At 31.5% G+C, this 72,089-nt stretch overlaps 1 protein-coding gene and 1 long non-coding RNA gene across 2 annotated transcripts in view; both read left to right on the top strand.

Annotated features, from left to right (window-relative positions):
- Positions 1–2,479, top strand: part of LOC127716639 (uncharacterized) — a 7,714-nt gene extending 5,235 nt beyond the window's left edge. Inside the window, exon 3 of the long non-coding RNA XR_007989057.1 lies at positions 1–2,479. This exon is cut by the window's left edge and continues 1,274 nt beyond it. This is a non-coding gene — a long non-coding RNA (uncharacterized LOC127716639).
- Positions 2,480–42,746: 40,267 nt separating this feature from the next.
- Positions 42,747–70,686, top strand: LOC127716636 (sorting nexin-5-like). Its single transcript, XM_052222880.1, has 14 exons — positions 42,747–42,783; positions 47,524–47,685; positions 48,425–48,526; positions 49,668–49,798; positions 51,693–51,768; positions 53,173–53,256; positions 53,853–53,927; positions 56,555–56,585; positions 60,757–60,841; positions 62,651–62,690; positions 64,008–64,094; positions 66,970–67,059; positions 67,386–67,451; positions 68,297–70,686. Exons 1-14 carry the CDS (start codon positions 42,778–42,780, stop codon positions 68,432–68,434), a joined length of 1,173 nt encoding a protein of 390 aa, XP_052078840.1. The 5' UTR covers positions 42,747–42,777; the 3' UTR covers positions 68,435–70,686.
- The last annotated feature ends 1,403 nt before the right edge of the window (positions 70,687–72,089 follow it).

The following is a 72,089-nucleotide window of genomic DNA, read 5'->3' as shown; positions in this document are numbered from 1 at the left end:
CTTCCAATTTCAACATTAAAATTTTTGTAATACGATTTCCCTAACCTGGAGTCAGGACTATATGCAAACATACAAAAATCAAACATATGAGTCATCACAAAACTATCTCAGTGCTAGCCTATTACATACATTTGTAGTTGCCCATTTAATATAATTTACTTTCTTTTATTAACTGTGTTCCCATGCTTCAACGAACTCATATGAAGATTTGGTTATTATTACAATTAGAAAAGATGATTTTTTTAATGTCACTTGAAGGTGTGAATATGTTGAGACAATAATAGGTCATGATTTATGAACATTTGAAACCCTCGGCTACACCTCGGGCTTTACATATTCATAAAAGATTACCAGAGACATATATACACATGTGTATATATGTCTTTGAGATTACCAAGTATTGCTTCACAAATAGCGATCATTGAAATAACAATCCGAGGAAAAACACATTTCGCATATATTAGACCTGTATAAAACCACTTCCAAGTAATACAATTTGATTGTAAGATATATCCGGATTTTTGTGACAGATTTGACAGAAAAAGAAGTATTTTTGAAAACTGAAATTAAATGCATGCAGAATGAAATAAAAACACGGGATGTTAATAATATATTTTTTATTATCATTGTATTTTGCTTGTGTTCTCTTTGTTCGCCTCCTCTAAATTCCTGCACCCTGTGGTTATTTTTTTTACGGAACAGAAGAACATCTTCTCCAACAAAGTTATGAGGAGGACAAATTAAAAATGACACTCCGTAAATTTTACGGACACCATCACGAATTGGTCGATCCATACGATGTGTCTTTGTCCAAACTAATTAAGGAAATTTTGTTGACATGTTAGATTGTGGTTTGACATTTCGTCGTCTGATCTTTTAATTACCGAACGTGACTTATTCCCGATTGTAACTGTTTTGCTGAGTGTGAATTCGCATTGCTATAAGACGTGTCACGGTACTTTTCCAACCAAAATGCATGTATTTAGTTTTGATGTTATATTTGTTATTCTCATCGGACTTTGTCAAATATCTTATCATTTGTAGTTGTGAATCTTATTTTTTTTTTCTGTTGTATTCGTGTGTTATGGTAAAGATAATTAATTACCCAGTTCATTAATTAGATTTTAGTTGGGGTCAACTAAATTTATACGATATATTTGGTTTACAGTTGATTTAGAAGAAACACCGACATAGCTATATAATACTATTAATTATCTAATTACTACCACATTTTATATTAATTAGTATTGTAATTTTCATTGTTATTAATAAAAATGTTATATGAGTATTTTAAACCAAATCTTGAATTCTATCCTAATTCTGTCCTATTTTGGGGATATTTCAGAAATTCAAACGTGACGTCACCTTTTTTGTTTGCGTTGATCTCTTTGGCTTACTCGGCTGTGAATTTTTATGTGCTGGTTTATGTTGTTTTATGTATCCGTTTTTATTCTGTAGTTAGTCACCACTTCGGTGTTATCATGTATATCTATTATATAGTCATTTGTATAAATTTACTGTTTGCAAAAGTATGAATTATTCTAAATACTAAGGATTTTCTTATCCCAGACATATAACCTTAGCCGTATTTGGCACAATTTTTTGGAACTTTTGGTCCTCAATGCTCTTTAACTTTGTACTTGTTTTGGCTTTCGAACTTTTTTTATCTGAGCGTCACTGGTTACTCTTGTGTGGACGAAACGCGCGACTTAAATTTTAAACCTGGAACCTTTTGTTAGCTATTATTCGTATGTTTCTCTGTCCTATATGTTCTCCCATTTATTTGTATTGTAGTCCTGTCATGTAATGTTGTCATTTTAATGTTATATTTAACATTGCCATAGAAGCGGGAGGTTTGGCTAGCCACAAAACCAGGTTCAACCCACCATTTTTTTTAAATGTCCTGTTCCAAGTCAGGAAAATGGCCATTGTTATATTATAGTTCGTTTCTTTGTGTGTTACATTTTAATGTTGTGTTTCTGTTGTGTCGTAGTTCTCCTCTTATATTTGATGTGCTTTCCTCAGTTTTAGTTTGTAACCCGGATTTGTTTTTTTCTCAATCGATTTATGAATTTCGAACAGCGGTATACTACTGTTGCTTTTATTTGAGTGTACATTGCATCTATAATTGCTGCTACAAAGAACTTAATCAACATTTCAATTTCACAATATCAAACTGTGCTAAAATGCAGAATTATTTTTTTCAAAGTTTTTCATTCAACCGCCTCTATTTATATATTTGTACGCGTGAAGTGTCAAATAATATTTTGTCGTGATGATATCATTTTATGTCGTATGATTTATATTTTTTATTGTGGTTATCTACATATAATTAAGCTTATATCGTTTGCTATTTTTCATATCTATACATGTCGATAAAATATTCTTTTGTATATACATGTTTATTGTTTTTCACCCTGTGTTGTTTTCACTTGTAATTATTTTATTTGTATATTATAATAAAATGCCTCGATAACCATCTCGCTTTCCTTATTCTTCTTCTTCTTCTGTTAGTATTATCATTCCATTTAGGAACACCAAGAATTTCTTGTAACAATAAACGTATATACACTATTTACAGGTTCTCCATAGAACCATTTGATCTTATTTGTGCCAGAAGATGTTAAATCGGATTTGTCAGACTTATTTTATAAATTATCGGAACATTTGGGTGTCTACGTATACCCTCTTTTACATAGTCTGCAAGCGCCGAGATGAAGGTTTGGCTATAGATGTTTCTCTTTTCTTACATGCTTAAAGGAAGTGTTTACTGTTACTGAAACAGAAAAATGTTGTTGTTTCAATCTTCTACAGAGCAGAGCATGAACATATAAGCATATTAGTCATAGCAAGCACAATATGTTCTTTAACAGTTTTGACACGCCCCCAAATATTTAATGTTTTCGCTCATGAATCAGCATTTCAGTCCCTTTAGAACATAGATTAGACCGGTTTTCCGTTATAAAATAATTATGTTATTATAAACAACTGAAGCAGAACCTAAGACCACTGTTGCTGTGAATTGGAAGTTCCTTCATACTAAATATAACTTATAAGTTCCTAAACTTTACTAAAGTCTAAAGAGGAAGAAAGATTCTGTGACATTATTTCCACTAGAACAAATGTAACCGTTTTTGTTTTTGTTCCTTGCAGAATAAGCAGACTAAAGAATATATTAACAGAGACTATGGCATTGTTTATATTGCCAGAGGAACTTCTGATAGGCCGAACACATGCATACCCCTCCCCCCTAGCCTGCCTAGGTCAGTCAGCAGGCCCCCCTTATGAAAAGTTCTTGAACTGCCACAGGGTATACAGTCTGTCTTTTGGTTTCTGCACTTACTGAGAAACATGACAATATATTGTATAAGATGTATAATGCATCTTTATCGGTCGTCCCAATGTCTATATCACTTGCTCAGCTCTAATAATAAAATTGCATATCATGGCTTTGTGATGTCAAAAACGTTGATCCTGCCTTAATAAATTTGACCCGAACATATCAGTGACTTCATAATGTTTGAACATATCCTTTGTCCCATCGATTGACGTTAATAATATCAATTGATAAACACGTAACGCTTGTGCATGTTTATATTATATGGACTTTGTTAATAGGAATGTGCTCTAGACACGAACATTTCTCCAACAGAGTTATAGGAAATACATTCGAATAAGACACTTTATAATTTTTACGGTCATCATCACGACTTGGTTGACCTATAGGATATGTCTGTGTCTCAATCATGTGTCATATGTTATGTCATAATCCCTGCTTTGAAACTTCTCTAAGTGTGTATTTGATTCGTTCACACTGTCGAGACATGCGCAGCCGATCTCTCTACTTTTTGAGTTCATGCAATTCCCTCAGTTTTGTTTTTGATCATGCTTGTTAAGTTGTGAATAAAATTGAGAATGGAAATGGGGAATGTGTCGAAGAGACAACAAGCCGACCAAAGAGCAGAAAACAGCCAAAGGGCGCCAATGGGTCTTCAACACAGCGAGAAAATCCGGCACCCGGAGGCGGGCTTCAGCTGGCCCCTAAACAAAAATGTGTACTAGTTCAATGAAATGGATGTCCCATTAATCTCCCAAATATATAAATGAACTAGATTAAAAAAAAACATACAAGACTAACAAAGTCCAGAGGCTCCTGACTTGGGACAGGCACCAAAAGACGGCGGAGTTAAACATGTTTTGTGAGATCTCAACCCTCCCCCTATACTTCTAGCCAATGTAGAATAAACAAACACACAGCAATACGCACAGTAAAACTCAGTTTAAAAGAAGTCCGAGTCCGATGTCAGAATAGTTAACAGAAGAAACTAATCAAAATGACAATGATACATGAATTAACAAAGGACTACTAGCAGTTACTGACATGCCAGTTCCAGACCACAATCCCTCACTTTAGGGGTATAGTAGCATACCATCATAAAATACATGTATATGAGAAGAACATAACCCGTATCATGCCAACAACTGGTTTTAGAATAAATGTGTTTATTTCCGATGCAAAGATTCTATGAGTGAATCAATATTAATACCAAAATATGCCATCTTTAACGACCTGACATCAGTATCGTAACTATACCCTCCTGAATAAATATGTTTAAAGGTTTGGTTAGCTTTTGAGTTGAATGACGACATTGGTGTGCTTTGTATAGAATATTACCATAAAAGATTGGATGTGAAATACCTGAACGTATAAGATGTCTGCATGTTGATTTATATTTACGAATGATGTCCTTGTACCGATGATAAAACTTAGTAAATGTTTTGACTAGTTTGTGATATCAAAAACCTTGGTGTAATAATTTTTCAGTAATACAGAGATTTCTTTCGTTAAAATCAAATACGTTGTTACATACACGAGCGAATCGAACAAGTTGAAATGATGAATATATGATATTTTAACATCCATCACTATACTACTTTTGATCCTAATGGGTCAAACTAATTTACAATTAGACGTTTCGACAATCTGTATAGCGTTATTATGGGTGACCTGCTTTTGGATGAATCACGGGTAAAAGAAGATCTGGAAACCCATACTAAAATTTTAAATGGGTTTCCAAAATTTTTTCATTTTTATTGGGATTTAAAACATTATTTTAATTTGAACCTCAAATGTGTTATGAACAATTTAGACTGTTTAGCTGTGCTACTAAAATAAAAAAAGCCAAACGAACTAGAATTGGCTTCTTGTGAGGTGACCGAATTAGATAAATAATTGTTACATATTATATGCTATCTCCTATTAACCATATTTATGTTTTTCTTTTTCTTTCAAAATACGTTTTGATATTTAATCTTTTTTCTTCAGAAACTTCAGAAGAAAGGTCTTTTGATTTTTTATGCTCGGTGTTATAAATAGATTCTAAATAAATTTTCAAAATACACTTTCTGTGGTTAGTTTCAAGTTGTTTATTTCATAAAAATGTAAAAGAAATCTAGCCAATAAAAACAAAACCCATACAGAGATTGTCATCTTCTTGTGAAACTAAAAGACTATTAAGATGCTTACATATCACAATGTCGAAAAGTAATATCCCTGGAATGCTTTGTCAATCTTAATTAAAAGATTAAAAACTCTGTTATATCTTTGTAAATGCTTATAGACGATCGTACTTAATTTTGTACAAACTGGAAGATCTCTACTCGTGAAAACACAGGATTTGTACAATGAACACGGATTTAGCCAAAAGGCGTCCGGATTCTATAAAAAAAGAATAAATTATCATAGATAATTGATAACTATTTTGTCAGATGAAGTATATTTTTTGTTGAAAACTGTTGAAAGTTTAAAAGAGAGGCGAAAGATACCAAAGTGATATTGAAACTCATATGTCGAAAAGAAACTGACAACGCCATGACCCATGGCAAAGCAAAAACAAAAAATCAAACAAAACAACCATATACAAAATCCAACATAGAAAACTAAAGACTGAGTAACACAAACCCCAGCAAAAACCGATGGTAATCTTAGGTGCTCTAGAAGGGTAAGCATATCATGCTCCAGGTGTTATAAAGTTTCTCATGTTGAGATGCGCGATTTCATTTTTTCATCTAACTATTTCATACTACTACTACTCATCATCTCTATCTGGAACCTTATTTACCGATATAAGAAAAAACGAAAGATACTGAGAAGGCCATTGCGAATAATAAGACAACGCAAAATAATATCCGAGTAAAAGACAATCAACAGTCCACAAAACACCTAACAAAAGACAAAAAACGCATCAAAACACAATCCCCAACAAGAAGTAGTCGTGAACTCTCTGTGTGATCAGAAACAAAATCTGATTCGTTTCTGTCATGTACGTGTGAAGACTTTGTTTCCTGAATTGATACATCTATTCCATACCTTTCTCTTAATTCACAAATCACATATTGGCTTTTCATCACAACGATAGTATTATCAAAAAAAAAACTAGGATTACAAGTTTTGTATCAGTGTCCATAGAATGACTGCTAGTATCGTGTTCATCAGGCAGAGAAGTAGAGGTTACAATGTTTAACAGGATAAAAATCAAGAAATATATTTAAAAAGAATTTTGGTGGTATCTTGTTAATCCCGTGGTATTTAGAAGTAAGACAAGTCAGCTTGATTTTGACACTAATTTTCGTCAATTGTTACCTTGTAATTAACACGTTATTTAAAGATTTAACAATTTGTATGAATTCATTGTTATGTCGAGACATAACATTTAAAATATATGCTTTTCTTTTTCATGAAATGATTTTTATTGTTTTCTAAATATTGCTTAGCAAGAATTTATATGCCATAATACCCACATTGAACAAAACTTTCAAGATTGGTAATTTAAGGTATTTAAAACTATAAAATAATTACTACATATACCATTTTGACAACCAATTGAGTTACAATAGCTTGAAAAAATAAAAAAAATATTTAGATCAAGCACCGAAGTACTGAGCTAGTTTCCCAGACACTTTTGTATAGAAAAAACAAAATTACAGATACTTTTACATCTTTTTTTTACTTTAAGTCTCAGAGGTATCACCATCCCACTAGCTCAGCACTTCGCTACATTTTTACCCCCCCCCCCCCCCTCATGGAGAACCCTCGCTCCACATTCCCTTACTGGTATATTGCCATACAGTCAGTTTCTGTCTCACTCTGAATTGCAATACTGAAAGCATCTCCTATGACGTTGAAAGCTATTATTAATCAATCTGGTGTAGCTTTCTCAATTACGAAACTTTGATATTGAATATCATGTTTATAGCATTCTCATCATTGGACACTGATAATCATTTTTATAGCATTCTCGTCATTGAATATTGAATATCATTTTATTGAATTACTGAATATCCTTTTTATAGCATTCTCATGTTTGAACTTTGAATATTGGATATTATCTGTATTGTACTCTCATGTTTGAAACTTTGAATATTGGTTATTTTTTTTAATAGCATTCTCATTTTGAATATTGCATATCATTTTCAAATTTTTTTATAGCATCTCATGTTTTGAAAACTGAGTATCATTTTTAATGCATTCTCATGTTTGAATACTGAACAAGTATGCACAAGTTTGGTAAAAGAAATCTTAACATTAGCTTCCAATGTTTAAATACTAAATACTATTACTTACAATATTGTGAATCAGTCTGTATAGACTTTGAAAATTGGATATTATTTTTAAAGTATTCTCATGTTTGAAAAATTGAATATTGAATTTTTTTTTAGCATTCTCATTTTGAATATTGAATATCAATTTATAACATTCTCATGATTGAATACTGAATATCATTTTTTATAGCATGTTCCGTATTGGAATACTCAATATCATTTTTTATAGCATCTCATGTTTTGAAAACTGAGTATCATTTTTAATGCTTTCTCATGTTTGAGTACTGAACAAGTATGCACAAGTTGTGTTAAAGAGATCTTAACATTAGCTTCCAATGTTTAAATACTAAATACTATTAGTAACAATATTGTGAATCTGGATGTAAACTTATATCTTTTTTAATTTTTGTTCTTAGGACTTTATTGAAGGTGAATTAATCCAAAGTCCTAAATCATAGGGGGAACTCATCTGTTCACTCTGATTTTTTGGACTTGATTGAATTTTATCTCTGGTCATTTCTAAAATTTCATTCATCCCCAAGCATTTCGGGAATAAATTTTATAAAATTTATTCCAGCGCCAGCATGATAGACCCTACTACTCTACTAGTACATGGGCTATCCCCATGCAAACCTTGCACACCCCGCCTGCAGATGAGACGCTTAGTCTCGTTTCTGAGTGGAGAACCATCGCTCCACATTCCCCGGCTGGCGGATTGTCGGGCAGGCAGGTTCTTCCTTACACTGAAGCTTGCAAGCTGACTTGCCCAGACAGGAACTCAAAATTCTATTTGTATGCTGAGTGTTTCACAAGGGCAAAACATTAAATTGATTTTAGTGTTTTTAATAATAAATTATTGAAAAAAAAAAATTAAAGAATAAAAAAAAAAGTATTATTCATTCTAACTGTCTTTCTGCTCTAAACCAGTATAATTAGCTGAGACTATCGTTTGGTTTACACACATAAATCCCTAATGTTAGTCTTGGGTTAGTTTGTTTGGAGCCAGTAATTAGTCTATTTTGCTCAATTATGTGGGTTGCTGTCTTGACTTTAATTGAGATTTGCTCCATCAGGACAATTCAACAGTTACAAAACAATTACACAACCTCCAACTAAAACTAGAGAAACAATATTCACATTATGAGGCTTCAGGAAATACATAATAAGAGACTGCAAGGAAATACAATATGAAACTATGAGAAAATACAATATGAGACAACAGAATACAAACATCATTGAAGTGTGTATAAAACAATGTATAATGTATAAAGAGACTTAACAGAAAGGCGGAAGATACCAAATGGATATTCAAACGCGTAAATCCAAGACAAACTGGCTTGTCATAGTAAATAGCCATAGGAGACAGTTATTTTGTAGTTCAGTTCTTAAATTAAACAAAATATGCAAATTAAAATTAAAGAACCTTTGTGAGCACTTTAACATACCCCACAACCCCTTTTTTTTCTAATGAAACAAAATCTCACCAGATTCCAAAGTTCAAAGAATCAGACATTGTAACACCTACAATTTCAACTGATAAAAATTTCTTGTAAATATGCACATCTACATATCATGTCCTTATTATCTATAAAGTTTCATAAAATTCTGTTGTGTGGTTTTAGGGGAATTGCGATGAAACACTGTTGCATAAGTTTATATAGGCCAAAATTCTAAGTTCAAAGGAGCATAACTTCTAGAAAAATAATTGAATCACAATTTTCAGTCGATATGCTCATCAACATAGTATGTCCTTATTATCTACAGAATTTCACGAAATTCTGTTGTGTAGTTTCAGAGTAGTTGCGATGACGAGAACAGGACGGACAGACCGACGGCCGGACGGCTCTAAAACATTATACTTTACGGTACTTTGTTCCGTTGGGTATAAACATCGCACCTGGTCTTTCTAGATATTATTTTTATAGAGGTGGGGTTACAATTTTTGGACCAATTATACCAAAATTATAGAAAAGACTACTACGTCTTTTTGACAGTTTCAGACATACTAATTTTTTCAACATGACCAATTCACTACATTAAACTTCTTGACCCACATTGTGTTTACATGTAATTTCGACCTTCTTCTTTATGCATAAAATATAAATACATAAGAGTGTGTGTGATAAATAGTTGCAAGTAATGCATTGTCGACATTAGGGGCTATATTCTTTAAGGAATGACTGTAATATTTTTTCTGTCTATGAAGAAATAACATCAAAATGTGGTGCACACTGAATAACCCGCGTATTTCGAATAGACAGAAAACATATTACAGTCATTTCTTATAATTTAATTCTGAATTCCATTTTAAACCGGAGCAAACCATGAAAAAACGTTGATGACGTCACGGTCACATGACAAAATTATGTCTATGAGCTGATAAAAAAAACAACGTCAGCCAATCAGAAGACGCGTTACATCCAAAATTAAATCATTAGACAATAACAATCAAAGGGCGTTATCTTTATCCCCGGACCAAACAACGAAAAACGATGTTAGACAAACCAGTAAGGATCGAGCAGTTGTCTGTCAAATTTGTATTCCAGTAAATGAGCGAGATGACCTGGTACATTATGTAATGTATATTGTCTGATATAAGATGTAAGCATTACAAACAGAGGTCTTAAACTACAATTGATAGGATTAATAGGTCTTGTTTCATGATTTAAATCAAAGAATGGAAAATCACATGTGGTTGTTGTTGTCATATGTACCACGTCTACTAGTTATACAAAGGAGAAATACAGAGACTCATCCTTCATGGGACGTTAATGTTTCCTGTTGTTAAGAATAAGAGAACTATAACTTATTAACTCTTCATTTTGTACAATTCATCTAGCTGTACTTGCTCAATTCTTTTCTCAGACCTTAGTTTATTATTATATGTGTAATTAATTCAATAATGGAACTTTTCGATTCAGTGGTTTCGTTTTAGTAAAACGTCGATTGCAGAAAGACATTGACTTACAATCAAATATCGTAATCAAAGGATGCATCCAGCTAGATAATTGTGTTTTATCAGACGCGACATTCTAGTCAGTCAAATTTGCATATTCATATAATCAGTTCAATGATTATATCATATTTATGGAATATAAAATAGGTCGATATGAACCTTTTTATCTTGTTTTTTTTTTAATATTGCGCGATAATACAATGTTCAAACACATTTACAATGTATATATTTGTATCATTGCACTAAAAAGTAATTCGGTAAATAATAGAGATTAGCCAGATTTTATATTTTCGATAATCTTGTTTAATTCAATTAAATGTTTGCGTGGGTGTAAAGTTCAAAGAGCACCTGTGAAGAAGAGGAAGACATCAAGGGATTTTTCTCTAATTTTTCATTTTGTCGACGGAATGAAATAAAGTAATTTTCAATATACACGTTTGCATATTAGATATACTTTTGTTACAGATTGGTGTAAGGGATTTCTTAATATACACATTTCAACATTGAAAATATTTTGATTCGTTCTAGGACAATGTTGATTATTAAAGCAATGATCACTCACTTAATTCTCACAATGGTGTATGTACTTACTGGTGGAATTTTTCATAGTGGCAGGTACCTTGAATCACAGATACTGAAAGTGTTTTTCAATGTAGGACCAAGAATGTGCAAGTTAAGATGTATTAGATACGCTGGATGTACTGCTTTCAACTTCGTAAAAAGCCATTTATACTGCGAACTGCTTAACGCGACTCAACAGGCCACATTAGTAGATAAGGAACATTACATGTACTCAGAAATGTCAACATGGACTATTGTAAGTACCTGCGAAACATGTGTTTATATTTCCCTTTTTAACAATTGAAGGCAGTATTAAAAGCTCTAAACATATAAAATCATACACATTTGCCAATTTTTCTATTCATTTATTTCTATTGTTTTTATTGTTTTTAAGTTATTTGACTATACAACTGTATATGCAGATGCATGTGTGATGTACAAACACTGTGCGGGACAAAATTGCCATTCCAAAATTGGCAAATCTGACTGTGTTGTTTTACAAGATAACAAAAATATGTTTGGCCAAGTGATGGATGATGAAGAAAAATTCATTTTCCCATATATCCCAATATATCACTGTTGTCACTGTTGTCACTACAGCTGATTAAAAGTACATTTCCATTGATAAATTTAAAAATTCCCATGGAAATTCTAGAAGTTCCCATTGGAACTACAATTTCCCAAGGGAACATTCGTAAATTGTTTGTTCCCTTGGGAAATTCTACATTTCCCAAGGGAATTTTGGTTCCATGGGAACTCATTTTTCTTCTCATGCGAAAACATATTTTTCCCATTGGAACATTTATTTTTTCCAATGTGATTATCGGAGTTTATAAATAAGCAATATGATTTTGTAACGAACTGACGTGTACTTATAGCTAGGAGAGTTTATAAAATTTTCAATTCGATAAAAAAAAAACTTGCAATTATACTAAATTAAAGGTATTTATATCATACTTTTACATTCAAAACTCTTTTACTGTTAAGTAAACGATTATTAGAAACACATTAATTATGTTTTATCGTCGAAGATCAATTGGTTACTATATTACGTCCCGTGGCAAGTAGTACACATCGATTACCATTTGGATGGTCAACTGATTCAAAAGAACATTTAAGTTGGATTCAGTGAAATGGAGTTCATTGACTACAATTGTAACCTTAAATTTTCGTCTTTTACATATGTGTCGAGGAACATAAAATTGACATGAATATGTATTGCTTTGTTCTAGACTGAAACGGCGAGTGTATGTCGACAATAGGTTAGGTCTTCAAGAAGAAATTATTGTTAATTCGAGCCAAAAAAAACCTATGTTTTAACTTTACTCATTTATACTGCGTACTTGTGGAAACAAAAGAAAATAACAATCTCGATTGAGCCTATTGGGTTGTTAACAAAAAAACTTCCAAACTCGGGGAGAGCAAGATGCCGAGACTTTAATTACTAATTGTTAGGAATATTGAGTACATCAGTCATATTTATAAATAAAACATGTATGCCGCTGTTTTCCAAAAAAAATAATTTGAATGTTGAATTTAAGGAATGCCATGATTCTACACATTAAAACATTCTCTTTTGCTTTTTAATGATATTATCCTGCATTTCATGTAATATTGTTCGCTGAACAGCTAACGATCAGAGCCAAGTCTGTATATTTCTGAATGTAATGTATAGATAAAAAAATCAATCAATTTGAATGAATTTATGTACATGTGAAATTATGAATCATATTTTAGGTCGTTTTCTAGGTATAATCCTTGAATTTATGAAATTGACATTATGATATTGATATAATAATTTTTTTTCATCTTTATAATTCGAAACTCGTGTTTTTCGTCACCATTTTATTTAGAAAGATTTGCATCAATTTGGCTTTTTTTTGTTTATTCGCATTGTAATTATATGTTCCCATGGGAAGAAAAATTGTTCCCATCGGAAGAAAACATTTTTCCTATAGGACAATAAATGTTCCCATGGGAAGAAAAAAATGTTCCCATAGGAAAAGTTAAATTCCCATGGGAACTTTTTGTTTTATTGTTTTCCCATTGGAACTTCAAAGTTCCGATGGAAACTTTAATTTTTCCCATGGGAATTCTTAAATTTCCCATGGTAAATGAACTTTTGATTAGCTGTAGTGACAACAGTGACAGCAGTGACATGTTGGGACATATGGAAAAATCTTTTTTTTTTAATTATCTATCACTTGGCCAAATATATTTCTGTTATCCTACAAAACTCCAAAGTCAGATTTTCAAATTTTTGGAATGGCAAATTTGTCCCGCACAGTGTTAATGAATTTGACGGATTTTGACAGTCTATCGAAACAGGAGTTTAAGTATAATATGTAGTGCCCACAGTTTTATATTGTCCTGCTCTACCTAATTGATTTTGAAATTACATTACATAGAGCAGAAACATATATTAACATTCAAAGCTTTTGGTGTATCAAAGTTCAATATGACAGTTGATTTCCATTCGTTTGATGTGTTTTAGCTTTTGATTTTGACATTTCATAAGAGACTTTCCGATTTGAATTTTCCTTGGACATGTTGGAGTTCGGTGTTTTTGTCATTCTACTTTTTTCAATCAAGTGTTTAGTATTTCGAAATGTTTTAAGATAAACGGAACAACTGTGTCATTGCCTCTCATTGGTGGAAATATTCTGCTGATTTATGTTCCTATATTGAATGTTTATTTCTCAGACAGCCTGATGGAGGCGTCTTAACAGAGACGTCAGCAAATTAAGTATATATATTTTGGAATATTTTTTCCACCTGACAGAAATTGACGACTATGGTTTTTCACAACCAGTGTTCTACGGTAATATTACTTCGGAACCTCACAAGATTGGGTAGTATCGGGGTATACAAAATGTCAAGAGTTTGTTCATACTTCGCAAACAGTTTTTTATCTTGCTATTTTCGAAAAAAATATATATAGGTCACAGACCCTGTTTTCAAACTATACAATATTAAAACTTGTCACATGTTGTATGGATTATACAGGATTTAAAAAATAATCATGTGAATAGAAAAGAAACTAAATGACATTATTTTCAACTGAAATGTGAGAAGTTAGTCGTTATAAAATGCTTTTAGAAACTTTTAAGAAATGGGATTATAGTACATGTTCATTTTGTCTAGCTAAAATACAAAATTGAAAAAAAATCTGTACCTTCCTTGATTACATTAAACTATCTGTGTTATCTCCTCTTATAAGTTTTGTTTTACAAATCGACAAAACAAAATAAAAAAATTTAAAAAAAAGATAAAATCACATAATTATCTGCTTGTAAATGAACAGTTTTACAAATGAGCAATATTTTTGCCTCAAATTTGTTTATTTCATTACAAATCGTTATGTTATTTTAGGATGTAAGATGTAGATACCTATACTACCTTACATATTTCTTGTTTGCTAAATAGACACATAGATAAAGGCTGAAATACTTATACAATAGTATTTTAGCCTGATACGTTTAGATATTAATATCAATTCGCTCATTTCAAGTTCAAGCAAGCTTGTAATTATCTCCTACTGATAGAGCGTGTTCATTCGTTTTGTCTTTCTTAAGTGACCTATTTTTTTCTTTATAATTTTTTTTTAACTTTGTAGTTACCCATTTGAGTTGCCTTTTTTTTTAAATTTATGAATCAGTTTGGACTAATTTACTCCACAATTTCAAGAATAGCTTTTGTAATGTTAATGGTAGTTTTTTTCCACATCATCTGTGACGAACAAAGAGTCCCAATTTGTATCTGAAAGGTATTGTCTGTATAATTCATAGTCACCAGGATCGTACAGGGAACATTTTCTCCTAATGAGATGAGCATACAATAAGTTATACTTATAACTTGCAAATGATAACGCGTTTGTTCAAGTAGTGGTGAACCGACATCAGAGTAAATAATACTATTTAGATTGCTCACAATGATTATATCTAAAATTGACAAGCTATTTTCAGTAAAAATATGTGTCTTCCTCAATTAACTGATTAAGATTATATTGAGTAAGAAAGTTTGTAATTTTGTCAATTGGTCAAAAGGAAAATATGTTCTGAGTGTCCATCCAGTCATTTGATTCAGATTTATGTCAATACCTGTTCAATGTATAAATCCGTCTGATGACCTTCAACCAACTACATACCCAAACAACAGTAACGTACCAAAAATATAACTATGAAACAAGATTGGGACAACAAGGAACTACAACACATCACAATTGTCTTATAAGAAAAAAATCTCTAATTTTCATGCTTTTTTCACATTTTTCGATCGGTGTGAGATATATATTTCTCATTTCTAAATAAATCTTTGTTCTCGGCAAATGATTGGTCGAAATTTTCTTGGTTTCTTTTGAATTTCCTATTGTGACGTCATGAAAAATGCGACCATACCTGATGACGTCACATATAATGAACACAAGTTTCTGCAAATCTTTGAAAAGGAAGGATAAAATTTGTTTAGATATCGTCCAAAAATCGTTAGAGAAACAGATTCCACCACTATATATCGTGTATTACGATATGTCTCCACAAACTTGAGTCCATTAAAGATGGAAGAAAGGATAATGAATGGATGACTGTTTGTACATTTCCTTTTTTAGTTTACAATGCAAATTTGAAACTAAATATGAAAATACTACTTTGTGAATTTGTTGCGTCCGAAGCGCTTTTCTTGATTTATCTTCATCAGGAATGGTCATATCCAAATAGAAATATACTTGTATTTCATTAAACAAAAGGACGGAACAAACAGTAACAAACAAGAGGCTGTTAATAACACCAAGCCAAGATCACAATCTGAATAGCCGAACATATCGACGAGTTGTTAAAGTGGTATAAATATGTATTTGTAGAAATTGTGTTGGACTTGGTGTACCAAATTTTATAGAACATTGGAGGGATAAACTTCAACATTCCACACTTGACATCCTAACTTGATATACAAACTTCTGTATTATGAAGAAAAATAATTCATACTGGTAGAATATTAATTTCTAATTGCTGACCGAAAAATATAATTGAAGAAGTATACGAAAATACCACATCCCAATCACAAATTTTTAATTGTTTCTTACCATTTCTAAACTATATGTCACTGAAATGCAATTTATAAAAATATTTTTACATATGGAATGTAACCAATTAATAAAGAGTATTTTTACAGGAATCAGACACATGTTGGCCAAATCCTTGTTCATTCGGAGAAACCTGTGTCATCACGAATAAAGACCTTCCACTTTGTGCTAAATTAGGTATGATTGTCTTATAGCTGTAATAAAGGGGACTTACTCGTTATCTGTCAACAAACATTTTGATAGCATTGTGTAATTGAATAACCATATTACCATCCGACTGAATGTTTCAAAGCAGATTAATAGAGAATATCATATGGCTTTTTTAATTTCACACCTGTATCAACCCGAGACACCAATATAATCATCAAGCTCTGCACGAAGGAGAGGTTGATACGGCGGGTGGTATTGAAAAGGCCATATCATTTATTATATACAAGTACAACTAATATCTCTTGGATATTTTTCACAAGACACGACGAAATATATTTAGTGGTTTGATAAAGCTTTTGGAACCGTAACTGATACCGATTACGTGACGTCAAACAGATTATGGTTGATAAAGCCTTTGTAACCGGAACTAATATCGATATCATTACGGATGACTGATACAGCACGATTGTCATCAATTGTATTAGACATACAGTATACTCGTATTTACTACTTAGTACTGTAAATTCAGAAATTATTGCGAGGTTTTTATTAATGCGAAAAATGCGACTGAATGTGTATCGCAATAATAAAAACTCGCATTCTCATATCTGATACATATAACTGTATGCATATTTTCCTAAAATCGCTATAATTAATCTCGCTTTTAAGTCCATTCTTCAAAAATCGCAATAATAAGTGCACGCAATAATTTCTGAATTTACAGTATATAATAACAGCTCTTATTTACCCTTGTGTTTACATATATTTTAGTGGCCTAATGTTTCATACAATGTCTGACTAAACTACAAATTTGAAAATAAATGATAGGACAGTTACGTAACAAACCAGTTGGGTACCATTTAAATCCCCAAAAATATACGCAAATTGCTGTGACAGCGCTATTTTGGAACATTTCAAAGTATTTTCAGCAAGGCTGAAGGGAAAACATATACATTTACTCTGCAAAAAATAACATCTTATATATATTTCAAAACATCTGAAGGTCTCATGATGTGTATTGCAAAATGTTTGTACTAGTATTGCGTTGATAATAAATGAGTTTTCCTATAAAATGTAAAACATAAATTCCAGCGATCATCATGTCGCAAAACTTGATTAAGGTAGTTCGGTATGTGGTGACTAAACATTGTGGCAAACATCTTGGAACAAAATTTCGTTTTTTTGGATTCTTTAATTTTTTTGTTTTATGTTTTTTCTTAATTTTCTTTTGGCGGGGGTAATGGGGCGCTTTAAATTGGTAGTCATATATTCTAGATTATATCTTGCATCAAAGTATTGCTTAGTTATCTATTAAGTAATAAGAAAATGAATATCGTCATCCTTTCCTTGGTAACGAAGAAATCACAATACTAGTATACGATTTATCAATATTTTTGTTGTTCATTAGCATTTAACTGATGGCCCTGGTGGAGTAGGGTTGGACCTACTAGTTGATTCGTTGTGTTGTCTTTCCTCCTAAGATAAGAATGTTGATCCCTTTTTTACTCATCTCTAAATTGTAGTCAACAGAAAGTATATGTCTATCCAAATGTAAATCTTAACCGTTTCCATCGAAGTTAGCTCGTATAACATGAATAACCAAACAAGTACTATCTTTAAAAAAGATATCTGACGCATTCAGATGTGAGCATATAGTTTAAAATAAACCATGAATCTTTATCCGGTATTTTAATCAAAGTTTAAAAACATTGCACAAAATTTGACGACAAAAGGCTGACAATTCTGAAAGTTGAGTATATGTGCTTTTCATTAAAGAATTAAAATCTATATTGCATGGTACCTAACTAAATGTATATATATATATATATATATATATATAGGTATTTTTCAGAGATAAAGAAGTACCTTTAGTTGTGAAATAGACATACACAAAAGATATTAGTAGGTTACAATCTGTAATGAATAACAAACTTGAAACAGTTTAGATCCATGAAGAAATGTTACTTATAACTATACGTCAAGAACAACTTTTAGAAATACAACCTATTTCGGTGTGTATATCGGGAACGGACGGACGCCAAAGACAGATGATCTAACATGTCTAATACAGCTTTTGACAATTAATTAAATTTGCGATATATGTATTTTGACATTCTTTATTTCAGTATAATACTTTGTACTATTTGAGATTATTATTACGCCTTGGAAGTTTTAGTCAATAAGATATAATCTATAGCACTGCGCTATTAATAACTTAATTGACTGGTAGATCTAATGAACCTGTCAGTGATATTTAACTACTTGTGTATTAAAGGCTAAGCCTACAAATCCCAAACAATTTGACAGTGGTGATACTCTACCATACTATGTATTATTTGTATATTGTTTTTGCATGTCATTCTCTGTACCTTTGATTGTATTGCTTTTTAGAGAATAAAGTGTTGTATTGTTTTGAAATTGACACCTTCTTTACCTGAATTTTTTTTTATCTATCTAGATAATTTCATTTTTAAGTTTGATTGTATGTCCGTAATGTTTTCCTTATATTGTAGGATATATCTTTTTTGTTGGTTTTTGTTCAATTCCGTTATTTCGAAGATTTGTGACATCATGCCTGCCGTTACCATAGTGAATTAATAAGTGGTTCACAAACCGAAATTATACTGACTGCGTCAGAGAAAGAACAGCAAATGTGAATTGTTCCATGTAAAAGTGTTTACATACTTTTTTTTTAATATCTACAGATCCAGCAAGACTTAATTTACTGAGCCTATAAAAGTTAAGTCAAAAGTACAACAACAAAAATACCGAACTCCAAGGAAAATTCAAAACGGAAAGTCCCTTAACAATTGCCAAAATTAAAAGCTCAAACACATCAAACGAATGGAAAACAAGTGTCATATTCCTGACTTGGTATAGGCATTTTCTTAAGTAGAAATGGTGGATTAAACCTGGTTTTAAAGCTAGCTAAACCTCTCACTTGTATAACAGTCGCATAAAACAAACAGACATAATAGGTAAAAATGTCAAAAATAGGGTACAGCAGTCAACATTGTGTTATAATCTCAATCACTATAAAAACAAACAAATATGTAACAAAGAAAAACAAAATGGCATAAAGACAAAGCACATACGCAACATTGAAACACAAGAATACAAAACATGACAACAGCACAACAACACAATGGCGGGATGTACAAGTACCGAGCCACGTCTAAGTGTTCTGCTCTCTGTGTATATTATGTAGTATGGAGGGGGGATTAAAATTTACGGACTGGAAGGACTAACAGTTATTTAATTAACTTGTAATTTCTTACGTTAAACTATCTATACCATTTGCTCATTGGAATTTTTTTCTTTATTATGCGAAGTTCATCTTTTGTGTGTGTTTTCCAAATAATTGAACGGTTGGACAACAATCTGATTTGAATACAGATCCTGTGTCCATGCTTTTCTAACAAGGTTCTGATTACACTACGTTCTACTTTCTTATGTTATATCATCATGAGGATTGATTGATTGTTGTTTACTGAATGTCCATTATCAAATATTTTGAGCATATTCAGGACGTCGGTTACAATAAAACTGATATCAACATTATAGCTTCTTAAACATTATAGCTTCTTATAAGAAAGTAAAACATTACTACCGACGAACCAAATAGGGTTCAGCATAGTCACACAACAGCTACTACTTTTGGTTGGCAATAGAAAGTCTGAAAATACAAAGACACGGGAATTCACTGAAAAAAATCAAAGAAAAGAGACCCAAATTTAGATATGTCTGGATTTAACCGATTGGAGAAACAATCCAATCGTTCTTATTCCGATATGAAAAGAAGAAAATGATACTTTAAGAAACATCAACGCACGATAGTAGGTCAAAAATATCGACAAAACATCATATACATTTCATTGAAACACGCTGCTTTTACGAACAACACTTTAAAACACTATAACAGTGATATCGTTGAATTCCTTATATTTTATATGTTTACGGGTGCCACATGCATAGCAGGATCTTTAACGATTCAGCACCCGAGATCACCCTCGAATTTTGATTGGGTTCGTGTTGCTAAGTTTTTGGTTTCTTATGTTGTGTGTTGTGTACTGTTGTTTTTCTGATGATCTTTTTTTCTTTTTTAGCCATGGCGTTGTCATTTTATTTTCGACTCATGCGTTTGAATGTCCCTTTGGTATCTTTCGCCTCTCTTTTATCTGTCCCTTATCAACTTAATATTTTTTACTGTAGAGACAGCAGATTACTTAGGTTGTTACAAGGATGATAGTAGCAGGCACTTGAAACACAAAATAACACAGAGCGAAAACATGTCCCTTGCATTTTGTAAGCAACATTGCAGTGGATACCGATTTGGTGGCTTGCAAGTGTGTATCTTATAATATTAACCAAGACTCTGTTTTATCCAGGATTACACAATTCAATTTAAGGTTACAGTTAATGGAATATATATTATTAACTATATTCAAGGCCGTACGCTCCACAAAGAGTCAAATAGCAAATGATCATGTCACTACCACAGTAAAGCATAAGACCTCATCGGAAAATTTAAAGATCTCCACTATGCACTGGTTATCTTAACTACACAAAAAACAACGTAAACTATCGTTCAACTCGGATTCTTGTAATTGTTCTACAGATAAATCTTAATTGTTTTAAATTAAACGAGTTCCTTAACAACAATCAAAGAACTTATCATTAAACTTTATAATGAAACATATGAATATAGTGGAAATAACTATTTTTGGAGTTTAAAAAATTCCCAAGATGTTTTGGATAAAGTACGTGCTTTTGATGGTCCTTTTGATTCTGTTGACAGTTTTGACTTTTCCGATTTATACTACACTATAACACAATCTTGTCATGCAAAATTTACTATTTAGTTTAACAGTCGATTGATAAAACTGGGTGCAAATTTATTTGTTGCATCTCACATAAAGCCTGTTTCGCAAAAGAGAAAGATAGATATGCTAGATCATGTAGATATAATAACTGGAAGCGTGATGAGATGATTAAAGCTGTAAATCCTCTCCCTGACAACATTTATGTACGTTTCGGCAATAAAGTTTATTGACAGGTTGTAGGTATTTCTATGGGTAATAATTGTACGCCGTTAATAGCAGGCTTGTTTCTGTACTGTTATAAGTCAGAGTTTATGACCGAACTCAGACAAAAACCGTCTAAATGCCGATTAACCGATCAATTCAACAACAATAACCGTTATCTTGGTGATATTGTTAGATAAACAAGAATTCTTTATATTTACTGCCTAAATTTAGCAAAGGAACTAAATCTAAATAAATCAAATATTTACAGCAATATCTATCCTTTCCTAGATTTAGATATTTTAGTTTTAAACCAGAAACTCTACACAAAAATGTACGACAAAAGAGACGATTTGTCTTTCCATATTCTACGAGGGTGTTATTTTAGCACCGTCTCACGGTGTTTATGTATCCCAACATGTTCTCAATGCCCGTGTTTGTAGTGACGTTTCAATGGATTTTAATTAGCGTAATCTATGTTTTACTAGTAGATAATTAAGTCAGATATTTCGTTACCACAAATTACTTAAAACCTTTACTAAATTTTTCGGTATCTACAAAGACTTACAGTAACATTATTTCTAACGGAATAGCATACAATTATTCAAGTCGACTGAAGTGTGATGTGAATAAGAGATAAATTATTCATGAACTTAGAAATGTTTAATCAGAGTAATAGGAGAAAAAAAATATTGCATATAATTTATACTGCTTCGTATAGGTTTCAATTTTTAAATTCCAACCTGACCATTCCAATACCTGAATATTCAAGCCTATGTTATTTTTTTTTTTAGATTGTTAGTAGAATTTTCACCAATCCAACAACTTTCTTCATCTTTTTCAAGACATATTCTCTGAAAACACTAAACGAATTTGAACGAATATTGGCAGCAGATATCTTTAGAGTTTGCAAAATCCAGTAATGAAAAAGTAAAATAACAAAAATACCGAGCTCCAAGGAAAATTCAAAACGGAAAGTCACTAATCAAACGGCAAAATTAAAAGCTCAAACACATCAAACGAATGGATAACAACTGTCATATTCCTGACTTGGTACAGGCATTTTCTTATGTAGAAAATGGTAGATTAAACCTGGTTTTATAGCTAGCTACAGTTGTTAACAACCTAATGATCATCCGACTGAAAATAAATCTTTGAATATTCAAAATATTAACCCCGAAAAGATTGGCAGATCAAAGGCCAAAGATTGGTTCTTTAAAGGAAGTTGATGTTTTTTATTATCTAATTCGTATGCAGTTATTATTGGCGATCATCACATTTATCTATACGTCATAAATGAAAACCCGAAACACGTGAACAGCTATATGAGATTAGAAAGGATCGGAAAAAAATTAGGAAATTCTGGATTGTCAGTAATTATTTATTTCAAGAAATACAAAAGGATCAAGAATGGGGAAACTTGCAGTCTTAACAACGGTGAAACATGTTGATACGTTTTAATGATTAAGTGCCTAGTATAAATATTTGTGACGTCAATGATTGTAGAATGTCATAAGGTTTTGAGAATTTAATTATCAAAAGGGCATACACAATGCATTTGTGAATAAAAATAACTCACATATTTCGCCTACCGAATGTTAAGTCATTTAAAAAAATTCCATGCACCTTTTATCGACATGTACAGCTGTATAACAATTACAATTTATAATTTTGTAGAAGGGTTCCTATTGTCGGTGCGGAGATGTCCTGATTGAAAGTAGGTATCCAAAAATTCCCGAAGCAGAATGCAACTACGACTGCAGCGGAGAACCTGCAAGAAAATGTGGTGGAAGATTGGAAAATTCAATTTATTTAGGTAATAAAAATATATTGCACTATAATTAACAGTCACTAGTCTCAATTAAATAACAATGGACAAACAACATAATGGTCTAAGAACTGGAGATCACTAGGATCCTGCTTTATTTTTTAAAATGTTGAAGTACAAAGTTTGAACATTAGGTTTTGTCTAATCTAACATTTTGTTCTTTGTCAGATTAGGGTTATTCTCACTATGACAGTTGTCAATATTTGATACCATTATTGCACTTAAACTTATGTTCCATTTTTTAAATTATGTTCATGTTTAACCTTATGTTCCATTTTAACCTTATGTTTCAATTCTAATATCATGTTTCATGTTTAACCTTGTGTTTCATTTTAACCTTATGTTTCATTTTCACCTTATGTTCCAATTTAACTTATGTTTTATTTTTAACATTATGTTTAATTTCTAGTGAAAGTTGTCATGTTCGTTGCGTCATTGAAATATGATTTATAAACTTGAATCTGGAGACGGTAAGAATAAGTCATGACAATAAGTGTTGACACTGGTGCAGTTTGCAGTTACCAAAAACCACATAAGTGTCCTTACAAACAAAATTATATTACTGGGTCTTCCAAGTGCTCCACGAAACCTCTTTCTAAGTTAATACATGTAACATCAATTTCATCAGCAAGCAAAGCTTCAGTACTGCCATGATTTATAACAAATCGTTCTGAAATTGCCTGTTTATAAATGTTGAAATTATAAAGAAACTAAGGTTTCAGCTCCCTCATGCGAAGTTGACCTTCGATGGATTTGGCTAATATCTAGGTAGTTTTGTAATAAAGCTCTTCAACTGATTCGGAACTTATACATCCTCGGATTTCAAATGTTCGGCTTTGTGCGTTCCTGGTGAAGGCACGTTCAGAAAAGCGCTTCGGACGCATGAAATAATTTAACGTGTTGTGTTTTTTTCTTTTTTTACACAAGTATTCCCTACTCCAAACTAAAAAAACAAATGGAAAGGAGTTTGTCTTGGTTTGTTTCATAACAACAAATGGCCAACATAGAACCAATTATCTTGTCTCAGGAGGGGATAAATCTTACTTTGTAAAAATTCACTCTGATTCAAACAAAATTTCTCTGAAACTGACATTATCAAGATGCTTGATTTCTTGATTGACAACATATGTGTTACGTTTGTAAGACGTTTGTGTTGCTCAGTCTTTAGTTTTCTATGTGTTATATACTGTTGTTTGATTGTTGGTCCTTTTCTTTTTTTTTAGCCATGGCGTTGTAAGTTAATTCTCGACTTATGAGTTTGAATTTCCCATTTGGTGTCTTTCGCCTCTCATTTCTTTCTTTTTCATTTTTTTAGAACAAAATTAAAAAACGGTAAAACAATAAAAATAAAAAGATGTGGTATGATTGCCAATCATACACCTCGCCACCAGAGACCACTTTGCAGAAGTTAAGAACTATAGCCATATCACCTTATGGCCTTCAATAATGAGCAAAATCCAAACCACATAGTCAGCTATAAAAGCATAGAAATGACTAATGTCAATATCATAGTTAAAGGTCAATAACTGTTCTGAGGAGGGATGCTTGTAATTGGTTTCAGTTCTTAAAGTTATTCTGTAAATCTTGTCTTGGTAACCGTAGTTGATATTTACAGATCTTGTTCATCTGTTATTGCCTTAAAGGTAATAATCAAGACATCAAGAGTTAGTTAGAGTTAATTACTCTAAGACTTATAATTACTCTTATAGTGAATCGATTGGAGACTTTAATCATGTAAGCACTCCTAAAAGAACACGAATTGCTGAAATTGTAGCTCTTTATAGTATAACTCAGATGTGAATTTATCTTTTTTTCACATTTTATTATCTGTTCTTTACATTAAGATAAAAATAACATTTTATATATTTTCCCCTACCAAAGACCATTGCTACATTTACCATCATCAGGAACGCTAAAACAAACATTTTTAAAACCATAGATGAAATACCCTAATAGTAGTTGCATTGGTATTGGTATATGAAAAAAGTTTGATAATTTCATTTAGTCTGTCTGTAGGTTTTTAATAATAAATATTAGTAAAATGGTTTGAGGAATGATACATTTACGCTTTAATATGATGACGGAGGCCTCGGTGGCCCAGTGGTCTAAGTAGTCGAACTACTGTATCACTAGCCAGTCAACACTGAGGTTGTGAGTTCGAATCCCACACGGTGAAAATGCACGCGACTCCAATTTTAATTGACTAGGATTGTCAGTTTTCCTACTGAAAGTCGGTGGCTCTCTCCGGGCAATCCGGCTTCCTAAAACAATAAAAACTATCCGCCGCAAAATAGACAACATGATTGAAAATGGCGTCAAACACCAATCAAGCAATCAATTAATATGATGGCAGAGAGATCTTCGCTTGGTCTATTCTAATATATCTTTTGAATTTGTGTTTAATCAACGTTCAGTTCTTTGACCATCGCTTACACAATTCAAAAAAACAAGATGCATTTACGTGTTGTCCTTTGTCAGACGTATTCTCTGCCAGAATAGAACGAAATGTAATTTTGTAATGGATTTAGGGTCAAAGTATTATGTCCAATAGATAATTTATTTCAAGGGAATGCGGTATCGCCAACATTATAATGAATAAAATAGTAATGTGTTCTTATATAAGCCGGTATCTATCATGTTTGATTCCTTTGTCTCCTTTTGCTGGTCTGCCACTTATTATGACGTATTTATAAACTAGTCAGGTTGTATGGTCTAAAATCATCATAGTACTTTATAATAGCTCCAATGTAAATAGCATGTCGGTACCTTTTTTAGCCGACCATGCGGTATTGGTTTTAGTCATTGTTGATGGCCGTACGGTTGCCTATAATTGCTTACATCCACTTTATTTGAACTTGGTTGGATAGTTGTCTCATTGGCAATCACACCACATCTCCTTATTTCTATACTCTATAATAATTGTTATTTCGCGGATCTGAGTCAATTATAATTGTGAATGGACTGAATTAGGCAATTAATGTTATCTTATTTTGAACTGATCAAATATTCCTAATTTTGATTTAACAAAGAACTATAATATGCGATATAAAGAACAAAATATAGATGTTTTTTCCCTGAGGGAAATATTTCGAGAAGCTAATAGGAACTTACATGATCATACAACTCACATTAGACATTGTTAAAATGTCAAAATTTATATAAAAACTCTTCAGTCTGGTATCAAAGATGATATTTTTTTTCTTCATGTTTTACAGTTTGAAGAGCCTTAATCAAGACCACCATTATCCCATCTGAATTAAACGACATGAGTGTCTATCAGAAGTATTAGTGTACCATACGGTTGACCTCTTGACTTATTTATATATATTGTTCATTCCTATGCAACACATACTGATTTATTAGATGTTGTAATGTTGCAAGCTTCAATATTATTCCTATTCATAATGCTAAATACTTAAGTTGTCTACCCTTATATGTATCAATGTAGCTCACCTGCTTGTTTTTACGATCGGAATTTTTTAATCACAATGAAAATGTTTGACGATTTTCATATTTCAAACTACTGGTATAATCGGAATCAAACTGGATCATAATAAATAATTGCAAATTCAAAATGGTATCTAATCAATATACTGCCTATGAAGTAGGACAAATTAAGTATGCTTACACCAGTGCAACGAATTTCGTTTTATTTATGCAGCCAATGAGGAATTCACTGAAAAATTCCAATGAAAAAGTTTTGAGTTGGTCAGTGTTAGAAAGTTTGTTGATGAACTATATCCAACCGTCCATGCAAAAATTGTTTGAACTATAGCATGTATATGTTTATAAAAATGTTAATACAAAATAGATATTTATTACAGAATTGGTTTTGGTATAGTTGGTCCAATTTCCAGTATGGCTCATAACAGCCCTACCACTTTTTTGTTCTGATGTTTACTTTTTCTTAGAGAATATATTCATTAATATTTTCATTAATTTTCACTTTCTTAATGTTATATTGCTGTTATACACACGATATTACAAATAAAATGATTTATACATGCTGTTTCTCTTGTTTGAAAATACACTTATCGTACACTACGGGAATGTCCGTTGTGCGAGGATACACAGTGCTACATAGACGAGCAAATGGATTTTATAATTGAATTTGAACATCTGCTCCTTTCATTTGCAAACACCAAACACAAAATTTCGAACATGTATGTTTTAGATGTTAATTTCAAGGAAATATCTTTGTGCTTCTATTTGTATGTATACCATACAAGTTCTACGTCTAATCTGATTAGAATACAGATCTATCGTAAATTGCGTCAAGAGATACGAGGATAACGAAACCAGAGAATTATATTTTAATTAGATTGGTTTTACGTCTTTTAAATCAATTGTCATTATTTTCTATACTAAGACGATGAAAAATTTATAAAGCTATACCTCTTTAATTGTATCTCTTTTTCTTGGGGCAACCCCGTTATTCCGATCTCCCATTAGTCCGACGCCCCATTGGTCCGATACCCTAATAGTTCGACGCCCCATTAGTCCGAAACCTTATTGTTCCGACGCCCCAATAGTCCAACACGGAATATTGAAGAATATTTTATATCTTTATAAATTAAAAGGCTTATATATAATTAGTGACGTGTCCATCTAATATAATAATTGATTGATTGGTGTTTGCTTAACGTCCAGCTGCAAATATAGAATGCATGTTCAGGACCAGAAAAATTAAACAATAAACACAATAGGTAGGTCCTATAATAGAGGCCATCCGGGATGAAAAAAGGTCAAGGAAATTTTGATTGTCACAGGACAATGAGATTGTAAATATACGTTGTGAAGTTTTGTCGAATTACTAACATGAAGATACACAACTGTGTATCTCTACCGAAGCAGAGAATTGAGAAACTTAAGGCTCTAATTAGGCTTTACTGCTTACACGATTGTATGTGTGATGCTTGGTTTAATTTACAGAATTAGTTGTCTTTATGCACCAACGTTGGTTGCACTTAACTGAAGAGTGATTTATTTAAAGTTAATTTCTGGAATTCTTAAGACATTCTGAAAACTGGCAAACCAAATAGAACTATGTAAAATTTGGCGCGTTCTCTGTTAGTAATCTATTTTGACTATACGTGCTAGTGAATAGTAATAATGAAAATAGGTACATTCCTGTGTCAATGTCAAGAGAAATGGTGTGGGTTGCTAGAGTTATTTTCACGCCGCATATTTACTTGTGCTGTTCAAAAGCAATTGATAAGTTGTGTTTTTAAAGAGGCAACAATGAACGCTAATAACAATTACTATGTACAGAAAAAAAGTTTGTTGTTTTATGAATATGCAGTTACAAATATTATCGCTTATGTAAACAGTACATGTACATGGCTATTTGTACATGGTTGATATTTATTTGTTTGTCTAATGTCCAGTGGCAAATATTTCATGACAATACAATACAAGTTCATTCTGACAGCACATTTCATCCGTTTTATATCGAATTAAGTTTCAACATCATTAAGGTCTTTTATTTATATAGAAACAATTATCACCGATTGAACAATTTTATTATGGATGTTACAAACTCGATTATATTATCATTAAACAATTCGACAGCTCTCAGTTTTTAATGTTTTAAATCTTTACGTTCGTGTATATTGTAGATGAATTGAGATATAATAATGCTTGGAAATAATAGTCCCTCTTAATGGTAAAATGACACTTCCGAGACTAAAAGACATGAACATTATTCTTTACGTTGAGAGACTGCACTTCTGATGATAGATCTTTACATTTTCTTTTTAATAAAATTTTTTCCCATAGAACACACCTTGTATTAGTTAACCAAAACTTGCAAGGTTCTCGATTGCATATGGTCATGGTAATTGTTTAATACCAGATGGTCGGTATGGTTTTATCTGAAACTGTGATATACTTATGAAACCCCGTTTACACTTGGATATTTAGATCGATTTAAACTAGATCGGTTCACTTTAGATCGATTTAAACTAGATCGGTTCACTTTAGATCGATATAAGCCCAATGTGAACGCTTTAAATCGATCTTGAATCGGTCTAAACTAAAACATAAAATAAGGTAGTTTAAGTTGAATCGATCTAAAGTGAACCGATCTATCTTTAGATGTGAAAGCAGAGATCGATCAAAACTAATACGAATCGAAAATAAGATGACCACCATATAGGGCTGAAAAATAACAATAACTATACGAACAGCAGTATCAACATTTGAACTTGTAATTCAAGTGAAACAATAACTTCGTCCATTATTTTTTGGCAAGTGTTTGTATCAACACATTAATTTGATTGAATATTTCTATTTATACAGTGTTTACAATTTCATGGATAATTAGGTCAGATCGGGTAATTAGGTCAGCTCGATTGCATTTTTACATGTAGTGTGAACACAGCGGTTCAGATTAGGCCGATAGAGATCGTTAGGATTAAAGATAATGTAAATTCTAACTGGTTTTATTTAGATCGATATATAAAAAGCTAGTGTGAACGAAGTATTAGAAAGAGTAGTTCAAATACCACGTCAACGACGATTCTATGAAGTAGATTTTCTATTACGGCGAACTATTGGGATGTCGGAATATCATGGCGACCCCTGATTCAGTAGTTCGACTACGTAGACCACTCGGCCACGTAGCCATATCATTTAAATTAATATAATTTCTCTTCAGGCAATTTGACAAAATATTCAAATCTAAAGCTAGTATATTCTGGAAGTTACATTTAAAAAAAATGTCAACATTCATGATATATTATTTGTCACTATATTTTAGACGAACACGTATCAATATAAATTCTTTTCAAGATGTTAATTACCCTTGGGTTGCAACATTACAATTACAAAAACATGCCAAAAAAAACACTTTAACGAATAAGACTATCATGAGCAACACGACGGGTTGCCATATGTAGAGCAGGATTTGCCTACCGGAGCACCTGGTTTTTAGTGGGGTTCGTGTTGCTTAGTTTTTAGTTTTCTATGTTGTGTTTTGAGTACTGTTGTTTGTATTTTGGACATTTTTTTCTTCTTCATTGTATTGTCATTTTTTTTTGTGACTGATGAGTTTGAATATGCCTTTGGTATCTTTCGCCTCTCTTTTCAAGTAAAAAAAATACGTTAAACACCGTATACCTCATATACATCTACTTATAGTGATGAGAAATCAATGATGCTGCTGATGATTGCCTGCAATTCGGTGGTTGTTTGCTCCTCCATATCATGTTTGTTTTTCGTTCATTGATTTCTACATAAATCATGCCGTTACTTTTCTTGTTTGAATTTTTTTTAAATTTGTCATTTCGGGCTCTTTCATAGCTGACTATGCGGTATGGGTTTTTGCTCATTGTTGAAGGCCGGACGGTGACCTATAAGTGTTATCTTCTATGTCATTTGGTCTTTGGTGAAGAGTTCTCTCATTGGTTATCATCCCACATTTTCTTATTTTATATGAAACACTGATGAATGTTTGCTTAACGTTCACTGATAATTGGCCGTTTCAGAATCTAAAGGATTGTGGCTAATTCAATTGTTCGTACCCCAAAATGAAAATCACGTCACGTCATTAGTTAACTTTGCATTGTTTAGGATATCTTTTACCAATCACGACGTGAATTACACTTTTGAAAATATTACATAGAATGCATTAGATTATGAAAAGGCGAATTATGACATGTATATTCGGGCAAAACAATTTCACAGATATGTCACAATAAAGTGAGTTCTGCAAATTTGACTTGTCCTGGATAAAGTGGAGAAAATTTCTACTTGAAAACGAGGATATGTTTTAAGGTTGACGAATTGAAGTCTATCAACTGGCTGTATACGGACCCATGAAAAAAGCAATGGTGCTTTACCGTGCAGAAATGTACACCATTCTCCAACACGAGGCACCGATGCTAACGTCCGTTGTAATCTACGTATGTATACATCCTGGACAGCCAGAAAAAACGCCTCCTAACCATGAGTTTTATTGCCGCAGGGGTGAGGTCCTGGTGATCAGATTTCTATACCCATGTCAGTCCTTTAACGATTCTATGAAACCTAATAAAACGGCCTAATATAAAAATGAAGTGAGAGCTAGGGTATGAAAAAAGTTTTAACCAACAATATATTTATGTTCCGGTTCCAAGTCGTTGTCTTTTAATACAAATTTTTAATTGTTTCCATCGCTAATTTTTGAATGCTGTGTTTATAAAATCACATCACTGTTTTAGGCTAGGGACAAATTAAAGTTTAAACACCATATTTTATTCTCTTAATGTTTTTTGTTCTTGTTGGGCTACTGTCTTATTGCTCTATCATTGCTGTCTCCCTGCTCTCTCGTTGCTGTCTCATTGAAGATTCTACTCAAAATCCCCATTTTTTTAACTTAGTGGTCATTATCATTAAAGTGTATTTACTAATGAGAATTGTACTCAAAACACTTTTCAAAAACATGTTTATATGTGATTGTTATCAATACTTAAAAAGTATTTACATGTTGAACTAACAGAGCACTGTCATAATCAAATCAAGTGCAAGCAAAGACATGTATATACAATTTTTTTTTTTACTTAGGGAGACCGTTCGATATAAGATTTGGCTGATGCTCGGTTATAACGCGACAACTTCCTGGTACTTTCCATAATAGATAATTTTCAGAACTTGCATAATGTCTATTAATAATATGATTACAAAGTGTACAAATACATTAATCCTTAAATTCTGGTTTATTGCTAAAATTAAGTCTTATTAAATACCTTATTGTATGTTGATTTATTGTGAAATAGATTTTAGGATAATTATGATCAAATAATCTATATTAATTAATGCGTTCGACAAGTTCCGACTTATTTAAGTTAGAAAGTATACTTGAAAGTTTCACATTATTTTTAGAGTTTTAATTTCCAAATACTAATTATACAGATGACGAATCAACACGTCCATGACTTATAAAGTTTGGAATCACTTTTAATATTATTAATGATATCGACTTGTCGTTTATTGTGCTTTTAAGGTAAGACTAGAATAAATTGAGCGATGTTAAAAAAAATCGAGTTCTGCCTCACAATAGTTCTTTTATAAAATATGATATCAACTAAATATCATAATAAAAAATGTATTTCAGATAGGAAAATACACATGTAGTGTAACAGAAAAATGTAAATAAAAGCTGAACTCCGTTCACTCAGTTGCAACTGAAACATGTTTAAGAAAAAAAAACTCATCAAAAATACTTGTTTCAACGATCAAATGTTCTAAAACAAGAATTTGAAAAGTCTGAGTATTGTTGGCAAACACTTCTACTACTTAAAACAGAAAATTGTAACGATTAAATGATATATACTTCTTTCTATTTTAGGGTTAAATGATATAATTGTATATCAATTTACCATAAGTAAATTGTTTCAGTTCAACTTTAAGTCCTGTAAAAAATGAAAACATTTTTGCATATGACGATGGAATTACCGGAAAAGGGGTTTGGTGTGTTGTTAAACCTGTTTAAACTCACCGATTTTATTCGACGGTGTTTTAAACTAAAACAAAACAGTTATGTTTGAAGTCAGTAGCTACTTTTTCCAATGATGATCTTTTTTGTGCAATATTGTGTTTATACAACTCTTAAATATCATGACAACAATAAGCTAGAGGTATAGGGAAGGGTTAGGATCTCATCAGACATGTCTCCGTTGCATATTTGCGTCTGTCCAAAGTCAGGAACCGCTAGCCTTTGTTAGTCTTGTTCTCCGAGTGAGGGATTTTCTCGCTGCGTTGCCCAAGTAGTAGTCTTAGGCTATTTTCTGCTCTCTGTTCGGGTTGTTGTCTCTTTGGCACATTCCCTGATTCCATTCTATTTTTATTATATTTCATATCGATTCTGAAAATATTTTGTATATCAATATTACAGAACATTTTAAAAATTGACTATGTTTGCATTATTTATTAGCTTTTTACTTTAATTAAAATTCAAGTGGACGGAGAGTTGGAAACTCACTTAAGTGTAGTGGTTTCAGTGACCGTCTTTAAGATAAAAGCAGTAACTGTTTCGTTGATTTGGTATTTTTTGTATTTATTGAAATTTACTGTAACGTTTAACTGTTAATACTGTTTACACGTCATATCGTTACTGTATACATTTTTCAGAAATACGGATAAAAACATAAATAACTTGTTTTGGAATCCCTCATTTTCCACTTCCATGCACACTTGTATTTTTCGAATGTTATTAAAGTTCTTAACGTTTCTATTTATGTTTAATTCCCTGGCTTTCAAATGTTCCGGTATGCGAGTTCCTAATGAATATTTATTCAGATAATCGCTTCGGACGCACTAAAATTATCAAGTGTTTTTTTTTATTCATTTACTATTACTGTTTAGACTAATGATTTCTTCAAAAAAAGTATTAGCTTCTATGGGCATAAACTTGTTAGAATATTCTTTGAACAAGTTGAAATTCAGAAGATATTTCTGATTTTGATCAAACAGCATCTAAATATTCGATTAATATCCTTCAACGGGTTTTTATCATACCAACACGTAAACAACTAGGTTTTATAAAGTCGCTATTCATAATTGTCAGCCTAAAATAATAGTTATTATATTTATTGAGATTGATATACTAAAGCAAAACAATAGAACTGTCTGTTGAAAGATTTACATATTTTGATCACGACCTTAGTTTAACAAATTAGAGAACCGTTTCGTTAATGTAAATAGAGGGAAATATATAATTCAGATAAAACGTCAGTTGAACAGAATGACACAAATAACAAAAGACATGCATATAGTAGTCGACATCTGTAAAACATTTTTTGTGATTATTTTATTTACTTCAGATTTAAATTCTTTTTATGTCATTTCTTTACTCAATCGATATCATGTATTCAATGAATATGAATTACATTATAGTATGAATAAAAGTGAGACCTAAGCAAAAGTCACATTTTGGAATGATTGAATATCTTTTTTCAGAAGTAAATAACAGTATACTTAACTATTGCTCAAAGAGCCTGGGATCATAGACCATTGACCAAATGAATACTGAATGCTGCATTTATTAAGTTTAAATAGATTGAAAGTGTACACATGTGCGTTTCGACTCAATAAACAAAATGCGCTTTTGGGTGTCTCTTTTACGCCTAGATAAAATTACCAGTAAACAAGCAGGATTTATTTCTTAATTATTTTGCATTTATTAATACGCCAGATTTTAGTCCTATATATTTGGCATATCAAACAATCTATACGTTAGATTATAGTGAAATATATTTTGCAAATCCAATAGTTTATATGTTAAATTGTAGTGATATATATTTCGCATATCTAACATTTTGTACGTTAGATTTTGGTGATATATATTTTGCATTTCCAACAATTTACTCGTGAGTTTTTAAATGATACATATATTGCGCATATCCAACTATTTATACGTTAGATTATAGTGATAGATATATCGATTATCCAATAGTTTATATGATAGATTTTAGGGATATATATTTCGCATATCCAACAGTTTATATTTTAGATTAAAGTCCTATATATATTTCGCATATCAATCAGTTTATACGTTAAATTGTAGTCACTGTGATATATATATATATATATTGCGAATATGCAACTGTTTATACGTTAGATTATAGTGATATATATATATATATATATATCGCTTATCCAACAGTTATTCGTTAGATTTTACTGATATATATTTCGCATATTTAATAGAGGGACGAAATATACCAGAGGAACAGTCAAACTCATAGATCGAAAACAAACTGACAACGCCATGGCCAAAAATAAAAAGACAAACAGACAAATAATAGTACAGATGACACAACATAGAAAACTAAAGACTAAACAACACGAACCCCACCAAAAACTAGGGGTGATCTCAGGTGCTCGGAACGGTAAACAGATCCTGCTCCACATGTGGCACCCGTCGTGTTGCTTATGTTATTACAAATCCAGTAAATAGTCTAATTCGGTAGGTCACGTTCGTGAAAAGGGAGGGTTATTGTAGTTACGTCATAAGGAACATATCCGATATCATCTGTAAAACGGTTATTCCATAACGGTCAACCAACTCGTGATGGCGTCCGTAAAATTAACAAAGGGATGATTTCAACTTCACCATTTGGATCTCTTGGTTAAATAGCTTCCTTGTGAGCAACAGTCCTCTATCAAGGAAATCATGATAGGAAATACAAGCCCGGGAATATCGTATCAATTGGGAGATATATACTCCGTATGCAGGCGCTGCTAGAATGTTGCTACATAGAAATGGAAAGTTCACAATTGGGAAGCTGAAATTATCTCTTTTGTCGTAAAGTTTTGTTTTCAACCGACCCTTATTGTCAATTTCTAGATGTAAGTCAAGATATGAGGCAGACTTAACTGTATCTGTAGTATCCTTTATCTCTAGTTCGATGGGATAGATTCGTTCAACATAGTCACCAAATTTTAACAGTTTATACGTCAGTTTGTAGTGATACATATATTGCGCATATCCAACTGTTTATACGTTAGATTGTAGTGATATATGTTTCGCACTTCCAACAGTCTAAACGTTATATTTAAGTGATATTTAGACAATATACGTATAGTGTCTTGAAATATGAAATTAATTTGTATGAGGCTGAGAAACTGGGGGAAATGCGAGGTTCTACCGAGCATTTCCCCCTGTTTCGTGCCGAATACAAATAAATTTTTTATATTTCAAGACACTATACGTATATTGTCTTTATACTGAAATCGATAAAAAACATCAAAAATGAAATACGTAACAAATTTATTGTTAAAAAGAAAAAAAAAGTGTTCAGAATTTCCCTCTTGGGGTACCATTGTTGGATATTTTCCTTTATAGCGTAGTAATTCATGAAGTCCAGGCGATAACCCATTGATATTTTTAGGAAATAGAAAAAGAAAATGAACTAGATTAATACCAGAGTGACATAAAATAAATATGGTATGTAAATCAACAATTTGAAGACATAAAGAGTTTGAATTTATAAAAGTTTGACAAATGTTACTACACGTTGTGATCTAACGGAATTTGGCGCGCGTTGAGGCGGTTTGTCCATGTAAACATTGAGGGAGTTGATGTGGAGAGTAGCGCCATAAAACACGGAATTGATACGGCTGGACATGTTGGTTTTGGAGCTAATGGAAGGTGCCATCATATCGAGGTTGTTTTGTTGGTTGACAGGCTGAGACAAAGATGAGAGGAATGTTGAAGCTGTTGTGCACGGTAAGTTTGGCCCGGTGGAAGTGTGACAAGTTTCCTCGCTGCTTGTATTACTTAACAAATTTGAAATTGTTCTCTGTTTGTTTTCTGAAATTGAACTGTAACTGTTTATGGAATTAACATTTTTGTGACCCGAAATTTGCATAATGTCCGTGTCAGGAATTTCATTTGATCTCAGTTTCTGAACAAGATACTTTTGGGCACTGTGGTTTGTTAAACGCTTGTTTCATTTAACCCTCCTTCAATCTTCATGGTTTTAACTATTGAATCCATTTTCTCTCTCCTATTTTCTTGCAAAGAAACCATATTTGGGAACGTGTGTCGGCCAATCAAATGGTGCGTGGCGCCAAGTAAAATGGGTCCTCTGCATCACTGAAATTTTGTGGCCTCTTTGATTTATATACTTCATAGTACTTAATTGGATCATGATTCCCTTTTGTTTCATATACTTTAGGCGACACTTATCTAACGTCTGCGACATTTGCCCCTGTTCGAGTTTTTGTCTGCCTTTCATTCAATTCTAGGTATTTTGTGCCATTAGATGCCGTGTTTAAAGTTACTTCTCCCAAACTGAAAAAAAACAACATCGTTATCATATTTTTCACAATTAGAGAATAATAGTTTATTTATGAACGAGTTACACCAGTGGACTTGGTCAATCGCATTTAACAATGTTATGAATCATGATATCAGACAATCCGTTCTTACTTTGCGGTAGATTGCCAATGAGACAACAATCAACCAGAGACCAAATTATGTGTATGAAAGCCTTCTGCAATGTATAAAAATCTTTAAAAGGCCAAAATGTCATATTTTGACGAGAAAACATAATGTCTTATTTAAATGTAGACTTTATTTCATGTTTGTTGTGTATTTATTCTTATGCATTATACTCCATTCACCTTAATTAAGTGACCAGTCTCATTTTTGTATTTATTTTATTTTCAGAGATTCTGATTTGCTTGCTGCAAGAATTTGAACACCATACAATTCACTAACTAAGGAGTAGTTACATGTATACATGTCTGAATTTGATACATATTTGTGAGTGATGCAGTATTGCGCTAGAATTATTTATAGAATTAAAAACTCCAAGCTGTGACAAAAACTTATTCTACTATGATGCAAAATTTCACTCGCAGTAGTTTATTACAGATGAAAGATGTGTTACAAATATAGAGAATTGTAAAGAATGAGACGCTATTAAGTTTATTCATCAAGTGGATCTATATGTATGTATTATTCGGTGAAACAAAAGCGACAACCAGATGCAGTTAGTACACTAAATATGGACTTCGTAACTGTTCGCCACAAAACATGTATAACTATGAGTTCTGAAAGTGGCTTTATACACCATCAATCAATCAACATATAGATGTATGGAACTCCAAAACTGTCTTGTTATGCTCATTTTCATTATATGATGTGCATTTACCTTTATATGATGTGCACTTGTCATTATATGATGTGCAAACACCTTTATATGATGTGCAAATATCCTTATATGATGTGCAAATATCCTTATATGATGTGCAAACATCATTATATGATGTGCAATCATACTTATATGATGTTCATATATACTTATATGATGTTCATATATACTTATATGATGTGCAAATATACTTATATGATGTGCAAATGTACTTATATGATGTGCAAACATTCTTATATGATGTGCAAACATTCTTATATGATGTGCAAATATACTTATATGATGTGCAAATGTACTTATATGATGTGCAAAGATCCTTATGTGATGTGCAAATATACTTATATGATGTGCAAATATACTTGTATGATGTGCAAATATACTTATATGATGTGCAAATATCCTTATATGATGAGCATTTTCCCTTATATTATGTGCTAACATCTTTATATGATGTGGTTGTGTCATTATATTATGTGGTTGTAATCTTATATGATGTAGTTCGATTTACTTCATTATATGATGTCGAAACGTTTCATCGTCGTTATGGTCAACTTGAGCTACTTTGTACTTATTCAGGAGCATTGGCTACTTGAGGTACAATTAAATCTGATAGGAGAAATCGACTGCGAACTATGCCGCTAAAGGGATGGATAAATATGATCCGCTCCCCCCGATATATTTGTCAAGAGGATATGTAGGAGTAGCTATAATATGGAAAATGAAACTGGACAGTATGATTAGGTCATTAGATGATGGAAGAGAACGTATACAATGTGTGGAAGTCTAAGGAAAAGATAATAACAATCTGCTTTTAATATCTGTTTATTTACCATCAACTGGAAGTCGAAATCATTATAAGGAATTCCTAGACACTATAGACCAACTCAATGAAAGTGTGCTCACATATCAAGATACACATTATATGATAATTGGAGGCGATCTAAACGAAGACTTAGGAAACAGCGATAGAATAAATAAGAGAAAAGACTATATGGAGAAATTTGTGTAAGAGGCCGGGCTTAAATACGAAAATGAAGGAAAGACATTCGTAAAGGTCAATGGAGAATAATGTTCAGAATTGGACTATTTCCTACATAAACTTGGAAGAATCAAGCCAACACACAAGCAAGTGATGAGTAGCATTATGAACAACACATCAGATCATCATCCAATAAAAATGAAAATATTATATGGAATCTCGAACGATGCAGATTGCAAAAATCTAACAAAGGATTGTACAAACCAAGCTATCAAATGGGATAAAGTTAATATTGACCTATATGCAGCCATGACAAATGAACAATCGGATGCTATACTCAACATGCCGCTGGATACATTAGAACAAGCTACGTATACGTCCGTCTTAGAGCAAGTGCATGAATTTCTAAATGACGCAGCAGTTACATGTGCCTCAAACAAGCCAAGGTACAAGGCAAAACCGAAATTGAATGTATGGTCTGCAGATATAAAGTTAGCCCTGGATGAGATGCGTAAATACTATGCGCAGTGGGTCAAGCAAGGAAAACCAAAGGACCCTGAAAATAATATATACCAACAAAGATTGAGAACTAGAAAGGAATTTAGGCGGCAGGTGCGAATTGAAAATGCTAAAATCAAAGATGCAGAGAAACAGCGCATAATGGAAACTAGAACAAAGGATGCAAAACTGTTCCACCACTTAGTAAAAAGCAATAGAAAGAACAGGGGTAATATGCTATCATGGACTTGCATGTAGAAGACGTATGTATGTCTGGTGAGCAAAATGTTATGGAAGGCTTCAAACTGCACTTTAGAAACTTAGCAACTCCAGAGGAAGCTATAGTCTTAGAGAACCTGCAATATCATCAAGCAGTAGAATACGAAATAGGATTAATTACGGAGATAGTGAAAGAAAAGGATATACCACCGGCCACACTGGAAGAACTACAAAAGGCCATCAAATCAATTAATAAAGGAAAATCAGCTGATATTTATGGAATCACTGTCGCACATATATTACATGCAGGGGAAAAATTGGAATGGTTGTTACTGAACCTCATCAATATAATATTCAAAGAAGGCAAGGTTCCAGATATGCTAAAAGAGGGTTTACTCACCCCGTGTATAAGAACAAAGGCGAGAAAAATATAGCAGCTAACAAAAGAGGAATCACTGTACTACAAAGTCATGTGTTAAACAAAGTGATAGAAACAATCATAAAAGTAAGAATCAACCCAGCAGTACTCGTTACCCAAAATGTAACTCAGGCTCGGGACCAGCAAATTCAGTCTTACCGGTAGAAGAAATATAACGTAGAGCGAAGGACAACAATCAAGAGTATGAACTAGTACTGCTGGGCGCAAAATCAGCCTTTGATGTGATTATACATTCTCATCTTATGAAGCGGCTCTATCATGCAGGAATCGATGATAAGCACTGGACAATCATTCAGAGTATGCACACTAATGCAACAAGTGCAGTTAAATAGAATGGCCAAACTTCTCAGCTATTTAATGTACTACAGCTAGGGAGTACGCCAGGGTGGAATCCTAAGTACCGACCTATACAAGCTTTATATCAATCCACTACTTAACATCCTGGAAACATCAAGTTTAGGATGTAGAATTGGAAATATACTCTGCAATATTAGTGCATGTGCAGTTGACGTAGCACTCATGAGCAAAAAGACAACCGATATGCAAGTACAAGTCAACATGGCAAACACTTTTGCCGGCATGTAGGGGTATAACCTACAGCCAAAAAAAAAGTGGCTTTAAACATCAAATCCAAGCCATCAAGGAAAGAAACACTATTGGAAGAATATACAATGGGTGAAGCTTCTATGCCTAGAGTCGAATCAGCTATGCATTTAGGAATACTCAGAACCAACTCTATGAAACATAATATTATAGCAAATATCGAGGAGAATATAAAAAAATCAAGGAGAAATGCTTATGCTCTACTTGGCAGTGGCTTCCATGGTGAAAATGGACTTGATGTGGAAACAATAATACACCTGTATAAAATCTACATCTTACCAGTGTTATTATATGGTATAGATCTATTAACACCACGATCCTTTAATCTGGAGAAATTGGAAAAATTTCAAAAGAAGATGCTTAAGCAACTAATGTCAGTACCAACTAACACACCAGATCCAGCAATCAACATCTTGACAGGAATATTACCAGTTGAGGCACAAATACACATAAAGGTTATGACCCTCTACATAAATGTATGTACCCAATCCAACGAAAGCCTAGAAAAACAACTAGCAAGGAGGCAACTATGCATCAAGTCAATGAATAGTAATAGCTAGTTTATTGAAGTAAAAACAATCATGCTAAAATACGATCTAGGAAATGCAATTAAGTGGCTAAATATTCAGATGAAAAAGGAAGAACTATTAAGTAATACCAGAAAAAGGAATCAATGCCTATTGGAGTGAGCGAATTACATCCCTAGCTAAGTTCTATACCGGCCTTCGATACCTTAACAGTGATATATTCATGCCAGGGAAAATACATCCAATATTGCGTATTAAGCACCAATCTCCAAGAGACAGCAAGCAAGTACTTACCAAGATTAAACTGTTAAATGGTACTTATATACTTCAACCACTAAGATATAAGATATACAAAGAAGGAACTGAAGATCAGTGTATAGCTTGCGACTGTAAAGAAGAGACATTAGAACATTAAAAATTTTGCTTATACAATGTGAAGCTTGGAATTACTTGTGAGATCCAATTCTACAAACAATTAAGAACCTCTTAATCGCAAATGGGGAAGTGCGTGAAGAAGAACTTACAAGTGAAATGACAAGACAAGTATTAAATGGACATTACTAAAATACAAAAGAGATATAGAATCACATCCGACCTGATGTCTAAAATAAAATTTCAAGCAAGAAGGCTAGTGTTCTTCATTCACAATGCACGGTATCAACTGGTGATGAAAGACCAAGCAAGGAAATAGGATGCCTGGGAGTTGGTGCAAGGATGGGAGGGGCAGCAATGAATAATTAAATAAATAATTAATAATGTACTGTGGTTCATAAGTGTTTCTCGTTTCTCGTTTTTTATATAGATTAGACCGTTGGTTTTCCCGTTTGAATGGTTTTACACTAGAAATGTTTGGGGCCCTTTATAGCTTGCTGTTCGGTGTAAGCCAAGGCTCCGTGTTGAAGACCCCACTTTGACCTATAATGGTTTACTTTTATAAATTTTGACTTGGATGGAGAGTTGTCTCATTGGCACTCATACTACATCATCTTATATCTATTAAATATATTTTTGAAAGCATAATTCTTCTATTAACTTTTATAGTTCACAGTAAATAATTTTTTTGCGAATTATCTTTAAAAATATTTATGAACGCATAATTCTTCTATTAAAATTAACTCTTATAGTTCACAGTAAATAATTTTTTTTGCGAATTATCTTTAAAAATATTTAGGTGATTTTTTCTCATCCCTATAAATATACTAAATTTAATATCAGAAGACAATAAAACTTTAAACTTCCCGATGTAAAAAGTCATAAAAACTTTAAACTTCCCGATTTTAATAGTGTATATATTGTTTTGTTTTTTTTTTTAGTTTTTTTTTGTGATTTTTAATTTTCATTATGTTGTATATTTTTGGTGGTGGAACTGTTCGACATACGAAAGTATGGTTACCCTATACAGGGTGTAAAGATCCAAAAACAAGAAGAAGTTAAATTGCAGAATAAAATGTGGGAAAATCATAAAATGTATTTGTACTCGTTAAGAAACATACTGTCTATATAAATACTTTAAATTCAAACTAATAAATAATAATAGTCTTGTATCCCACATCTCGTTTCTCATTTGTGCGAGAAGATGTTAGGTCGGATTTGTCAGACTTATTTTTTTTATTATCGGAACATTTCGGGTGTCTACTTAACTCCTTTTACATCGTCTGCAAGCGCTGAGATGAAGGTTTGGCTAGATGTTTCTCTTTACTTACATACTTTAAGAAGGTGTTTACTGTAACTGAAACAGAAAAACATGTTGTCCTTTCAATCTTCTGAAGAGCAGAGCATATCAAAACATATATGCAGATTAGTCACTGCAAGCAAAATATGTCCTGTGACAGTTTTGACACGCCCCCAAAATTTTAAATATTTCCCTCTTGCAGTAAATACCCCCCGTTGTATAACAGCCAGTATTGGTTAGTATGACATATACAAACATATACAGATACCAACTAAGCCACTTTCGAAATTAAATTAAATCAATATGCCTTCATAAATCATTTTTCAGAAAAACAAACGAAACAGAACATGACTGTCATGAGACTACAGAGGAAAAAATATAGAACATGAAAAATTGCTCTCCTTATTCTCTAAATCATTTAGTCTTCAACTTCTTTAGATGCTTAAAACACACCTTTTCATCTTGAGACCCACATTGGAGCTTTCAGCGACCTCTTATTATAAAATACAAATTCATTCATCATACACTTTGAAAGCTGAACTTAAATGTTTCAATTTCAAGACACCACATATATTGGTCGAGGACTAGTTACCGTCAGTTACCAGTTACCATCAACTTGCATTTTATGCAATAACAGACATGTTGCGTAAATATGGCATACTGTAATTATCTTCATAGAAATACACTTATTTTTTTATAAACTTGATTTGGTTTAAATTAACTTCTTAAGACTCGGAAATCTTGATTTTTTTTTTTTTTGAAGAAAGTCACAATAGGCCGCCTGTACAAAAAGGGATGCCCGTAAATGACACGGAAACCAGTCATAGAAAATCATACTTTATCAGGGCGTCATTGTAGTGTTTACGGAATGCATGTCCAGGTGGAAACCAGGCGGAAACCAAGCGTAACTGAGGCGGAAACCAGGCGTAATATTTAAATGAGTACGCCTGATCCACAGAAAACCAGGCATTATATGCAAATGAGTACTCCTGGTCAATAAAAAAAACCAGGCGTAATATCCTTACATAATACTACACTTATTTTAAATCAGTGTATTACCCTAGCTGTGTATTTGATACAAAGTTCTGTACTATTGCTTAAATTTCTCATTGTTTGGCATGAAACTTGAAATATTAATCATTAATTGAAGAAGCTATATAAATAAATACATATTAGACAGACACTGGCTCAAATAAGTTAAAGTTTAAATTAGAATTATGACAACTAATTTTTCCTGAAATAAAACCAGCATTTTAACTAAGTTTTTTTTGAAAATTAATGTCATTTGAACCAAAATATCAATGATAATACTGCAATTTAACTTAATGTGAAAGATTTTAATGTTATCATCCAAGGATGAAGGTTTTCAGAATTCAAAATTACTGTTAAAAAATAAAACTTAGTTACTCACATAATTATCTTTTACCATGTATCCCGTACGAAATTATAAGGCGTATTACGCCTGGAAATCTGGCGTAAATCAGGCGTAAGTGGTAGTTACGTGTCCAGATCCAGGCGTAAGGGAACAGGAAACGTAAATTTGTAGTCCTTACGGGCGTAGAAAATATGGTAAACCTGGCGTAAATTTAAATAAGCAAGGCGTAAATTTTCCTACGGGCGTAAAACTGTTGGTATGGCGTAAATCATAATACCCATAATGCTTTGTTGATAAAGGATCATGGGATTTTTTTTTTCAAAATTTGGCTCTTTTGTATTATTTTGCAAGAGTTGGACTTATGGCAGATTTATATATTCAGGGATAATTAAGCTTGTTTTGTGCTTTTTGGAAGAATTTGAAATTGGAATTATGGAATCAAATTAATTAATGAAAATTGTGAAATAAAAGGAAAGTAATATATCCCGTACGAAATTATAAGGCGTATTACGCCTGGAAATCTGGCGTAAACCAGGCGTAAGTGGTTGTTACGTGTCCAGATCAAGGCGTAAGGGAACAGGAAACGTAAATTTGTAGTCCTTACGGGCGTAAAAAATATGGTAAACCTTGCGTAAATTGAAATAAGCAAGGCGTAAATTTTCCTACGGGCGTAAAACTGTTGGTATGGCGTAAATCATAATACCCATAATGCTTTGTTGATAAAGGATCATGGGATTTTTTTTTCAAAATTTGGCTCTTTGGTATTCTTTTGCAAGAGTTAGACTTATGGCAGCTTTATATATTCAGGGATAATTAAGCTTGTTTTGTGCTTTTTGGAAGAATTTGAAATTGGAATTATGGAATCAAATTGATTAATGAAAATTGTGAAATAAAAGGAAAGTAATATACATGGTAAAAGATAACTATGTGAGTAACTAAGTTTTTTTTTTAACAGTAATTTTGAATTCTGAAAACCTTCATCCTTGGATGATAACATTAAAATCTTTCACATTAAGTTAAATTGCAGTATTGTCATTGATATTTTGGTTCAAATGACATTAATTTTCAAAAAAAACTTAGTTAAAAGCTGGTTTTATTTAAGGAAGAATTAATTGTCATAATTCTAATTCAAACTTAAACTTATTTGAGCCAGTGTCTGTCTAATATGTATTTATTTATATAGCTTCTTCAATTAATGGTTAATATTTCAAGTTTCATGTCAAACAATGAGAAATTTAAGCAATAGTACAGAAGTTTGTATCAAATACACAAAAGTACACAGCTAGGGTAATAAACTGATTTAAAATAAGTGTAGTATTATGTAAGGATATTACGCCTGGTTTTTTTTATTGATCAGGAGCACTCATTTGCATATAACGCCTGGTTTTCTGTGGACCAGGCGTACTCATTTAAATATTATGCCTAATTTTACGCCTGGTTTCCGCCTCAGTTACACTTGGTTTCCGCCTGGTTTCCGCCTGGATATGCATTCCGTAAACACTACAATGACGCCCTGATAAAATATGATTTCTACGCCTGGTTTCCATGTCATTTACGGGCGTCCCATTTCGTACAGGAATGCGCCATGATGTATACTGCAAACTTATTAACTTACAATCAAAAGCTGATTTCCCTACTGTAGTTCTGACCAACCATGTGATGAATGTATAGCCAGTCAACTTGAGTCAAGGTTGTTAAAACACTCCCATCATCATCTAGTTGTAAATAGGACCTTAAATCACTGACATGGTTGACTAGGAAGTGGTACAAATATTATTTATATTTTTTTATTGCCATCATACACAGATACACAAATTTTTAGAAGCAGAATGATCCTTTATAAAAATAAGAAATCACAGTCTTCACAATAGACTTTTGAATCTAAAGGACTGCGGCTCATTTCACAAAAAATCTTAAAGAGTAAAAATATTCGTAAGTCATACACATTTCAGTATAACTTACGATCAATTTTAATCGTAAGATTTTTTGTGAAAAGAGTCGCTGAAGCTCAATTTTAAGAAAATTTTAGTTAGATTATATTGGCCTGTGGAGATGATTTTTATAGGCCCGACAGAAGTTTTACAAGTCTGGGCTTATGGGCCTGTGGTTGAGCGCGAAGACTGGGAGATTTGGTATGATTGCCAATAAGACAACTTATCCACACAAGTTCAAATGAAGTGGATGTAAGCAATTATAGGCAATCGTATGGCCTTCAACAATGAGAAAAATCCATACCGTATAGTCGGCTATACAAGGGCCTGACATAAAAAAAAAGGAAACAATTCAATTGAGAAAAATTACAGCCTCATTCTGTGTTTATAACAAAACAAATATTACAGACATGAACCAACGAAAACCACTGAACTACAGGCTCATGACTTGGGACAGGCACATAAAGAATGTGGAGGGGTTTAACATACATGTTTGTGAGCACTCAACCCTCCCCTAATCTTGGACAGTGGTGTAACAGCCAGTCAGGGGTACTTACTTGTACAAGTAATTTTTATTTACTTAAAGAAGTAAATATTAATATACTTATATAAGTAAATTTGTAGGATACTTATACAAGTGTATTTTATTTACTTGTATAGGTAAATAATTTTTTGGCTTAGTTATGTCCCTTAGACATTCAGACTTTTTTACTTATACAAGTAAAAAAGTCATCCAATCTTCTTTTTCTGAGTTCTTAGGACTTCTTTGCTCTTATAGAATTCTTAATTGTCTGTCCCTTGTAGATGTCTTTACTAATCATTTAAGTGTAATTTCATGGACAATGAAAATCTTATTTGTCTGTTATCTTCAGAACACTGCTCATTTACAAGCCCCCAAGGGGCAATTTTTGAAGGCCTTGCTCAAATACTAAGATCTTTGCGCAATCAGTTTCTTTGTTGAATTAATGAGATGAAACATTGAACTTTTATCAAAAATAACCTGAGAAAAATTGTTAAAGGCATGTTTTTACATCTCAAAACTTGAGAATTTTTGTGGGATTGTAAAAAAAAATTACTTATACATGTACAAGTAAATTTTTGAGAAAATTAAGGGGAGATTATTCAAACATTATAATTAACTTATATAAGTCATGTAAGTATATTTTATTTACTTCTTCAAGTAAATAAAGATTACTTGTACAAGTAGTACCCCTGACTGACAGCACAACCTAAGAGAAGAGCAAACTATAAAAATCAGTTGAATAAGGCTTAAACCAGTTAACCACATCTAGAAAATTTTGAATATATTATATATACATTTAGCCTTTTTTTTATTTGCTGGGAATGTCACATAGAAAACAAGGAAATTGACTCCCCTCACTGGATTTGTCCTAGCATATGATTATAACACCATTCATTTCCTAATTAATTTTTCAGAAATCTGAGGAGAATGGACATGAGGACTCAGATGCAGAAATTGATATCAGATCACCTAGTCCTGTTGTAAATTCTGGTCCCTTCAAACACCTGTATGATGTTAAAGTACCTACAGCAGTAAAAGATGGGGATAATTTGCAGTTCACCATTACAGTCTGTAATGTAAGGTCAAAGGATAGGAAGACATATTGTGCATTATATTATAAGATAAAGGAGATGAAGGGTACACATACATGCAACAGCAAGCCAACAACACAATCAACTAAAATGCATGCACCTCAATATACATGTGCAAAATGTCAAATTTGTAATTACTAAGAGTCTTAAAAAGATGTGAATAAATTAAACAGAAACTTATGAAGATGTGCCATCAACACCAAATTTAGAATATAAAACGATGTAAAATACAACAAATGACAACCACTGACAATATTCCTGACCAATGAAATGAATGAGAGATGCGTGAAAAAATATATGTCAGAGTTAGATAGTTTTTTAGATCTAATTGAACCCTTGCATAGATATTTATATGATCTCGTAGATGCCTATTTGTGATAGCACGTAAACATTCCCTTTCAAATTCATTTATACTCACAATAACTACCAACTGCAGAAAAATTGTGCTATTATAAAAAGAAAAATTTGTAAAGAAAAAATAGTATGAAACTTTTACAATTGTGAATTTAATTTGTAATCTACTTTTGTATGAAAGTTATCCAAATTTTATTTGTTACCAACTGTCATGACTGATGTAAGGAAGTTATTGACATTTATTATGCACTTTTTATTAAAATTGCCTGAAAGTTTTGAAGTTTATCGAGATATCAGATTACAACTTGTACACATCTAAAATTATATTTTATTGATTAATGTATTATTTTTGTTATTGTTTATATATTAGCCAGACAATGACGAAGAACTGAGTACAGTAACTAGAATTTATGATGATATAGAATGGTTGCAGCATTGTTTAATGACACAGAACAGTGTATCAGGAATTATAGTATGTATTTTAAGTAAATTGATAGACATTATCCCAAATATACGACAGGATACAAAGAATGGGGATAATATTTTTATTAATTCATGATTCTCTGTGTAGTTTTATTCAGAGTTTCAAATTCAATACATTTATATCACAATTCACCTCATGTTATGGTATGGGCTTAAAAAGAGCTAGAGAAAAACATAAGAATTTCTTTCATATCAGTCAACACAGATTTTATTCCTAATTGTCTTTAGTTTTTATATATCTGTTGAAGACGGGACATATTATGGTATACCAATATCCGTCCATACGATAACTCAAGTTCGCCTACAAGAGTAGGGAACATTACTGTGACTTCATCTGACCTATCCATCTGTTTGTTTGTCCTAATTTTTTGTCAGGTTAGTTTTTGTTTCATGTAGTTTAAGATGAAAAATTATTCAAATCAATTTGAGACTTAATATTTATAATAAACATCTTTATTATTCTAAACTTTTAAAAGATATATCAGCCAAATTAGGGTTTTACAATGATTTTGTGGTTTACTATACATGCAAATGAGATAGTATGAATGGGGCATGGTGTCCAATGAACAGATATTGTTTTGTTTTTCTCTGAAGCATAATTGACTAAATACAATCAAAGTTTACCTTAGTTCTCCGTACAACATCTACTATGATAGTTATATCCATTCATCTTGTCAACTTTATATTACTATAGTTTAAAGAAAGAATTAAAACACACCAAATGCTAAAAATTATTGTTTTTTTTATGCAATATCTTTTTTTCTTTTGCCAAATTGTCAAATATCTAGATTGTCTGTGTCTAAAATAAGAGAGGCTAATGATACCAAAGGGATATTCAAACTTAAGTACATAAGGCATACTGATAACACCATGACAAAACACAAAAATTGCCAAAAGACAAACAAGTGAAATAACACAACATAGAAAATAAAAGACTGAGCAACACAAACCACACCAAAAACTGGGGGTGGATCAAAGGTTGATATTATAATAAATCTTGGAATGAAATAATGTCATGTTAAAATGACATATACAAAAAAATATTTTGAATATATTCTATTTATCATTTAAACTTTTGTATGAACATGAAAATCATTATGTTATCAAATTTGCTACATGTTGATATATAGGTACCACCTTTACCAAACAGACCAGAAACAGATGCTAAGGCAGCAGAATCTAAATCAAAGAAACAATTAGGAAGTGGTAGTAAGGTCATGGTTCAAGATGATTTTACTAGAGACTGTAGGAGTGTAGAAAAGTTAGTATGATATATCATCTACAGAAGGGGGTAGGTGGTTGTTTAGTGGTCTAAGTAGTTCATCTATTGTATCACTAGCCTATCAACACTGAGGTTGTGAGTTCGAACCCCACAGTTAGCAGGTGTGTTGAACTCCAATCTTAGGATTGTCACTTTTCCTGACAAAAGTCGTTCGTCCTCTCCAGGCACTGCACCGTCCTCCACCAATAAAAAATGACCGCCATGATATAGCCTCTAGTGATGAAAGTGGCATTAAATACCAACAATCAATCAATCAATTATCTACAGAAAGTTTTTCAGAATTGTACTGGGAAGTAAATATATACCAAGTTATAGTATAAATGTAGTAATAAATATTTTACACTGATTGCTTATCTTAAAATACAACATTCAGCAATATTTTCAATATTCATTCTAGGATAAAATATTAAAACTAGAGCATTTCAAAGAGTAGGATATATACTGTAAATTCAGAAATTATTGCGTGCATTTATTATTGCAATTTTGTCACTTTAGACTAAAATGCGATTTTAATTTTTGTGATATTGAGAAAAATACTTGATTAATTCATATAAAAAATTTCAAAATGCGAGTAAATTTTTGCGATTATAACACTGTCGCATTTTTCGCAATAATAAAAACATCGCAATTATTTCTGAATTTACAGTATATATATATATATATCAGTCAAGGGTATAACTCTATAGGGTTATTAGAGAAAAATAACATACATTTGTTATTGTGGACTAAAAAAAACAAAAACTGTGATAACATATGTATGTTACATGTTTCAAAGGGGCAATATACATCCTTTGTTTTGTTAAAGTGTATACAAGTTCTATTGATATTATTATTGTCTTTATGTATACTAAACTATAGAAAGATATAACAGTTCATAGTTTGCCAGTCATGAATAGTACACCTATGTTATTATAGAAAAAATATGCCTGTAATAACTAAAGGGTGTTATTACAGCTTCCCTACATCACTTCAAAGCCTTTGCTCAGACATATATCATGCTTAATCATAATGTATTTTAATTTATTGTAAGAAATAATGATCAGAGCATGTAATGAGGTTCTGCGCAAGCTTCCAAGTAATTCCCAAATGTCTCGTATAATAAGTTACATGCCTGTAATAACTAAGCCTTGTTATTACAGCTAAGTTTATCCCTTAAAAGCCGTGTCTCATTGATTTACCATGGTTGATAAAAAATGTATTAATTTAATTGGAAAATTAGTTATCAAGGCTATATGATGTATTAAGTAACTGCGCAAAGTTTCAAGAATTCCCAAGTGCCCACTTAAATTAAAATATTTATGATTTATTTGACAAATAACAAAAATATGTTACTACAGGTTAAGAAAATTTAAGGAATAAAGAGTAAACAAATCATGAAAGTATCTGTAATAACACATGTATGATATTTTCTCTAATAACCCTATAGAGTTATACCCTTGACTGTATATAGTTCAAATTATTACACAATTACTTTGAATTTTAATGTATGGTATATTCTAAAAAGGTTCTGTAAGTACAAAATATAATTGTATTTAGTCTAGTAACTAAACAACACAAATATAACATAATGAGACTTACTTACTATTGTTGATAAAAAAAGTGACTACATAATTATTTTACAGAAGTGCTTATAATTGTGGATAATATCACATTGAAATGACATTGTATTGTATTCAACTATGTGGTACTTAATTATTATATGATAAGAAAAGATCAATTTGAATCTTACACAAACAAACCTAAAAATAAACCATCAAGGACAACAAATGATTCATTAGTATTAGAAACTGAAGCGTTTAAAAACTTGGTGTTTTTTTGAAGAAATAGATTTTTTTATAGTTGTTTTTATGTTAAAATTATTTTTATCTTTCAGCTACCTTAAACTTATTACTCATCATGAAGTGTTTGGTAAAGATGAAAATCTACGTAAATTTCTGTTGGAGAAAGAGGTGAGACCCTCTCTCATTTTTATTTGCCCATAATGAGCTTGTAACTTCATTCTAATTATTTTTTTAATTTAGTTTAGATGTACACATCAGGGTATTAGATTTGAATTCAAATTTCCCTGAAATGCAAAGAGAACAAACATTCTTTTAGAAATTTTAACTTTTCTACAGCAATAAATAGTGATTTTGGATATTCAATTGTACATGTAGATCAGTGAGACAGCACTTATCCACCCCAGCCAAAAATGGTAACTTTCAGTCTATTTTTGGGCCAGGTAATCTTTTCTCATCATTTGGCGTCCTGATTTGTCATCCATTAACTTTTACAAAAATTTCTCCTCTGAAACTACAGGGCCAAATTTAACCAAACTTGGCCACAATCATCATTGGGGTATCTAGTTTTAAAATGTGTCTGATGACCCTGCCTTTCAACCAAAATGGCTGACATGGCTAAAAATAGAACACAGGAGTAAAATGTTTTATCTATTATTTTAAAAACTGCTACAAAAAGAGAATATCTGATAGGTGCAGAAATGTTCAGAATGTTGAGCTCTACCTATTGTCTATTTAAGTACAATTGGCTCAAAAAGAAATTGCCTGCAAAATTGATTTTTTATTTAAATGTTTTTGGCAGGATCAATATAAACAGGGTAAGGTAAACTCATGTTCCTGATTTATTCCCTTTGAAATTAACATTCAATTAACCAAATCTGAAATTCAAGATGGCAACAACACCAAACAAAAATCAGTTTTACTTCTGATCTTGTAATGGGATTTTCAAGATTTTGTTACTGTAGGATTAAATATTTTGCATGATAATTAGCTTGTTGACAAAACAGGCTTCATGAAGACTTAGGATCTTTCAATATATCCACAGTTGAAATTATTAACTTAATTAGAATTAATACCTGCATATATTTGCATAGTATAGAGGACTTAAATGTTTTTTAAAAACAGTCCTGCTGTTTTTGAAATATAATTTTAATATCAAGTTAAAAGAATTTTTGTGAAATGATTTTTCTTTGCAGTTTCCTAAAAATATACTTTATAGACTTTTTTAAAAGATATTTATACCATAATTTAAATGTAAGTCATATAATTAAAAGCAAAAATGAGCAAACCATAGAAATCTGATAAACCATTCCAATGAATTAACTGTGATGTGTTTCTAAAGTATAAGGATGTATTTGATGTATAGAACATCCTGGTCTTTTTAAATAATCAAAGAGCCAATTACTGTATGGATACTTAAAAAATATAAGGGTACTACATTTTGGGGTACTGTTAAACAATTTTTCAAAATTATATATATATTTTGATATGAAATATTGTTTAATTAAAAAACAGAAAAACAGAATTTGCAGGTCATTGCATCTTTTGCATTAATTTTTATTATATATTTCATAGGCAGCAGTGAAAGCCAAGGTTAAGAGAGGGTTCTTTAACAGAATGTCAAATATGGTAGATGAAGCCAGAAAAGGGCAGCATAAGGTATGACTAATCATTTTTTTTTTTATTTATGGAATATTATTGAAAATAAAATGCAGATCGATTTTCATTTAATTTAGTTTCAAATTTTATAAGACTCTGTACCTCAGAGTTGTTGTCATTTATTTTTAAGACAAATGGACATTTTTGGATCAATAAATATATTATCGAAAACTAAATAATTAATGAAATACTGGTTTACAATGGTTTACTTGGATATTCATCTTACTAAAACAAAAAACAATCAAGACAAACAACAGTATACAAAATACTACCAAAAAAAAACAAAGACTGAGCAGCACGAACCCCACCCACAACCTGGGGTGATCTCAATTACTCAGGAGAGGTTTGCAGATCCTCCTCCAGATGTGGCACCAATCGTGTTACTCCTATAAAATATGTTGATCAGTTATATCAATAGTTGGTTGAAAACCTCTCAAAACAAATTTATTCAAATTTTATGAATTTGTTTTAAAAAACACCTGTTTTAATGTTTTGTATTAGAAAGGTAATAAACATTTCTGTCTTTTTTTTTTTTTTTTCTTAGATTATTTGTAACAGGTATAAATACCTTTAGTTTTTTTTTAATCTATTTTCAGGATGTTGATGAATTTTTTCAAAAGCAAAGAGAATGGGCTGTCAATTATGGAAAGTACATGAAAGATGCATCACTGGTACGTAAAACAGTTTCTGTGTCAACTCGTTCCTTTGCCAATTTGTACTCGACTAACTCGTACCAATTTTCACTAACTCATGCTTTTACCAACTGGTACTTTTAGCAACTCTTACCCAATTTTTAGTTGCACTCATATGCAATATAGTAGTTTTTTTCTGTCATATAAAATTTCGAAAGAAAAGAAAAATAGATATGTTGATTTGAAATTATGATTAGTGATCATTAAACGTTGGACCTACAAACTGATTAATTATTGATTATGTTGGGATTTTTTTAAGCATAGAGAATTTGATAAAAAAAATAATTTCAGAATAAATGCAGCACTGTTAATATGGCTTTAAAGTTTGACATTTTAAAATGGATATGTTAAATGTGTGTAGTAGCTTTATAATATCAAAAAGATAGTGAAGTTTTGAGATCAACTAAAAAAACTTCTTCAATACACCCAATGGAATAAATCATTCAAAAAATAAATTTTCCAAATTTCTTCAGATTTCAAGCTCAAAGATGAAGTGCAGTGTGTCCTCATTTGATAACAAGGAGAAAACTGAATAAAACGTTATTTTCTCAATTAAACAGATTTCAGCTGCTTTCTAAACAAAGCGGTCATGTTTTTCAATAAACATATTTTTTTTTACCACTAGATCAGAGACTTGCATTCTATACAAGTCTCGTACAATATCATTTTTGAAAATTTAAAAATACAAAATTACCATTAAGTTTACGATTTATCCTCAAAATGAGGAACAAGTTGGTTGAGTATGAGTTGGTCAAAGTATGAGTTGGTTGAGAATGAGTTGGCAAAGGTACGAGTTGTTGTGTACCCCACTCAACATGTATTTAATAATGTTCATCACAGGTATGTAATACACATGTTATAATACTTCACAGATACTAAATACAATTTTACTCTCGTTGTCTCGAACTCGGTTGACTCGAAATTTCGGATGAGTCGAAGTTTTCCCGTGGTCCCGAACTTTGTTCCATATAAATGTATGTATTTCGACTCCTGATGAGTCGAAATTTCGGTTGACTCGAACTAAATTTACGGTCCCAAGGTTAACAAAAGCATTCAAAATTCATTATTTATCTCGAACTAATACAAATATGTCAAAACATGACCTCAGGGATTTAAATGGATTGAAGAGTTAAACTGATAATACACGTGTAATTAAATATCCAGTCACTGACCACTGTATTGATTTATGACATTCTTTATCCACGAGTGTTTACCTAAGATTATCTTTGATCACCATGATAAATAATTAGTTTTACTTTGTTATAGTTTATGAAAAATAATTCAAAAAGTTTTAAAAACAATTAACTGTAATCATACACTAATGAGCTTGGTTGTGTATAAAGTAGGGAATAAGACTTCTGTTGGTGATCAACTCAAAACTACTCAATCGTGGTCTTTAATCTTTTTTTTTTTTTCTCTGGCAGAAAAGGATTGAAATAAAAGAAAATGAAATGAAATCTAAATTTTCTAAATTTTTTGTATACAAGAATGAACAATTTTGTCAACTTTAAATAACGCTTAGATTGATTGGAAATTACTCTCTCGGCTCAAAAACCACTGGACAAAATTGTAACTGTACATAGAAATAAATAAGAGATGAAAAATGTTATTATAAAAGACCATAACATACAGATACATCGATTTGAGACCATAATATCAATCTCCTACCCATATTCATTTGGATTTATTTTAGCTTTACCAAGCTAAGCACAAGTTGTGTCCCTTGGTCTGTCAAACTTCCGGTTTGAGTTTGAGTTGAACTACGGGTATCTCGAAATATTCCTCTGGTCCGGCGGACTTCAAGATAACGAGAGTCGACTGTACATATATTATATAAATACACAGGAACATAATTATATAAATACACATATAGTATACATCACAGGTGTGCAATACACATTTTATGTAACCCTTTTAATTTTGTCATGTTCTCCATATATAGAAAATTGAAGATTACAAAAGTACTGACCTTTTCATGACAAGTAGAGAATGATATAGATGATCTTTCTTTTCTTTGTAAATTCCTCCGCATCGTAGCACCTGTGTCACACGATAGTAAAATATTAAAAAACCTTATCATTATAATATTCCACTACAAAAAATAAAAAGATTGGAAGCATTTTTAACAATCTGGTCATAATAAAAAAAAAAAGCCAAAAACAGAAAAATCTAATCAACGACATATTACAATGAAAATGTAAGACTTTAAAGAAAGGATGTTTTTTTTTGCAATTAATATAAACCATTAAAGCAAAATGGTGCACATCATCCCGTCCACTTTGAATTTAGAAGCATGTTATAAAAGGTTTTCATCATCAAACTATACATTTAGCTTACATAAAAAAAGAAGAGAAAAGGAAAGCTTAAGAAACATGAACACTTAACACAGAAACAATGATGAGTTTAAGAGTAACAGAAATTATTGCGCAACCTTTTTTTTTTTGGCCATATAGTTTAATGATTTTATCCATGAGATATAAGATTCTTAAAACCACAATTTCTTGAATAAGAGTTCAATTATAATGTGCTAATTTTATTATTAGGCTTACTGTTTCTGGTAATGAATGGAACAATCAAACAAATAAGTTTTTCTAATCTATTTTCAGAATTTCAACAAAATGGTATATGCTCAGATGAGTAAGTTTTTAAAATTGTAAAATTATCTGGAACAAATTATGTTACAGTAAAATCTTTACTTGACAACAGAATATGCAGCAAGAAAATGTGAGCTAATTGCTGCTAATCTTACCGGATATTTTCAGAAATGTCCACAGTTTTGTTTTTTCAGACAAAGTTCGATAGACACTTTCAAATTGAAATCAACAAAAAAACATGTGGAAAAGCCAGATGTTGATTTGGTAAAAGAAATATTCACTCTGTAAAGATTTCTTCACAATTTTTTTTGTTTGAAATCTTCAAGATAGTTAATGATTCTATCTTTACAGGATTGTGTCAGTTGAATATGCGCTTTTAAGCTCACAGGGGCCCGAAGGGCCCCACGTGAGCTTATGCCATCACTTGGCATCCGTCGTCTGTCGTCGTCGTCTGTCGTTGTAAACTATTTCAAAAATCTTCTCCTCTGAAACTACTGGGCCAAATACCTTCAAACCTTAACTTAATCTTGTTTATAAATTGTATCGAAGTTTTGATCCATCGACAAACATGGCCCCCATGGCTAAAAATAGAACACAGGGGTCAAATGCAGTTTTTGGCTTATATCTCAAAAACTAAAGCTTTTAGAGCGAATCTGACATGGGGTAAAATTGGTCAATGGGTCAAGATCTATCAGCTCTGAAATTTTCAGACGAATCGAAAACCCGTTGTTGGGTTGCTGCCACCGAATTGGTAGTTTTAACAAAATTTTGCAGTTGTTTGTTATTATTTTGAATATTATTATAGATATATATAAACTATCAGCAGCAATAATGTTCAGCAAAGTAAAATCTACAAAAAAGTTAATATGACCATAATTGTCAATTGACCCCTTTTAAAAGGAGTTATTGCCCTTTAAACACAATTTTACACAATTTGTTCATCAAGTTTGCTAACATTTAAAAATCTTCTCCTCTGAAACTACTGGGCCAATTACCTTCAAACTTTAATTAAATAAGGGTCAAATGCAGTTTTTGGCTTAAGTTATATCTCAAAAACTAAATCTTTTAGAGCAAATGTGACATGGGGTAAAATTGTATAATTGGTCAAGATCTATCGGCCTTGAAATTATCAGACGAATCGAACAACCCATTGTTGGGTTGCTGCCACTGAATTGGTAGTTTTAACAAAATATTGCAGTTTTTTGTTATTATTTTGAATATTATTATAGATATATATAAACTGTAAGCAGCAATAATGTTCAGCAAAGTAAGATCTACAAAAAAGTTAAATGACCAAAATTGTCAACTGACCCCTTCAGGAGTTATTGCCCTTTAAAGACAATTTTACACAATTTGTTCCTCAAGTTTGCTAACATTTAAAAATCTTCTCCTCTGAAATACAGGTGAGCGATTCAGGCTCTTGAGAGCCTCTTGTTTATTATTCAATGAAAAACAGTTTAGATCTGTTTGAGAAATACTTTTTATATAGAAACCCTGTTTTACAATATAATGGATCACAAATTGAAATATTATTTTGAGAGACTTGACCAATATGCTGATGAGCATTTTATTGTTATGATAAGAAGGGTAACTCTTGATTTTCAGTTTTGGTGTGTGTAAAGAATACATGTTATATTTGAACTAATTACGACATCAATTTTATCAACAAGCAATTGATATGAACAATGTTTATCTTGTAAATAAACTTTTATCAAATGAAAAAAAAAAGTTTCAGTTGAGACCAGAACTTAAAACTAGTCAAATAATATGACCACCTTATAAATGGTAAATGTCAAGCTTTGAATCAGACATCTAATTTTATGATAAAATACATTTCACTGTTTCTAAATATTTTTTTTTAAATAAAAAATAATCAAACAATAGGATTCTCACATGAATTTCACAGGGTTCAAAAATTTCAATGCTTAATACAAACAAAAATAAAAATTTCAGATAGACTTTGTTAGAAATAATTGAAAAAAGCTAATTTCCATTCGTTTTAAAGATTAGAAACAAAGTGATGCATTGACAAATAATATCTTTTAACATTTTGTTTCTTACAAAAGTAGTCCTGAACATGCATGAAATATTTTCCACTGGATGTTAAGCAATCAACAATCAATCAATCCTTAAAGAAAGTAATTGATCTGGTTTAAATATTTATTTTGTTGGAACCATTCAAACTGTTTTCTAGACCTGGAATCCAGACATTTTGTCATATTTCACCATAATATTTATTTTTTATCTATTTTGGATGTAAATGTCAACATTTTATAAGAAAAACATGACAAAGTTTTGGTTTTTTACTATCTCGCATGTTTAAATATTAACTTGAAACAATTCTTGAAATAATAGACCTAATATTTAAGTCTTAAAAGGACCCTTACTTCATCTACAAAAAAATGCCTGGTATCAGATATTTTACATAATTTTAGTTTCCTGTAAAGGAGTAGGGGCATTAAGGCTCGGTTCGGCGCAAGAAAATAAAGTTATTGAGAACTATTTCAAATTTGCACATAATGTTTGGAAATGCATAAACTCAAGAAATAAAAATGAATAACATAAGATTTTTGATGATATGATGTCATAATCAGTCATAAAATGCAACCAATTTCATGAAAACAAAGAAAACTGCTAAGTTTATGCAGTTTTCAGTTATCATTTCCATTATGGAAACATTGTTTGCAGGCAAGAAACAACAAAATAATTGAAGAGAAGCTTTATTATACCAATTGACTTATTCTAACCAAATATAAAGTTGTTTCTTAGTTGCGCACATACTTTCCCAATCTAATATATACCTACAGGTTGGCGTAAAATAAGGAAAATCAAGACATTTTACAGAATACACATTTTGTCATAGTTTGTTGCAATGGTAACTAGTAAAATATGAAATTTGTTTTTATTTTTGAACACCTTGTACCTTAATAGTGTAGTTTGGACAAAGTTAAGAATATGTATGGTAACTTTTCAATTTGCAATAATGACTGGGCCTAATAAGGGCCTTATTGCCCCTACTCCTTTTCAAGTGAAATTATTTTCATAAGAAAGACAAAACATCAAAATATAAAACAATGTATGATTAGAATTTATTTTCAACTCTGCTTTACATTTTTGTCGCAGAAAGCTCGACATAGGGATAGTGATCCGGCGGCTGCGGCGGCGTCGGCGTTAGCTTACTTCTTAAAATCTTTATATTTTAGAAGGTGGAAGGTCTGGATGTTTCATATTTTGTATATGGATGCCTCATGTTACGAAGTTTCCGTCAGTCACATGTCCAATGTCCTTGACCTCATTTTCATGGTTCAGTGACAACTTGAAAAAAAAGCTTAGATTTTTTGTAATGTTCAATTCTCTCTTATTATGGGTAATAGGATAACTATACTTGGTATGTGCGTACCTTGCAAGGTCCTCATGCCCGTCAGACAGTTTTCACTTGACCTCGACCTCATTTCATGGATCAGTGAACAAGGTTAAGTTTTGGTGGTCAAGTCCATATCTCAGATTCTATAAGCAATAGGTCTAGTATATTTGGTGTATGGAAGGACTGTAAGGTGTACATGTCCAACTGGCAGGTGTTATCTGACCTTGACCTCATTTTCATGGTTCAGTGGTTATAGTTAAGTTTTTGTGTTTTGGTCTGTTTTTCTTATACTGTATGCAATAGGTCTACTATATTTGGTGTATGGAATGATTGTAAGGTGTACATGTCTAGCTGGCAGGTGTCATCTGACCTTGACCTCATTTTCATGGTTCAGTGGTCAAAGTTAAGTTTTTGAGTTTTGGTCTTTTTTTCTAATACTATATGCAATAGTTCAACTATATTTGGTGTATGAAAATATTTTATGTTCTATTTGTCAGTCACGCAGGTTTTTTTTTACCTTGACCTCATTTTCAAGGTTCATTGCTCAGTGTTAAGTTTTTGTGTTTTGGTCTGTTTTTCTTAAACTATAAGCAATAGGTCAACTATATGTGTTGTATGGAAGAATTGTTAGCTGTACATGCCTACCTAGCATGGTTCATCTGACCTTGACCTCATTTTCATGGTTCATTGGTCAATGTTTAGTTTACTTGGTGAATGTTAAGTTTATGTGACAGTTGTAATAAAGCTTTATATTTAGGACTATCAACATAATATCAATGATTAGTAAAGAAGGCGAGACATTTCAGCGTGTGCACTCTTGTCATGTCAATCTCATCAAAATGTTTTTCAGGATTAGCTAGTTGTTATACTCATCTAGGAACATGTTTGTCAGGAGGAACTATAGACAGAGATGAAACTTCAGTCAGGATTAACAAGTAGGTCACAGAAACCTTATTTGTGCATGTTTTTGATATTTTAACACACTTCAGTTTATTTTCTACACTATGTTTGTTCTAATCTACTCAGAATTTGAATATGACTTGATTGCAGTTTTGCTTAAACTTAACTCTGGAAAAATGTATGAACATAACCTATAGGTTGCACTTTGTAAATACAGTTGTTTCACAAACCACACCTCTTTTGGGGAGATAAATAATATTCATAGATATTTTGTTTTGTTTAAGTACTGGTTCTCAGATATGATCTCCATGTTTCATCTCAAAGAGACATGACTTGGGAATGTTACCAGTTTAAAAACATATGGTAGCGGCGAAAATTGAATTCTGAGGAAGACCCAAAGTGAAGGAAGGGGTAGTACAGAATTTTAGTATAAGTTTAAACTCTTAGAAGTTCAAGACATATAAATGTTGAAAATATGCTGCACAGCCCTATGTTTTGACCTTTGAATAAAATAGTAGCGCATATCAACTTTCTATTCTAGGATATAATTTTTTTTTCGAAACTTCATAGTTAAAGTGGCACAGTTTTAGCCGTAAAGGGAGTTCCTATGGGAAATTGCATTGTCTATATTTTCAGAAGTGCAACCTATAGTTGGCATTTATGTATGTTTTCATCCATCCGCTCGGCGATATATATTAAATTTTCTGGAATTACGCCCCATTCTAGAATCCTAAATCCACCCCTGGTACAGGATGAATATCAAAGACGCTACCTGATGATGTTATCCTGGTCTAACATCTTAAAGGGGAGATAATCAAATTCATTTACTTCAATATATGAATAGTATTTCAGGAAAAGGGGTATCTTTTTATGTGTTCATTTACGAAGTTCAAAGTTCTTATTTTATTATACAATTAAATTTATAAGTTTACATGCATGTTTCCATGGTTATTTTTCACTTTTTTTAAGTTTTTCAGTTTTCTTCATGTTACATTTGAAAGAATTATACCTTAACACATAACTCATAGAATGTACCGAAATACAAATTTTCATTATTGTTTTATATAATTTTACAATAAATGTGCATGCACAAAACACAACTCTTATTAAAATCACGATATTCTTGACAGGAACTATATTATCTTTATTCTTTATATATATTCACTTACTACATATATACCATGTCAATAGCCTGAGAGATGATAATTGTTACAACTTTAAAAAATATAATTACTTTTAAAACAGTTGTCCAGAGAAGCGACATAGCTTATACATTTATACATTTATACTTATAAACTTATAAACTATACTTGGACTTATACTACATAGGAACATATTTTATATTGGGTTATCTCAAGTTTACCAGAAAAAAATCCTAAATAAAAAATAACCAAATTATAAATTATTTCAAATGCATTATATGAATGAGAGACAGGTCGGAGATATTTAAGTAAAGTATAATGGTGGGTTTACATGGTATAACTGTCCATCTGATTTCCATTTGATTTTTTTACCTATAATGTTGTTTTGACAAAAGCCGCGCTGTTTGAACACTAAAATTGGATGTCATTTGGTTAATCAAATGGAAGGCATGGTATCGTGTGAATAGAATGCTGTATCATTTACCTTGGCAACAGTACAAATGTAAAGAAAAGTCGCATGGAAAATTATAATGTATAAAGGTACTTTATGTTATGTTGCTTTTCTGGACATCTCTATTAGATGTTATTATGCAAAAATGTTGAATGCATAGTAGATTAATGAACTATTCAATGTTAGGTATTGTAATGAGAAATGCACAGTTATTGTAAATTTACAGCATTAACTTTAGTTTTGTTCTTTAGATATCTGGGAAAACTTGGTGAAGGCTTAGAAAGTGCTAAGGTATAAACTATTTCTAAGAGCTCACCCTCTGCTAGGCTTCATTGATATTGCAGTGAGTTTTATGTTCTGGAAACAGCAGTTTTAAACATTAGTTAATATTGCATGGCCAGTTTATCATAAAAAGCACATAAATGTAGTTTAAAAGTGATATAAATGTTTAACAACTAGTAGATTAGATTCACATAGCCAAAATGAAACACAATTGAAATTTAAGTGATATCTATAGTTCCAGTTTTTTATGCTCTAGTTGCTCAAACAATCGTTTTGAGCTATATTTTACCATTGGCCTTCTTCATCTTTCATCTTTCATTCTTTATCCTTTTGCCACTTTTTCTTCTACAAACTTTATAAAATTCTGCTTAGCTGAAGCTAGTTGACCAATTTGAACCAAAACTGAATGCAAAATAATTTGTAAAAATTATATATGATCAGGCTAGCTACACTTTTCGACAATGCCAACAATTCTGCTCCATCTTTTGTTGCAGGACATCACAATATGCAGACTATAAAGATCATGATTCAGGAAAACTCATGAAATAATGAGTTAAATCATGCTTTTTGTTTATTTTGTTAAATATTTTGTTGTAACTTTGGGGATATTGTGTTTTATGGAGACATCAAATATCACTATAAAACACCATGTGATTGTTGTCTACCAATCACCCTTATGAAACAGCTATATCATAAATGTTTTATTATCACAAAATGAAATCAATTTGTTTGGCTTCTGTTGTAATGTTAAAAAAACCACAATTTATAACTTGTTTTTAGGGCAATATAAAGAACATTTCAACTTAAAGGAATTTTTCTTGCATACATGCAGTAATGAATTATGAAAAGAATTTAATATACCCTTGCCTTTATAAACAAAACAGTAAGCTATTGAGAGTTTAAGAGCAGTACCAATTAACATTGGAGTCACTTAAAGATCCTTTGTCTGTACCTACCCTGTGCCTTGACCTGTGTTAGTTGCTCATTTTGCCAAAAAAATTATCCTTTGAATAGCCTTAGAAATGTGAAGAAATTTGCTATCTATAATAATCTTCTACTATTTATAGCAAATGAATGTGTCAATTTAACAGAGATGAAGAAATCAAGGCTCCTAAGTTATTGAATATTAATGTTTTGTGCCTTTTTTATTTGGAAAAAAATCATGAATCTATTAATAATCAGAATTTTGTACTTTGTACTTATTAGTAATAAATTAAATTTGTTTTTTTTTTATTGGATTTGAATTTTTCAGAGTAAAATACTTTTAAAATTTATAGTTATTTTATTATTATATTGATACTTTTGCTCTACTTTCTATATATATAGCATGGTTTAGAGGTATTAAGTGCCAATGACGAGAAGACTGTTGCCTTTCAGTTAGACCTGTTTGCACGGTATATGGATGCAGTAAAGGTAAATTATGAACAAACACGTTTTTTGACAGCTGATCAAGTGTTGACTTATGTCATTATTTGATATCTGATATTCTTAAAGTTTCACATTGTCATCCTCTTTTTGAATTATTTTTGAATGGTGTTTGAAAATTCTCTATAATGATTGCTCTTTTCATTTTGTGCCTATGAAAAAAAGAATGGCAGTTGGAGGCAGTTCTTTATTCATATTGGTTACTTCTGCTTCTCCTCTAGATTTTGTTAAAGTTTATCAATATCATGGTAGTTTGAAGACTATGAAGATTACACCTGTTTAGCTGATATAAGAGCATGCATTACTCAAATAATGCCACATAGACACATTTTGCAGCCTAATTGTTAATGCATCCTGTAAATTCAGATATGAATCCTTGCATTTGTTTTTGCAAATCCTTAAGGACAATTTAAATGCAATATTAGTTGTGAGATATAAAACCATGTGATAATATAACATTATGAAACAATATATAATTGTCAGTTCTAATAATGCAATAAACATCATTTGACTCTTTCATATTAGTTGCATTAGTGTTACTAAAACAAAACACAAAGAAAAATTGTAAATTATATGCAAGATTTATAACCTCTTAAGTTTTATATTTCAAATGTGCACAATCACTAAAAGAGTAATTGGCAGGGGTTTAAATAAGCGGTGGTCCAAGGTCCGTGGCCTTCCATTAAAGAGTTCAGACTTTCCCTCGGGTAGTTAGTTACACCCGACAGACTTTCGTATATTTGCGGGTTGAAAAGTTACAAAAGCATTTTGAAAAAAAAATATATTTTTAAAAATTTAGTATAGAAATAATCTTAAAACATGCAATTTTATAGAAAGAAAATTATATGTTTGCTTAAATTCTTCGCAATTGATTTGATGTGTAGTCACATGACTGGTCATTGTACAAAATACCAGGAAACTTGAGAATATAATGTTAAAACATAACTAGTAAACGGTATGAGTCTGTTTGGTTTTGGAATGACCTCTTCCAAAAGAAAACCTGATAAAACTGGGGATACAGCATGGGTGATTGATGAAACGACATAATGCAGCCCGAAAAAACATGATCTGACTAAAGACCAAGACCAAAAATATGACAGGGAAAAACAAGAGCGAAAATCTTCCCCACATATAGTGAAAGGGAAAGTGCCCTGGTTCATTGGACAAAAAAACTTAAAACTTGACCCTATAAAAAGATCATGATGAAAAATTACCACCCAGCATCTATATATCTTGCTAAAAGTGGTTAAAAGAAACTGACCCCAAGTTTTGAAACGAAGTTGAACTGTTGTCTGACACAAAGTTAGGTAAGTGTGTTCCTAAGCAGCAATTGAAACCAAAACAGTTAAAAAGGCACAAAGTGTTATTTAACACAGCGTATAGTGTTGGAGAAAAGGGAAACCCTCTTATTACTGAATTTATCTAAGAAATTCAGAAAAAAAATGAAGTTAATGTAGTAAGATATTATGAATGTGTTGGAATGTTAAGCATTTTCTGTTTTTTTAAATTGAATTTTCAATAAAAATTGGACCTTCTAAGAATAAAGGAGGACCTTTGAGTATTTTTGGTCAAAGGTCATGTAAAGGTTTTTTTTTTTTAAATTCAACTGTTAGACTAAATCTTATGTGTATGTATTGCTAGATGTATTGTTTTTATACGCCCATTTACGGGACGATATTATGGTTTACCGTTGTCCGTCCGTCTGTCCGTCAGTCGTCAACATGTCGGACATTAACTCAAAAATGCTTTAACCAATTTGCATAAAACTTTGGTGAATTGTTTATATCTATTGACGTGAGCCCCCTTTGTTTTTTATAAATTTTAGATTTTACGTTTCCGAGTTATGGGGTTTTATTCATTAAAAAAAGGGGGGTTTTCCAGTTTTCGGACAACAACTCAAGGATGCTTTCACCAACTTGCAAGAAATTGTGGTGAATTGTTTATATCTATTGACATGAGCTCTCTTTCGATTTTTATATATTTTAGATTTTACGTTTCCGAGTTACATGGTTTTATTCATAAAAAAGGGAGATTTTCCAGTTTTCGGACAAAAAATCAAAAATGCTTTCAGCAGTTCTTATGAAACTTTGGTGAATTGTTTATATCTATTGATGTAAGCTCCATTTAGAATTTTATAAATTTTACATTTTACATTTCTGAGTTATTGCACAACAGCAAGAAATCTTTAATTGAATATAATTTCAATTCATATAACCAATTTCAAGTTCTTTGACTACATTAATTTATTCAGAAACCTATAATATGTCAAATATTTAATACAATCCAAATTCAGACCTGTATCAAGCTTGAATATTGTGTCCATTTTTGCCCCAACTGTTCAGGGTTGGACCTCTGCGGGTGTATCCAGCTGCGGTCAGCGAAGCAGTTTATTAAAGTATAATAAGAATAATTGTATATTTATTTCATGTTTATAAATATATTAGCCTGGAATAGGAATAGATTTTGTTTTAGTCCATTTTTCTAGAAATGTGTTGACAACTTTTTCTATCATTTTTCATAATTTCATATGGCCAACCCTAACCCATTGAAATTTTTGTTGAAAAGTAAAAAATATTGTACATAAAATTTTTTTTAAAAAGACAAATTTGGTGCCACTGTTAACTTTTTAGAAAACTGTCATAAAATTTGACAAGTTATGCAAAAATCCGGTTTCAACGATATTCACCTACATTTAAGAAGTCACAAATGCATCACTAACATGACTAATGACACAATTGGTTGAAAATTTGTTTTAACTGAAACAATTGGACATTTTAAAATATGTTTTCATCAAATATTCATAAGATATTTGCATTTGTTTATAAAAAAAAAATGTGATTTGGTTTAACTTTTATAAAAACAGGAAATGTTGTTCAGAAGAACGTGTTTACTGGTGGAGTATGAAGATGCATGTAAGGCTTTAGAAAAAGCAAAACCTAACAAGAAACAGGCAGTGAGTATTTCAACTTTTTTATGTATATAGCATATCTACCCAACAAAGTGTATATTAAAAGATAAAGCCAAAACATTCCTAGCATTCACATCTTATGGACTTTGAACGAGGGGCAGTAGGAATCTGGAATTCCCTTAAAAAAAATCATTCTCTCCTGGATCTCGAGAAATTGCTCATAAATTCACTAGTCCTGATAGGTGTGATTCCGGTTAAAGATAAAGGCCCAATTCCTTCGTCCATAAAACGTCCTTTCGCCCCTCATATGTCTGCTTTCATCTATTGATTTCTTAAAGGGAAGTAACTCTTTTTCCTTTAATTTCTTAAAGGCAGAAGAAACCAAAGAGAAAGCAGAAAAATTGTATGAAGAATGCACAATTAATGCAAGAAAAGAGGTAAATTTATACAAATCTGCAGGAATATTTTAGGAATCATCTTTATATTTGTTGTGTGTAATATATTTAAGTTGAATTATGTCAAGTTTCATAATTTGAGGAGTAAAAAAGATGTTTCGTATGCCTGAAAATGAATTACTTTTGATCATCATCAGCAATATCAAATTTAAACACTTTTGAAGAATAAACACCTTCCTGTTCAGTGTAAAAATAAGGAGATGTGATATATGCAATGAGACAACTATTCACTTAAAACCAAAAGTCGTGGATACCAACTGCTATAATAGGTTTATATTTTTCCTTTTAATTATAATCTTGTTTCTTTTTATTTGGAGGGGGTATTTATAGTTAAGTCAACATGTTGTTTCAAGCAATGTTTATGTATTTTTACTTTGAAGTATATTTTTTTTATTTTGCTAATTTTTATTAATTAAAATTTCATGGAAAAATCAATACCATGAACTCTTATACAGAAAAATTTAATCAGTGTCGTATAAAGTAAAATAACAAAAATACCGAACTCCGAAGAAATTTCAAAACGGAAAGTCCCTAATCAAATGGCAAAATCAAAACCTCAAACACATCAAACGAATGCATACAAACTGTCATATTTCTGACTTGGTACAGGCATTTTCCTATGTAGAAAATGCGGACTAAACCTGGCCTTAAAGCTAGCAAAACCTCTCACTTGTATGACAGTTGTATAAAATTCCATTATATTGACGACAATGTACATTAAAAGATATACTTGCACAGTACATGTTTGATTATAAGGATGTTTTTCTGTGGGACTGTTCTCTCATTATAATTTATCTTATCTGAGATTTGAAAATTATCCTTTGCAGTTGAAGACATTCCTACGAAACAGACTAATATCCTTTGAAGATTGTTTGTCAAAGTTTGCAGAATCCCAAATAAAGACGGCAAGAGATACATATACCTTACTTGTGAGATCACTTACTGAAATCAAACAAATGGATTAATGTCTTATTGTTGCAAAAACTGTTATATTTAATTTATTTACGAACAAAAGATATACAACGATTATGACTTTGGAAACTTTTTTACACAATTTTGGTCATGTTTTGAGGACCTGAAAGTCATTATTATTTTTTTTTCTCAAAATCAAGTTCAAAGCAGAAATCACGACATAAAAAAACCTGGTTAAGCAGTTTAACAGACTAGACCAAATTGAATGTTTGTTATTTGGAAATACATTGTTACATGCAAAAGTTTAAGATTGATATGATTTTATTGACTGTTAAAAAATTGCAAATTCCTCAGGAATTGATGGCATGCTACTTTCGATTTTGAGAAATGAAATATAAACAGGAAGTCAGAAGTTCAAATTCTAAAATTTCAAATGAATGAATTTATTTTGACAATACTAGGTTGTTTTTGACAGTTTCAAATGGCACTAAATCTTTGTGTTTTTAAATTTTGACTTGTAAAAAGGTTTTTATATGACTGATAACCATTTAAATTATTTTTGTAAATTAGCATGAAAGTATGGCATATTTTACAATAAAAGGTTGTACTTGTTAAGAAAAGGGGGGAGTTTGATGCTTGCATATTGTGCTGAAAACAAAGCAAATGAATAATCTTTTAACAAGGAATTTGAATATTATACAATTTTTATTTTACAATATAAATTGACAATTGCTTATTCTAAAAATTTATTAAATACTGAAGAAAATTTCCTGTTTTTAGTTGATGAATCCTTAAATATTGTTGTATTTTTTTAAAAACTAAAATTTAGTAGGAAAAAGACACTTACGGGGAATCAATTGATATATAAAATATAGTTTTTAAAGTGGTGTAACATCACATTTTCTATGAATTATCAGGGTACAAAAAAGTATTTTGCAGGTTATATAAAATTTATATTTTGACATCACTAGTAAATAAATAATAAGCTCTCCTTTTAAATGGCAAATTGCCTCAGTTGAGTTAAAGGCCCTAAAAATGGGACAGTACCATTGGTTGTTTATCTATATATATTTTAATAAATAAATTAGTGTATTTCTATTTGTAATGTTTTCAGAACGCTTAATTTGTAGGTATTAAAAAGTACTAATTTTAGTGCAATTCTAGTCATATTTTGTATATGTTATAACGTTACTCAAAAAGCTTTACATTAATATATTTTTATTATAATAGTTTTCAATTGTTTCTGTTGAGAACAGATTTGTTTGTTTTAAGACAGTTATTTGTCTATATAGTGTCTATTTGATTTTATCTTAATTTATCTAAACACATAACATATGAAAAGATACACGCACATACAAATACTGAGAAATTTTCATTATGGGTATCTTAAGTTTTGTTTATATTGGGAATAAATATTAACCATGAAATAAAAACCATAACCAAATTTTAACCAACAAAGAATAATACTTTCACATACTGGAAACCGTTAGAATTAATCCTCTTGAAAACAAACCGACTAAACCATGAAGTTTTAACTCTATGAAAATAGATATTTCTATAGTAGCTGATTTCACAGATTATGTTTACGTTTTTTTTCCTGTTAACTATAAGAAAATTTTTCTTAAAGTTTAAAGTAAAATTTTCAACCAGAATTTTGATTAATCAATTTGTTTACAGTTAACGATAGCGATTTGTATTATTGGATGATTGCTTCAATCTACTTATTGTCATAATTGTATATAAAAAGATTAAGAAAGGACATCTTTAAATCATGATTGCTTTTCTCCAAAATTATAAAGAAATAATAAAAATGCATGATAGTGACTAATTTTAAATTCAGAAGAAAGTAACTTCCATAATAGTTGATAGTCAGACAATAAATGAAAAAGAAGTGTAATTGAAAAAAAATAATTAGATTTTATGAAATAATCATATAGAACAAAAATAAGCATTTTTCTTTATAACCTATATTTAGCAGAAAAATAATCTGGGTTCAGTTTTTTTACAGAAAGTATTTGTTGCACTAGTGCAAAAAGCATAAAAAACATTGATTTCTTTAAAGTCTATTTAGATTAAATGTGTTTGCAAAAAATCTGTCTTTATAGCAATTCATCAATACATTAATATATTTACAATATTCAAATATCATTCCAGAGATATATTTGACATTCCATATGTAATTTTGATATTCCTTTGCTTTAACATGTTTATGTATACAATTCTACACTATTTGTTCTAAACATTGTGCAATTAAATTGTATTTTATAACAATTCAATAGTTAATAAACTGTGATTTTATTTTTGAGACATCTACTTACTTACTTACTTACTTAGGCCCTTGGCTCCTACGGGGAGCATAGGCCATTGGTGAAATGTACGTAAATGTTTCTGTAACAAGGCGAGATAGTTGGTCTTGCACTCAACCCCCAAACTGGAGGGCCAGGAATTTTGTTCTCGAGGTATCGTTTTTCTAGATAAGCTGTCTGCCAAGACTTATGAGCCTTATCTTCAATTTTGAACCTACCAATGCTTGGGCAAATAATGACTTCAATGAATATAAGGCTCCTTGAAAACGATACTTGTAGACTTAAGCCGTCTTCATACATGGTAGCCAGTGAAAAAAGAAATGCACAAAAATCGGTATGAAGTTCCAGTTATGATCCATACTGGTATCTTGAAAAGTAATCCTTATTTTGATGGTCACACATATCCGTTTTCTGGTTCTACTGAGGAGTCACCTGTAAACTCAATTTTCTACAATCAAATAAACAATTGGTAACGGCAAGTCTTCAAATACAATACTGTAATTTTTATAAATACCTACAAAAAAGTTGGTTTAAAGAGTCTTTAAATTAGAGGCAACAAAAGTTTAACACTAGTACAAAGCAGTTTTTATATTTATATTACATATACCTATACTCGTCCATGTATGCATTTAATTTGTCTCTGGACGTATCAACCTGCCATCATCATCATGCCAAAAAAGTGTTTAAAAAGAGGAAGCAAGATTGGACTGAAGGTACAAAGCTAAAAAATTGCTATAAGGAGACAAAATTGGAAGTCTTCATTATCCCATAAGTAAAAAATAACAAAAATATCAGTCTGAAACTTAAGACACCAAACGTTGCTAAAGAGCCTGTGTTGCTAACCTAGTCTATATGCATCTTCAACAATGGACATTGTAGACTTAGAATATAATTCATGATAAAAATCTTATTTTTTGTTGATCTTGTATTGCTGATAAATTTTTCTGTTTACCGTTTTTCTCTTTCTCCTTTAGTTTCACTTAAAAGGGTAAAAAGAAGTCGTCATTTATGGGAAATAGCTCTTATGAAGAGTCTACTAGAGTTTCTGTTAGAATTTAACTAATTTGTAGATCTTGTCTTGCTGATCATTTGATTATATTAAAAGTGTCTATCTATCTACTATATTTTTCAAGATAATCGGCAAAAGCACAAAATATTAGGAGGAACCTCTTGAAATAGCGATAAATCCAATAGTGAGTTGACCGACAATTTTGGTCATTAGATTTATTTTTTTCAGTTTTGCTTCTTAAAGTTTCTTTCTATCTACTATAGTTTTCTAGATATAGTTTGAAAACATGAAAAAATGGTATAATCATTTATTAAATGGCAATAACTCCGTTAAGAAGTCGTCTGAGAGTTATGATGTAAGTAGATCTCTGAACATTTTTGCCATGTTTTTTCA

The sequence above is a fragment of the Mytilus californianus genome, unplaced genomic scaffold (genome assembly GCF_021869535.1).
Source record: "Mytilus californianus isolate M0D057914Y unplaced genomic scaffold, xbMytCali1.0.p SCAF_9, whole genome shotgun sequence".
Lineage (NCBI taxonomy): Eukaryota > Metazoa > Mollusca > Bivalvia > Mytilida > Mytilidae > Mytilus > Mytilus californianus.
This window is presented reverse-complemented; position numbering and strand designations above follow the sequence as displayed.

Excerpts from the sequence above, each read along its gene's own strand:
- LOC127716636 (XM_052222880.1), top strand. Across the intron at positions 47,686-48,424 it reads TCACCATTACAGTCTGTAAT|CCAGACAATGACGAAGAACT; the intron begins GTAAGGTCAAAG and ends TTTATATATTAG. Across the intron at positions 67,060-67,385 it reads AACCTAACAAGAAACAGGCA|GCAGAAGAAACCAAAGAGAA; the intron begins GTGAGTATTTCA and ends AATTTCTTAAAG.